This window comes from Mercenaria mercenaria, chromosome 11 (genome assembly GCF_021730395.1).
Source record: "Mercenaria mercenaria strain notata chromosome 11, MADL_Memer_1, whole genome shotgun sequence".
Lineage (NCBI taxonomy): Eukaryota > Metazoa > Mollusca > Bivalvia > Venerida > Veneridae > Mercenaria > Mercenaria mercenaria.
Genome location: NC_069371.1, coordinates 41,976,282 through 42,048,370, shown reverse-complemented (window position 1 = coordinate 42,048,370; position 72,089 = coordinate 41,976,282). Strand labels below are relative to the sequence as shown.

At 34.0% G+C, this 72,089-nt stretch overlaps 1 protein-coding gene and 1 pseudogene across 1 annotated transcript; both read left to right on the top strand.

Annotated features, from left to right (window-relative positions):
• Positions 1-24,889: 24,889 nt before the first annotated feature.
• On the top strand, positions 24,890-50,169 carry LOC123531978 (uncharacterized). The gene is made up of 5 exons (XM_045313304.2): positions 24,890-25,516; positions 27,234-27,275; positions 28,277-28,296; positions 30,310-30,382; positions 46,943-50,169. Exons 1-4 carry the CDS (start codon positions 25,177-25,179, stop codon positions 30,379-30,381), a joined length of 474 nt encoding a protein of 157 aa, XP_045169239.2. The 5' UTR covers positions 24,890-25,176; the 3' UTR covers position 30,382; positions 46,943-50,169.
• LOC123560321 (uncharacterized) lies at positions 32,293-41,057 on the top strand (annotated as a pseudogene).
• Positions 50,170-72,089: the final 21,920 nt, after the last annotated feature.

Genomic DNA, 72,089 nt, shown 5'->3' with positions numbered 1-72,089 from the left:
GTGATCAACATAACACTCATTATTTAGTCTCTGGACACAATGTTATCAAACACATTTATTTCCCGTCTGCGAAAAGAGCATTGAGAATTTAGAGCATCGCTATGTTTGAAAACAATTCAGAGGCTTCGTATTTAAGATTTACTTGTAATCCTTGTTCTTTACATTGTAAACTTAATATATATTTAGGGTAAAAGATGTAAACCTAATTCTTCAGATAGTTTTGAAAGACAAGATTTCTCGCTGATTAAGTCTAAGCCGTAAGCTATCATAACGGTATGGCTGGAAATGTTACAACAGAAGACAATACGTGTACGGAAATACAAACTGTTTACAATTCAAGCTAGCGGTTAAGGTTGCAGACTTCAAATCACTTGCACCTCACCAATATGGGATTAAGCTATACTTCTGGCTCACGGAAGGTCGGTGTTTCTGCCCAGGTGTCCGCCCATGATGAAGTAATGCTCCGTGGGCACCTAGGGTCTTCCTGCACTATAAAAGCTGGAAAGTCGCCACATGACATTCATTTGTGTCGGTGTGACTTTAAACCCATCAAAAACAAAAGAAAGTACTATATAAGGTACACGCTACAGGTATTTAATTTGAATATTCAGGTAAGTCGGTAAACAACAATTATTAAAATATGACTTCTGTTTATGCTGGCATTGCATTTGATATGTGACGTCTTTGAATTGATTAATGTACTTGTATTTACTAATTTCAAGTGCTTTAAAGAATTACATTAAATCCCGTCATGTAATAAAATACATTACGATGCAACAATATCCATTAACTTTTCTAAATGATGAGAGAAACCTTTCTGCAAATACTTATTTTCTTGATTTATTTCGACATTTATTTCTACCGCTCTTAAATCGAAATGACAGGAATATCCACGCGTACAAGCGGATGACAAAATAGTATATTTTTAAACTATTACTTGTCGCTAAAGTAATAAAATAAGACCCAATGAAGTAGATAGCATGATTTATTGCAGTTGCCAGATTGCATAAAGCAATGTCCGGAAATTAATTATCGAAAATTTTAAAAATACATATTCGAGAAATATTGAGATTTCCTGAAATCGTTTTTGAGCTTTTTCAGATATTCGAAACATAATGGATATATTATTTATACTACTGTGTGAAATCATTGGTTTTTCTTTCAATTGTAATAAAAGTTATACATTAATGTAATGTTTTATATCTTAAAAACATTAAAAAGAAACGCTTTTAAAAGACATTTGCATACATTATATTAATGCATTTTTTGCCAAAGGTAGTATAATTGCTGAACATCCAAGTATTCCAATGGTTCAACGTCCAGTTTACACTGTATTTTTTTTTACTGTAACGGCTATTAAGCAAAACTACATCATACTGCAGAGCACATAGCACTGCTCAGGGCTCATTAAACACTCGTTTATTGAAAATTTTATATACCGGCACAAGATTTCCTTCAGTACAACTGGTAGCCTAGTGTTAGAGAGCCCGCTCCAAGCAGGGAGGTCTTGGGATCGATCTCAGGCAGCGTTATTCCAAGGACGTAAAAATGGTAGCTTCCTCGCTTTGAGTTAAGCATTAAGAGGATAGTGCTAGAGCTGGTCAGCCCGGTGTCAGTATAATGTGACTTGTTGGATATCATGTCACGTGTCTGTGGCGTGATATTCTGTTGAGGCAGCACTATAAAGTTTGTCAATGTGATCACTGCTACAAGTAAGCACCTTCGTTTATATGACTGAAAATTTGTTAAAAAAGACGTTAAACCCTACACACATACTTTCAGTACATATCAACCTTACAACGGACAAATTACTTTAAGATACATTTTAACAAGAAGTTTTTAGCCAAATTAAGGTAAAATGGAGAAAAGTTGCATGCTTGATAAATATTCGCCAGACAGCCAAACGAATTAAATATATAGAAAACTTACTGTAGAATTTATGTTACTAATTTAATTGGTCGGCTCTATCAGACATGAGCAGTACAAATACCAAAAGATCAAAACTGACAGCTGTCAATAAAATCAATTAATTCAGACGCCATTGTGTAGGAATACAAAGACAATGAAATGTTCCCTATGATATAACATGTAGAATGCAGACTTTGTTACTTGTAAATGAAATAAATCAACAGGAAAAAACTTCAAATCGCAGTTGCCGTACTTTACCTTTATTTTTCATCTGCTATGCAGGCATTCTTGATTAGCAATATAGCTAGACCTGCGAATATCACACAATATTTTCACATGCAATTCATTTAATAGCTCACTCTTTTCAATGTGTAATTAAGAATGACAGAAAATCACACAAACCAGTAGTATGTAGTATGTAGCATGTTGCATAGGAAAACGTCTTATCCTTTAGTGATCGGAGTTCGATCTGGGGCGATGTCTCGTGCTATTTGATAACGCATTGTGTCTGAATATAGTCTCCACCTTGATCATGTGGGAATGCAGTTACTTGCGAGACAGTTTGTACTGGTACAGATCAGAAACTGTTAGTAATGCCGCGTTACATGACTAAATACTGTTAAAAGCGTAACCAAAAACAAACAAACAATTTACGTGAAATAAGGGGTGCAGATACATATACATACAAGAAAATATTATGTCAATTGGCATGACATATATTTACTACGAGAGAAAATGGGCATAGAAAAATTAAGCTTTAAAACACATACTGTATGTTTTTTTCTCATGCGAGAAATAAATTACTTTCTCGAAGCATTCTGTCTGCTCTCGTATTACTACTTTAACATTTGCGTCTAGAGACTAAATAATTCCTTGTTAGGTGAACAAATGGCTGGTATTTAGTTTCTGTATGTCTTGTTTATGGAGGGAAGAATATGGTAGATAAAAAGGATAACATAAAAAATGTAAATATACTGTTTTAGTTGGTTGCCAAAACATGTCGATTACACACAAGCCTCATATTTACTATAAGAACGAAAAAGGTCACATTGCCCATGATTTTCAAACAGCTTAATGTGAGTCATTTTAATTTTTATGAACTCAAGCATTTGTTTCCTAAACAGTCTATTTTAAGGAAACACCATCAATACAAACTACTGTACTAGTCAATACTCCTCTCTGTCACCAGTATTTCTATGAATTTAATCACTCTGATTCGGTGATCGTAATAACACTTAACACTCCCTTTGTTTTCAACAGTTTACTGTATTTCAGAATCTGTGGCTTGGAATCAGTCATTTGCATTTTAACAATGACTCTGCGGCATCTGACCGAGTCATTTACAAGAATGTGATTATTTATACTGTCAGCTATGCCTTTACATGTTCGACATGATGTCTGTACATACAACTTTACCATAAAATCTTGTAAATATCAAACCAACTGATTTAGTTTCTTTTCCTTTCTGTGCCCAGAAAGGCTTTTTATTCTGACTTTTACATCCAAAGTTATTACTATATGAAAATAATTTATGCAAACTCAAATATAAATATTCATTCATTTTTCCTCTTTGATTATTTTTTTTATCAAAGGATGAAGCTTCAATTAAACAAAACTAACAACTTGGATACAACCACATATCTTTTTACTCTGTATTTAATAACGCTATGGGCACAAATAGTTATGATGAAAGAGGTGCTTGTAACTTTAGAATAATTGTAAATTTCTTACTACTGGAATAGAATGTACCCGGAACATATATGTTATATATTTAATCATACGTTTACAAAAGCGTGTAGTTATCTTTGAGAGTTTAATTAATGTTATCAATATATTTTGACACCCACCCCACTGACACTCTTAAAGATTTTATTGTAATTTAAAGACACGTTTCAAAACAATGCATTTATGGAAATGATATAGGTTAAACAATATCCCATGTTCGGACATATATCGTTTTTTGCTTTTGAAAGGGTTATATATCATGTATATTTATAGAAGTGTCGGCTTAAGTCCCAGTAATGGCAGTAGATCAGTCGTTGTGTTCATCAAATTGCCCGAGTAAAACTGAATTGTCACATTATTTGTGTGATATTTGAAGCAACTTTGTTATTAGAAATTGATAAAGACTTTTTTCTATTCATATACATGTGTATACCTTTTTTTCTCTAATTTGGTTCGTACAATTAAAAACTAATTTGATTTCATTCCAGTTAAGGTTTAGATCATGTGTTTAATTGTATGTAATGCTATCTGCATGTATATTACAAAATGTATTAAACTTGTCACGCGTGAACATTTACTAAGCCAAATAGCTTACAATGAAAATAATGTTGAAATAATGGTACTATCGCAAATGTATGACGCTCATCAATAATTTTATTTCTTGGTATAAAAGTATATGGCTATCTGGCCATAATATCACTACATGTAATAATCATTCAATATAGTATGGATGTTACAAACATAATAGCATGATGCTTTTCAGAGTGTTGAAAATTTACTTCTGTAAACATAACCTGAAAATGTTTACAGCTAAAATGCAAAGGCAAACCTGATATAAACTCTCCCTGAAACTATACTATTCCTTACTTACCAGACACTCTTTTATTCAGGTGTATACCATGATAACTATATTTATATGGAAATGAAGCAATTTCTATCTAAGTAAGTATATGGAGGAACATTTCAAGGCGTCATTTCTAGATATTATATTCACAAATAATAGCCGTTTGTACATACTATTATGAACTATTTATGATAGTGGCACTATGATTATTTAATGAGACATGTACTGTTCTGTCCAAAGAGCTATGTAAAAATACACCCACGTTCTTTCATAAAAAGTACAGTTCATTTGGAATTATTTCTACTATAATATAGTTAATACTAGTATTGTTAAGCGATTATCGTAAAATGTCCATTTTGGCTTATTGTAAACATTGTAAAGAGGTACTGAAATCTTAATTGCAATTCCATTCTTAAAATCTATTCATAAGCAAACATCATATATCATGGTGCTGTCGGTATTTAGTGCCGATTTTCTACATTATTTTAGTTATTTAACGGCTGTCAGTTAATCTGACTAGTGTTCCTGGATCTTTATCCAGACTGAGTACTAACCTGTCATCCGCAAGTAACTACCATAGCCTCCACATGAACCAGAGTTGAAGACTTATTTCCGACTCAGTGTATTTTATCACGTCCTTACAGAAAACATATGCCTTGCCCAATGATCCTTATTAAGCTAAGAGGATAGGCTATGCATTATTGGTATCTGTCGATTAATGTTCACAAATGGCGACAGTATTGCTAAAAAAAATTATAACTACAAGCATGTACAAAATACTGTTTCCCAATAACCTATATGAATTATATCATTTTAACGTGGTAATTGTAGCAAAATGTGTATATCAAAATCAAGTGATAAATGAATCTGCTAACTTATGGATGAAAGAAATGCAAACCAAATCGAGATAAATGTGGACATTACTAGACACAACTAATGTTATATATTTGATTATAAAATATATCTGTACATTGAAAAAAATCGTAAATATCATCCTAGTACTTAAATTATTCGACAACGATGTATTTTTGTAACATTTTTCATGAGTTCAATGCTATTTTCAATTTCTTAGAGTGTTTTCCAAGAAATAACTTGTAAACAATATTTTCTCAATAATTTCATTAGTATTGTGACATTCATCTCTATATTATATCAGCTGAAGCCACTTCAAAATTAGTCAAATTATTGAGTCTCTGGACACAAATTAGCATATACATCTATTTCTCGTCTGCGAAAAGAACATCAAGCAGAAAGTGAGAATCTAGAGCATTGCTACATTTAAAAACAATTCAGAAGCGTTATATTTAAGCTGTACTTGTAATTCTTGTTCTTTAGAGTGAAAACCTATGTATATTTAGTGTGGAAGATGTAAGCTTAGTTCTTGCGATTACTTAGAAAGACCAGATTCCTCGCAGATTAAGTTTAAAGATATTAGATAAAGGTATGACTGGAACTCTTACAACAGAAGACGTATGAGTGTACTGCAATGAATTATATCATAATAATAAACAATATGTTTAAGTTAACATGTTAAGCTGCGCGCTACATTTCTTGAAGAATTTGAATATTCAGGTAACTAATAAAATCGGTAACACGAAAGATTTTTCAAAATATGTACATACATCGGGCATTATTTAATATGTAACATCGTTGAATCGATCATTGCCCTTGTGTTTACCGCTTTTAACAATTACATTAAATCCCTGCATGTAATAAAATACATTACGATGCACCAATATCCATTAAGTATCCTAAATTACGAGAGAACACTTTCTACAAATACCTTTTTCTTGATTTATTTCGACATTTATTTCTACTGCACAAATCGAAACGACAGGGATATCTAATCGTACAAGCGGATGACAAAATTGTGTATATTTAGACTATTACTTGTCGCTAGTGGAATAAAATAAGACTCACAGAAGTAGATATCTTGATTCATCTCAGTTGCCAGATTGCATAAAGCAGCGTCTGGAAATGAATAATAGAAAACGTTCGGTAAAACAAAATACATACCCGGAAAAAATATACAAATTCCCTGAAATTGTTTCAGCTACAAAACATAAAATTAATGATAAAGATATTCGAAACATTCGTTGTACATGAATCTTATATCTAGCACTGTGTGGAAACATGTGTTTTTCTTTTGATTTTAATAACGGTTTAACATTAATGTAAAGTTTTATATCTTAAAAGCATTACAAAGAAAAGCTTATAAAGGTTAAATAAAAAGTCATTTGCATACACTTTATCAACTGTATAATAAAGATTTTACTGACGCGGTCTAACTACTGAACGCCAAAGTTTTTCAACGGTCAAGTAAAACACGTTCAATTACGAAACCGCATACACTGTGGACAACACAACACTGCACCGAGCACACACATTCAATGAACATATCAAATACCGTCACTAAATTTCTTGCAGTACATATCAGTTTAGTACGGACAACAAAGATACATCTTATCAAGAAGCTTTTTTTGCAAAATATAAAGGCATAAAGGCAAAGTTGCATTGTCTGATAAATATCTAAAGATTGACATTTGTGGGAATACAAAGTCAATGACGTTAAATGTAGACAGTGTTACTCGAGAGAAAAGAATGAAATAGCCAACAAAACTTTATATCGCATTGCCTTCCGTAACCTTTATATTTCAGCATTATTTATGCATTCATAATTAGCAGTATTAGACTTAAAATTGAATACGAATATCAAAGAGTTTGATCATTTTCACATGTATTTATTATTTTTTTAATGGCTGACCTTCTTCAACTTGCAGGCAAGAATGGTTGTATGCCACACAAAGCCATAGTATGTACTGTAGTATGATGCATAAGAAAACGTTTTCTTTATCTTATATAACTTGAAAATATGGTTATGCAAGAGACATGTTACATAAAAAATATATTTATGTGTGATTTTACACGGACCTACATTTACTATGAGGGAAACTGGGCATACAAAAAAATGACATAATAAAGCTGTAGAAAACAATATACTGTATGTATTTGTCTCAGTCGAGAAATATATTAATTTCCCAAAGCATTCTGTCTGCTCTTTAACTACTTGTTCATTTGCGTCTAGAGACTAAATTATTCATTGTTAGTTGAACAAATGGCTGACAAGATCAGACGTTTATTGAATTCGTACATGATAAATATTATTACTAATATTTTTGCCACAAAGTTGGGTGTAAAGGTACCATCAATAGAATGTTAATAAAAAAAATTAAAGATATATTGTTCGAAGGTCTTTAGTTGCTGTTAGTTTTGTTTATGGAGGAAACAAAATGTTGGATAAAAACAAATTTAAAAAAAATGTAAATGTACTGTTCTAGTTAATTGCCAAAACATGTCGATTACGCACAAGCCCCATATTTGTTGTAAGGTCGAAAAAAGTTACATTGGCCCATTACTTCCATTTGGCTAAATGTTTCAAGCAGTCATTTAACTTTTTATGAACATAGACATTTGTTTCCTCGACAATTTATATTAAGAAACCCCCATCAATACAAACTACTGTGCTAGTCAATATTCTTCTTTGTTACCACTCTTTCTACTAATTAAATCACGATGTTCCAGTGAACGTAGCAACACTTACAATGTAACACTCCTTTTGTTTTGATTCGGCAACGTTGCTCCTCTCATATGTTCAAAAATGTCCCATGTTCTGATATATATCGGTTTATGCCTTTGAAAGGGTTATATATATTTAAAGAAGTGTCGACTTCAGTCTCAGAAATGGCAGTAGACCCGTCAGTCTTTGTTTTGATCAAACTGGCCAGGCAAAAATGAGTGCGTGCGTGTGTGTTTGTTATTTGTATCAACAGTTTTCAAACGGGTAAAGACATTTTTTTCTATTCATATGTATGGGTTCGTACAATTTGAAATTAATGAGAAGTCGTTCTGGTTAAGGCTGATATTTTATGCAATGCTATTTATATTACGAAATGCACAATTAATCATAACTAACTAGCGCAAATGCACGAATGACGCTCATCAATATTCTTATTAATTAGTATGAGAGTATGTATTGATCAAACCGTAATATCACTACGTAAACTACATGTCTGCCTCATAAACATTCAAGATATTTGGTATGTTACATTTATAAAAACATGATGTTTTTCAGGATGTTGAAATTTATCTCTGTAAAATTAAACTTTATGGTCAAAGTATTTGACTAAACAAAGACCCACCCTAAAACTTCACTTTCCCTAACGTACCAGACATTCACATGTATTCGTTAATAACTATATGTGTATGGAAAATGAAGCAATTTCTTTCTAGCAAAGTATATGGACAAACTTCAAAACCAAATGTTATTTCCACAATAATGCCCATAGTAGCATACATACCTTTATGAACTATATTAATGACAGTGGCATTAAAATTATTTAAAGAAACTGGGTTTATCCTTTTCAAGGAGCTATGTAAATATACATTTGTCCTTCAATTTTTACTTATTGTAAACATTGTCTAGATATGCTGACTTCTTTCTTTAAATCTGTCTATAAATAACCTTAATGTATGCTTTATGGGTTCTTTAAGGGGCGGGGGTTAGCGCCGTGTTTCAGTTGTGTAACTAGAATACATATATTTTCAGTTGTTATTTTTATCGTTTTAAACCTATTTTTATATTGTTAACATAACATGTTTGTAAAAATGTGTATTTTTTTCAAAAAGAAAACAATATATATCATTTATCATCAAAACACTGAAACATTGATAGAGGATAAATAGTAAATCGGTTCAATAAACTATGGAGCCCGCCCGCATAGCTCAGTAGGTCGAGCGTTTGTCTGCGAGTTCGATTCCCGGACGGGGCGTATGTTGTCCGTGAAGATTTGATAAAAGACGCTGTATCTGAAATCATTCGTCCTCCACCTCTGATAATTCATGCGGGGAAGTTGGCAGTTACTTGCGGAGGACAGGTTTGTACTGGTACAGAATCCAGGAACGCTGGTTAGGTTAACTGTCCGCCGTTACATGACTGAAAAACGGCGTTCAACCCAAAACAAACAAACCAACAATAAACTAGGGAACTCTTACTCTACAGTTCTTTACATTGAATGTTAAATAACAAAGTCGGCAAATAATGACAATTGTCAAAATATTTACGTTTATCTCTGCTATTTATGCTGACACTGCATTTAGTATCTGAAATTGTTGAATAGATCATTCAACTTTTGTTACTAATTTCAAGCGCTTTAAACAATTACATAAAATATCTGCATGTAATAAATTACAGTGCGATGCAACAATATTCATTAAGAGAGAAATGTTTCTACAAACATTCATTTTCTTGATTTATTTCGACATTTATTTCTTCCGCACTTAAATCGAAACGACAGGAATACCTAAGCGTACAAGCGGATGACAAAGTTGTGTATATTTTAATCTATGACTGGCCTCTAATATAACAAGAGGGCCAAGATGGCCCTAGGTCGCTCACCTGAGAAACATACCATAACACTCCATAACAGTGTAAACATGTCTGACCTAGTGATTTCATGGAAATAAATATTCTCACCAATTATCATTAAAATTGGAGCAAAAATCTTGAGTATAAACAAATATTATATTTGATTTGACCTAGTGACCTAGTTTTTGACCCCAGATGACCCATATTCGAACTTGACCTAGATTTTATCAAGGCTATCATTCTTACCAAATTTCATGAATGTCAATTGAAAAATACAGCCTCTATCGCATACACAAGTTTTTTCTTTGATTTGACCTAGTAACCTAGTTTTTAAACACATACTACCCATATTCAAACTTGACCTAGTATTCATCAAGGCAACCAATCTTGTCAAATTTTATGAAAATCCAATGTAAAATGCAGCCCCTATTGCATACACAATGGTTTTCTTTGATTTAACAGTGACCTAGTTTTAGAACCCAGATAACCCATATTCAAACTTGACCTAGATTTTATCAAGGCTATTATTCTGACAAAATTTTATGAAGATCAGTTGAAAAATGCAGCCTCTATCGCAAACACGAGGTTTTTCTTTGATTTAACCTAGTGACCTACTTTTTGACCCTAGAAGGCCCATATTCAAATTCTATCTAGATTTTATCAAGGCAATCATTCTGGCTTAATTTCATGAAGATCAATTGAAAAATACAGCCTGTATCGCATACACAAGGTTTTTATTTGATTTAAACAAGTGACCTACTTTTTGACCCCAGATGACTCATTTTCAAAACACGGCTTAGATTTCATCAAGGTTATCATTCTGACTCCATTTCATGGAGATCAATTGAAAAATACAGCCTCTATCGCATACACAGGGTTTTCATTTGATTTGACCTAGTGACCTACTTTTTGACCCCAGATGACCCATATTCGAACTTGACCTAAATTTTATCAAGATATTTATTCTGACCAAAATTCATGAAGATCAATTGAAAAATAAACCGTCTATCAAATACACAAGGTTTTTCTTTGATTTGACCTAGTGACCTAGTTTTTGACCCCAGATGACCCATTTTCAAACTTCGCCTAGATTTCATCAAGATAATCATTCTGACAAAAATTCATGAAGACTAATTGAAAAATACAGCCTCTATCGCAATGTTTTTCTTTGATTCGACCTAGTGACCAATTTTTTTCAACCCCAGATAATCCATTTTCAAACTCGGCCTACATTTTATCAAGGTTATCATTCTGACCTAATTTCATAAAGATCAGTTGAAAAATACAGCCGCTATCGCATGCACAAGCTGAATGTTGACAGACGACAGACAGACGACGGACGCCGAACATCGAGCGATTCCAAAAACTCACCTGAGCAATCTTGTTTATCTCAATATCCAAATTACATAAAGCGATGTCAGGATTTAAAAATGTTCAAAATAACAAATATACATATATACAGATTTCCTGGGATTGTGTTTACTATTACTCAAAAATGTTTCAGGTACAACACGTGATATTGATGCTTAATATAGATATTTATTTATACCACTTATGGAAACTTACTGTTTATTTATATATAAACAAAGGTTAAACGCTAATGTAATATTCAATATCTTAACAGCGTAACGAATAAAGTATGCTCATAGAAAATTTGTTAAAATGACATTTGCGTACATTTAATAAATGCATTCTTTGATACAGATTTGACTAATGAGTTAAATTTGTGATCTCCATATTTTTAAATGGTTAAAAGAGACATGTCCAATTTAAGTTGTTTTGTTACTTTCTGTGGTAGCTATTAGATAGACAATACGACATAGTCTGTAGAGCACGCAGCACTTCTCCAAGCACATGAAATGTTCATATACCATCACTAGATTTCATTTCAGTACATATCAGCTTACTATAGACAACTTAGGTACATTTTTGAAAGAAAAAAACTTTCGACAAAATAAAGGTAAAATGGCAAAAGTTGAAATTCTGAAAAATATTCGCCAGGCAGCCCAACAAAGTAAATATATATTAAAGATACCGTACCATATGTCTTACTAAATCAATTGGTCGGCTCATATCAGACATGGGCAGTATACATGTTAAAAGATTAAAACCAACGACTGTCAATAAAACCAGTTAATTTGTTGGAGAAGACATTTGTGATAATACAAAGGCAAGCAAATGTTCCCGATGACATTAAATGTAGACTGTGTTCCTTTGGAAAAAAAATAAACCAACAAAACTGGAAATCGCAGATTCCTTCAGTAACTTTAATTTTTCATCTGTTGCGCACGCATGATTAACAATAAAAATTGATAGACTTTAAATTAATGCATTATCACGTTGAATATTATCACGTGCATTTTTTTTTTGATAGCCCGATCTAAAAACATGCAGCCAAGAATGATTGTATTTCTGAAGCAGAAACTCACACAAACCAGTAGTATGTAGCATGTAGTATGTTGCATACGAAACAATTCTATTTATCATTTATATCGTAGAAATAAGGGCTTGCAAGAGACACGTTACATAAGAAGAACAAAAATATTTACATCCTATTTGGCATAGATCTATATTTGCTATGAGAGACTCTGGGCATGCATAATATAGTTATAAAGAATATGATATTGTATGTTTTAGTCTCAGGCGAGAAATATATTAATTTTCCAAAAAATTCTGTCTGCTCTCTAACTATTTGTTCATTTGCGTCTTGAGAGAATTGTTAGTTGAGAAGATCAGACGTTTATTAAATTAATGCATAATAACTGCTGCAAATAACACCGCTATTACTAAACCACAAAGGAGGATGTAATAGTACTATCAATAGAACGTAGATACAATTTAAGGCTGAACACACATTATTCTATGCTATTTAGTCAACGGTAACGGTCAACGGTAAAAGCTTGTGACAAAAATGTAATCTAAAAACTGATATAAAACATCCCTTATCATACACTTTACTTTTCCTTACTTACTAGACACTTTTTATTCTAATATAGTCTATGATAAGTATATTTATATGGAAATGAAGCAATTTCTATCTACAGATTTATGGACAAACATTTGATGGCGTGAATTTCAGAAATGATAGCCATTGGCATACACACTTTTATGGACTATTAATGATAGTGGAAATAAAATTATTAAATGGGAAAACTACTGTTCGTTTCGAGGTTGTAACAATACATATGGCCACCTGCGTGCTTTCATAAAAAATCGATGTCATTTGGAATTATTTCTGCTGCAATTTAATCAAAACTAATATCTATAGATATTTGTCTTAAAATGTTCAGTGTTACTTGCTATAAACATTTAGTAAAGGTTAACTGTCTTTCCATTCTAAACAAGCATCATATATGGTTTCTCAGTATTTAGCGTCGGTTTTCAATAGTATTCCAGTCATGTAACGGTGGTCAGTTAACCAGAAACTTCTAACCTTCCAACATGAACCACGGGTAAGGACGAATGATTTCTTTATCAAAACTTTACAGAAAGCATATGCCTTACCCAAGGATCCCTTTTAAGCTCAGCGGTTGGGCTATCCATTCTCGGTAAATGTTGATTGATTCATGTTCACAAAATGACAATAGTAGGCCTATACTTGTATAAAATACTTTTTCTCAATCATAACATATATATATTGTATCATATGCAGCAAAATGTGCGCATATCAAATATCTAGCAGCAAGACAGAATGATTATATTGATCTGCTAATTTCTGAATAGAGGAAGACTTTAGTGCAAACTAAATCAAGATAACTGTGAACATTACCAGACACGATTTATATATAATTTACCTATCGTAAAGATCATCCTAGTATATGAATTATTCATTATAGATGTATTTTTATGATAACATTTTCCTTAGTCGAATTATATTTTCAATTTCTTATGACCTTTTCTAAGAAGAAAACAATATTTTCTCAATAATTTCATCAGTATTTTTTTGAGATTCATCTCTAAATTATATTAGCCGAAACCATTTGAAAATGACAGAGTTTTTCCATGATACAGCTTGGCACACATAGTGCAGTGAAACACTACATAAAGTTTATGAAATAGTTGTCTTAAAAAGCTCGGATGAAAATATCAAAGGGGAAAAGAAGTACATTTGCTATTTGTCTTTTCGGTTGTATTTTTTTTGTTATCTTAAAAGCAGTTTTTATATTGTATTAATACAAAATCTAAAATGAATTCCATAAGGACACTCCAATTACTGTCCTAATAGCGGAAAGCATTAAGATCTGAGAATTGAATGACTGTATAAACATAAAATACAAAAGGTAATAGTTTTTGTTTCACTTTACTAAGATGACAACACGGAAAGCACTGAAACATCGATCCTAGGTCGGCATTTGAGCCGCGCCATGAGAAAACCAACATAATGGATCCAGACCAGCCTACGCATACGCGCAGTCTGGTCAGGATCCATGCTGTTCGCTAACAGTTTTTCTAATTGCAATAGGCTTTGAAAGCGAACAGTATGGATCCTGACCAGACTGCGCGGATGCGCAGGCTGGTCTGGATCCATGCTGGCCGAAAAACCACTATGTTGGTTTTCTCATGGCGCGGCTCATATTATTTGACGCTACCACATTAGATCTATTATTCTATATTAAAACGTTTTTAGAATCAAAATGATATAAGAAATTGTGTTACACTTAATTAACACACACCGTATCGATAATAAGTCGCACAAAATAACTCATTTAGTCTATATTTCCTAGACCTCTACGCTATCTTATGTTATTCCGAGGGACGTGTTACTTCACATGTTTTAAGCATTTTTCAAATATGGTTCCGCGTTGACGTCACGTTGATCTACTACAGATGGCGCCATACATGAGCCAAGTAATAAGGCTTTCTTACATTGAAGATATATTTCAAAATAATATACAGCAGAACCATGTTTTAATATATCGAGCCAAAACGTATCGGCTTGCCATTACTGTTTTGAAGAGTAAAAGGTGACTTGAATGGCTTGTCATTTTTGTCTTGTTGAACATGAGGTGACTGATATGGCTTGTCATTCTTATCTTGTAGGGTAGAAGGTGACTGTAATTGCTTGTCTGTCTTGTTCTGTAGGGTAGGAGATTGCTGATGTTGCTTGTCGTTCTTGTATTTCTTATCTTGTAGCGAAAGGATAGATGGTGGTGTCTACGGCTTGTCATTCCTGACTTGTAGGGTAGAAAGTGATTGATATGGTCAAGCATTTAGATAAACGGCTAAAATGGAAATATAAGGATTCGTATTCATAAAATTGATTTAGGATATTACAACAGTTATTACAATGTTACAAGCGAATATATGTTGCATTAAGAAATTACTGTATTCGTTGGGACTGTTCTAAAAATAAACCCAAAAAATAAACTGAATAAGCCAGCCTGGCATGAAATATTGCTGGAAAGAAAAGCATACTCATATGCATCATGTAAGTAACCATAATGATTGCGATACATATAATAACAAGTGGAAAAAAAAATGTACGTGCTGAAAAAGAAATTGAAACAAAAAATGTTTGAATCTGAGACGCATACTGTTTGAAAACATTGTAATTTGAATTTGGATAAAATATGAAATTATAAAGCTTAACGCCGAAATTTTTTTACGTGGTTTAAAATCGATTTTAATACGTCCCACACTTCAGAGTAAGTAACAGGATATACAAAATACAATACGTTAACGAGCTTGCAAAAGACAGAAAAAAGAGAAAAAGTCGTTCCTAATGAATGTCTCTTAAAGAAGATAACAATACTATGCTAAAACTCAATACAAGACGTCATCGACAAATGTTTGAATAACATGCCAAGGTGATTTTTATATCTCGGAGGATTGGCATTGTCTACAATATTCAGCACTGAAAATAAATACCAATATACACTTCTTAGTTTTGCAAATGAAACTTGCTGACTTGAAAAAAAAATGCAGAGGGTTAAGATACATTTCACACGTGAAACATTTGTCCTCTTTCACAAGTAAATTATTGAATTATTTCGGGATGAATACCCTAGATATTTACGGGCCCATTTTGGCACATATTAAGGTAACGTCAGTTGATGCAATATTTTTTTTGTAAACGGCAAGCAGTGCTTTTATTATTTTAAAATGAAAAGAATAAAATTATCATCAAAACACAGAAACATTGATTAATGACTTTGAAGAATAAATCGGTTAGTTAAATGGAAAATCTTATCAATAAGTATTTTATCAATCAACGGAGGTACAACTGTCATCTGTTCCCGGTATCACACATACAACGAACTTGAACGGGCAGACAGTCAGAAGATAACTATGTCTAACGTTAAACTTTAAAACATCTAAATGCTACAAAATTAGAAAGTGATAATAATGCGAGTAGATAAATATTAGCTTCTGACTGTGACAAATACCTCACCATCGGTAAGGTAAAGGAGGAAACTGTGTGAAAACTAAATGATTACATCTTTTTTGAAGCATTATAAGTACTGATAATGATATTAGGGAGAATTCTCTTCAGTTAAGCAAATTGCCCAAACTTTATCTTAATTGTTATTAACAAGTTATAGTAGTTAGCGTCCAAAATAACAGTATGTTTAGACATCTGTTGCGTTAAAATAGCACATATCGGTTTACTATATTTAATGGAAAAGAGGTATTTTGAATTCTATACGAGCAACAGCTTTATTAAAATAACATAAATTATATTAAGCGGATATATATATAGACATATTAGTCAGACAGATTCCATGATAATTTTCTGTTTGACTCTCACTCAGAACAGTGTCACTTATACATTTACACAACACATTAACATGTAAAAACATTTAGCAAAATGATTTCTTGAAATAGAAGAACAAAGCACTGTGCCAACATTTGGCATTTTGACGATTAATAAATATTGTCTTTTTTAAGAATAGCTATAATATGATTTTCTAAACAATTTTCATGCGTCAAACATTTCTCTGGAAGTTAAATTAAGGCTACCGAACTTTGCGCAAAATGCCTCTTTTTAATTGACGTATCGTACAAATTTGGTTTCAGTGACCATTCCGTAATTAATCACATTAATGACACACATTGTGAGCAGCAACATCGTAAAATCAAATGAGTATCGTTCATTTCATGAACACTGTCATATAAAGCTAAAACATAAGTGGCACGGTAAATGCATTTCCTTTTTTGATTCCTTTTAAGGAGTTTGTTAAAGTGCACCTCTCTGAATCACAGACGTTGTTTACATTTTAGATAACAATGGCGTTATTTGTTCCAAATTTTCTTGAACTGATCAGAGTTAATTTTCATTAGATCAAAATAAGACAAATGGTGAAAAGGGGATTTGATGGTTAGATCTGTGTTCATAGTGAAAGATAAAAGGCATTGGTCGTCGGTATGATACAATTGACAATAAAGTCACTGATGTTCGCTAACTTTGTTTCATATAGCATGAGTGTCCGTGTGAAAGTATCAAACATGCATTGTACTTAACGATTGTTGTATTTTATCCTTCTTTGGAAATGTTCTTACATATTTCGCTCATCAATTTATATCAAATACTTTTTGAGCTAGGCGTGTCACAAGGTGAAAATGTGCATTTTTTACTATTTCAGGGGCAGTAACTCTAAAATTAGGGGGCGGAGCCAGACGAAAAAGAGAAGGTGCGCAAGTTCATATCATGATAAAGACTCTTGCAAGGTTTCATCAATTTATATCAAATACTTCTTGAGCTAGGCGCGTCACGAACTTCCGACGGACCCACGGACGGACAGACGGATTGACGGACGGACGCACAGACAAGAGCAAACTTATATGCACCCACCACTCATGGGGGCACAATTAAGATAGTAATACACAATCTGAGGCCATTTCTTAACAACTGCACAATTTTTGTAGTGTTGCTTCGAATATTTATTTACCCCACCCACTTTTACCCAGTTTGAGAGTGTACCACTCTACCAATATTAATCAGAGTATACTGATATACTGTCATTTTTATGTTTATTTAGTTTACAATATCTGCTGAAAATAACACCTTAATATCTCAACTAATAAAATATGTTTTAGCTTTTGGGTGAAGTTTGTCCATTGAAAATCAGCAAATTTGATTAGACCACTTTGTGGCTCTGTAATGAAAAATGTATTCAGTACAAATTAAAATGCAACATGTTGTGTGAATTTCCATTGCACAGTTATTTTATCATGAAAGTTTCAGGTAAAAAGTTAGAACCATTTTTAAAAAAATAACAAAAATTGTGTTCCTGGCTGGTCACATGTCAGATTACCCCACCCACTTTAAATGTGAATATCTATAAAAGTAAGTCAAAACTGGTAACAGTAACACTTTTTAATGAAACTTAATACATGTAAGTATATTACCACAAAGTATAAATAAAATCAAAAAATATTTTGCGCAGACACCTAACTGGGACCCCCCTTTAGTGAAAACTTTCGTAGTTTATGATATCTTTAACTCTGTTGTAATAACTCTTTGGTAATATGAAGATGTATTTGATAAAACCCTCTAACTTTGAGCAAGCTCTTGCAAAACGATTCAGTTGTGAGAAACCGATGTCGTATTATGTTGTTCGTGCAACATCTTCGTCAATTTCAATTGCTTAATAGTGTTTGTTATCATGTGTTTTTGTTTCTAAATTACTATTCACAATTGTAATATAAATGTCCATAAATGACGCTTTTAAATCTGAGGTATTATATAAGCTTTGTTAGATTGTATATTTTTATAAATATGTTTCCCTCTATGATAACCTCAAAGGTAACATTTGAAGCACAAAATCAACAATTTTAGGCCAATTTAACATATCCGACAGGAATTCTTAAGCACCAAAACTATAGCTTCTTTAAAATGTAAACCTTCTGCAGCGTAAGTATGAATGTACGAACGATTGTCATATGTTTAAGAATACATGGACAATGTAAAGCAAGGACACATAAAGGATAATCCAAACAATAAAGGAACACATTGGCACACCGCATTCGAGAGGCAAAACCATAGGAGAGTTAAACCCTCTTATATTAAACTTATATATCTTACGTTACTTCTAGAGACAAATATACGACTATCATTAAATTGCATGTTTTATAAATTCATGACATTTCCAAATATCATATACAGTACAACTGTAAAAACGTACTAAAGATTTAACTCCATTTGCTATATAACAATTAACTAAGCATATAAAGTAGAATTATAGTTTAATAAAACGGTTGAATATGCACTTAAATACAATTGAGTTTACTTTTTACAAAGAACTTTGTCTACAAATTTGACATCCGAGATTTGAATCAAAAATGTAAAGAGTTAGAAACATAAGTTTGGTATGATTCAGTACGAGTAGGTGTTGTAAATTTCTCTGGCTCTATGTAATTATGTAGCTGAAGGATACCTAAAGATAGGGATGGGGTGCATGAGGGGAATATAAGAGGTTTTACGTGACAAGATACCTAAGAGTAATAAGACAATGGACAAGTATTGTTTCATTTAAGTGGCTTAAGGAAGCATTTTGACAAATAGTAACAGAAGCAAAACCGAATAATAACCTTTTAGAAAGTGCATGCTTGTCAACATTACACATACAAAAGCAATGCAATGTGAAGAAACGACTAAGTTAGGTATAATTTATCCAAGTCTGTACAAAATGGCGTATTTGGCGGATTGAATGAATTGGAGTAATAACTTCTTATTTCTTCCAAAAGTTTTAGACACAGACATTTGAACTGATTACTCACTGATTTCTAGGTTGCAAAAACACAATTATTATCATTCGCACTATTCGCATTCATGTATCAAATAAATGATATGCAAAAGAAAATACTTAAATCTGGGCAGTGATTAGAGTATTAAACCTTTCGCTGCCCACAAGACGGGTATACCCGTCCCACTTCTATGTCAGCGTCTTTGCCTACAAGACGGGTTTACCCGTCTTGGGGTTTCCCGACATTCCAACCTATTAAACAATGCAAATGACGTCACATTAATTTATCCCAGAGCAACCAATCATATTAAAAGAATGTTTTCGATCAGTGTTTGCTGTTCTATTTTAGAATATTTTACACAGGAAAGCTCATTATGACCTAAGTAACCTGGAAAATTTCAAAATGGTGGACGGCGATTCAACAGTGGGTCAAAGTAGAAAAAACAACTGCAATATTCCCTCTAAACGTCGAAGATTCGATAAGTAAATTAGGTCCTTCATATTGCATTATTTTCTAAATATAGATTTACAAGCCAAGCAGATTCTTCAAAAATTTGTAGCTGTTTACGGTAATTCTTCCCGTCTAGCTCCTTCGCTGTCTACATGTATGACGGTTATACCCGTCTCACATCTATGTCAGCGTATTTTTTTAAAAAAAAAACAAGACTTTTTTTCAGAATAAATCTGTTCATCTGTATGCAATTTTTGTTTTTCTTTCTGAAATTTATAGATTTTGTATACTTCCTGTGAACAATAAAGCCTCTATACTATTCTGTCATAACTAACGTGATTTTCAGGAAAGTTCCATTGCAAATACAGTGTAAATAATGTAATCGGGTGTTCGGCAGCGAAAGGGTTAAGCTGTGAAAAGAGAATTGTAACAGAATAGAAATTACAAAATAAACAACACAAACACCAAACAATTAAGTTTTATATTAGTTCAACTAATCAAAAGTATTTGTAAAGTAAAAAAAAGTAAAAAAGAGTGTAACTAAGAAAAAGCAGCGATTCTGACGACGATAATGGTAATGAAATATAATTCATATAAAAAAAAAAATATTCTGTGAAAGTTAAAAATCTACGTCATTTTCGCAATGGAATGACAAAATACTCATCCGATCATTTATTTTTATTTATTTATCCGCTTTCATTTAGAAATTAAAACTAAAGATAGATATTGCAGATGTAATACTTGGTACAAGGATAACAGTTTGAAAATAAATCTCTGGTATGTCTGACAACTAGAACAAAAATAAAACAGGACTTCAAGTGGACTTTCGCTCCCTATTGGTGAATATTTTGTATATATCCACACACAAAAAATTATACTATGTTCCTCTTTTCCATACCTTAGTGTTATTATTTTCACATTTATTGCGTTTAGCAGTTACACATCGGCAGAACAATGGTTGAATTTCTTTGAAAAGTATTTTCATTGCGTTTCGTAGATCCAGACTGAGTAAACATTTCAACTGGACAAACATCAATGAATCAATTCAGAAATACCAGAATATTGTAAAATTGCGTATAAATGTCTGTTTAGTGTTAATCTAAATGTCAAGATCGTATAGAAGTGCTAAGTTAATACAAGTCTGTCTTGCATAGTGCAGACACGTTTGAACGTTGTATATGAGATGGCCGAAAGTTTTCCCAATAATAGAATTTCTTCAAAGTTTGGATATTGAATGACAATCATCAAAGAAACAAAGATATGCAATAAAAGTCGTATGTCACTAGTATTGAAAAAGGGTTATCTGTCCTTGAAAACGGCATTTTGGTCATTTAGTATAACATCTCTTCTTACAAAAAACTACGACGAAATCTTGAAATGTTATGTTACATATAAAAGAAATAATCAGCTCTGAAAAATATCACCCTCTGAAAATGCTCCCATGAAAATTGCGGTTTAGCACTTACGCTTACATGTATGTAGACATTTTCCCAATGATAAAAATTGAAACCTGGAAATTCACAATGAAAATGGTCTAGATATTTCCCCAATAACATACGCAATAAAACTGTGCCAAAACTATAACTGCCACACCCTCGAATGATTCATTATACTGGACTTCAACGGCATGGATCTACATTTTAGACTACTTCACATGTAACATTGAGAAGTCTCTTTCTTTTTGGTGTAGTCAGTTCTTGAGCGCACACGTAGCCGGCAAACAGTAACACAATGGTTGCCCTTTCGCACAGTAAAGGATTCTGGGTAAAGAAACTGGGTATTTAACTGCGAATTTTCTATTCTACGGTCTTGCATTCGATGATGTAAAATTAAGCCTTATACAATAGGAACAAGTTATAAAAGAGCAATGTCATAGGAGCTGATAAGCTGCCTGATTGTATTTTTATTTTCTAAAGATTTTATTTCAATAGATAATTATGTGTTTAATAGCAAATAAAGTTATCTTTATACTGCTCTTACACTCCCTTAAAAAAAGATATAAATGCCTTCTATTTGTAATAATGTGAAGGAGTGAACATTCTTAACGATATATACTTTTCATGCATAACACACTTCTTACTATTGTCAAAGTTTGTAAGTCAGTACAAGCAATAGCAACTTGAACATAACAGTTTGGCTCACCGGTCAATTCATTGATTATGGAAAGTAAGATTGGGTATGATGCGTGTCCTATTCGTGATAAAATATTTCTTTTAAAACGCACTATGTTGGTTTTCTCATGGTGCAGCTCAAATGCAGTACTATGCATCAGACCTTGAATTTCAAGGACTATTTACTCTTTTTACACAATCATCGACAACTCTTACAAGTGATATGACTTTAGCCTGCAAACAAAAAATCTAATAATAGAAACATATGACAAATGAATCCTGTTAAAACATTGCGAGTTAAATGTGGCCTGTAAGTAATGTTATCAACATTTTTCGGCGTACTTGTCCCTCGAGCAAACCGTTTCTTTTTGTCAATTTTAAACATGAATGCTGTTTGTTTGATTAGAAAAATGGATTAGGTAGTAAACAGTCTGCAACTTCTATATTGAAACGGTTTCCCTTAGCCTAAAGCATTTCAACAATTGTCACGTTGCTTAATTATGAATTTGCCAAAGAATTGAGAGATACAACATTATAGCTTTTGGCTGATCTGATTATTAGGACTTTTCAGAAATATAAATATACAGTAGTACACTGTTATATTATTGTAATTAAACGAATCGTATTAAATATTTTGTGTTAATTTTCCACTTTTCAGTGCCGTGTCTTAATCGCTTACATAAGTTTAAATTGAAACATAATTTGGAGAGAAAATGATGGTTAATACAATATATATTGAGACTTTTTACAAAAGCTACTAAAGTCGAAAAGGATTCTTAATGTCAATATATACATGAAATACATATAATGACTTTATATGACAAAATGGTTAAAATATTCACCCTGGGAACGGAATGTCAAATGTTTTGAATCCCACTGGCATCCGGTCTGTTAGCCACCAGGGCCCAGTTGTTCGAAACTTTAACAGTTAATTAAGCTAACAGTCAATTAACTTTTAAAGTAATATTTCAACATTTTAGAGAACTTAGAAAAAACAAATGTATGACGTAAGGATTATGAACACTAAAACGTCTTTACAGTAAAATTAAAACATCATACTAGTGTTTCCCACTAAGACTAGTATTTTGAATCAAAATTTAACAGGCGATAAGTTTAAAGTTTCGAACAACTGGGCCCAGTTTGTTAAAGAACCTTTACAGATTATCGGCTTGCAGAATAAATATTTAAAGTTTTGAACATGTTCATTATCAGGTCAAAATACGGCAAACCACACTTATAAATCTCCTTTAAATAGTATAGGAAATAAAAATGTTTTTATCTCCATTTCAATCGTATTTACCATAAACATGTCTTGAATATAGCTCTAAACTGTTATATCTATGAGTACCGTGTCAAAAAGGCACGATAATGTGATTTTTTGATAAGATCTAAAAAGTGGAAATATATTTATAGTTTACGTCATCTTACCTAAAATCTAACGGTTAAGTTAAAGATAGACCTTTTAATTTTGAAAAATGTACAGTTTTTATGGGCCAGTCACTGTATTCAAACATTTTTTTTTCATTTAAACCAAAATTCAAAACTTTTTCAAAACTTAAAGAAAATTCCTTTGGAAATTGAGAGACAAAATGGGTGTATCAAATATTATATGATACCATTTTTTTTTGAATGGTTGCCATTAATCATACTTCACTGATAAATTGACTGGCGAAAATATTTTGAACCTAAAATCTACAAAAACCAGGAAGTTGACTTATCATTATATTAAGCGAAGATGAATACCTTAAAGTATATTGTATTTCATTTTAGAATATTAATTCTTTTTCTTCCTAGTTGTTAAGAAGAAAAAAAAAACGAGTGATAAGATTTTTATTTGATTAGGAAATATACAATGTAGTACAATATCGATTTTAAGGTTTAACGTATTTGCTTTGCTATATATATAGTGAGCTATTCTATTGAAGGCAAACAACTTTTTATAGCATACTTATAAATCGCTGATTCATACATTGGCCGCTCTATTGGTTAACATTAAATTTTGCTAGTAGGTTAAAAAATAAAATTTTAGAAAACAAAATATGAATAAATATTCTGATGGCAAATAATAAAACAGTTACTGAACGCGTATCGCTGTGCTAAAGTCAAACTTTTATTTCTTTCTGATGTCATGTAATAAAACACTGGTTGATGGTAAATGGTCAAAACTATTGCCCTCTATAATTCAATAGCCATTTAATTAGTATATACTCTATCATATTAGGACATTTCGAATTTTGAAGATAGCTCTAAACATTTTATTTAAAAATATGGGGTCTCGAGAATATTTTTCATAGGAATATTTTCGTCAACAAGAATTTAAAAGTAATACTTTTTTTCAAGATTTTACAAAAACGTTATATAAAATGCTGCTGTTAAAATAACTAAGAAATGAGGAATGTTTTACGCATCCAGCAATACCTGCAGTCACATTTTCAAGTAAAAAATAATTTGAGCCGTGCCATGAGAAAATCAACATAGTGGGTGTGCGACCAGCATGGATCCAGACCAGCCTGCGCATCCGCGCAGTCTGGTCAGGCTCCATGCTGTTCGCTTTTAAAGCCTATTGGAATTGGAGAAACTGTTAGCGCACAGCATGGATCCTGACCAGACTGCACGGATGCGCAGGCTGGTCTGAATCCATGCTGGTCGCAAAGCCACTATGTTGGTTTTCCCATGGCACGGCTCATTTATCTAAATTTACACCGGGAATTTCAGTATGATACATCTGAAAACTACACAAAATACCTATTTAAAATATTAAATATCCGTATTGATACCCAAACTGTTCTTTAAAATGATATGATTATTGTCAATAATTTCATCAAGTATTTGAAGTCACTAATAACAGTTATTGAAAATGTTGATGTTATCTCGATGAGGAAGTTTTGAACATATTTTTTATGATTAGATTTGGGAACTGACAAAATTTTACATGAGTCAGATATAAGCGACAATGAGTGTAAGAGTTCGTGTAGATATCTACAGGAGACCAAAATAATTTTGTATATGTAACATATGTGTACAATATGTCAGACAACACAGTTACAAACACAGTGGAGGACATTCGAAAACTTGTTGGAAAATTTACAGATAATCATCATGAAATCGAAGATTTGTTCAATCAAGGGCTTAACAAGGCTCTGTCTAAATCTGAAATTCGTGCCTATACAGTAGACGACTGCAATGAATTGATAACAGAGTTGGATCATGCTCTGGGTGTTGTCGAAGATAAAGTAAATCATACATTGATAAATGTAAAGGATCGTCTAAAACAAGCAAAAATAGACGCATTAGAAAGAATTCTTAAGCATTGTACGTGCCAGGATGTTATGCGAAGGGAAGGGCATAAACGAGCAAATATTGGAAGTAAGTAACATAGTTTTACATGTTTGGATACATTGTAACATTCTTGTAACCTAGATTGTTTCTTAAATATGTATTTCATGTAGATATAGATGACAAACCATCAATATGTTTTTTGAGTTGTATATTGACTCTTTATTTCATTTTGTTTAAGGCCTTTCGATCTTTATCATAATGACAGTTTTGTTAGATAGACACGTGTACGTAAGTATTTGCGCTCATATTATATATACATCATGTAAACTGTTTATGACAATAGTTCAAACTGTAATTACAGATCGATAGGTTTTCTATTATTATAAATGATTATGTAGCATTGATAAAGTAAGATGTCCCAATTGATAAGGTACGATGTCTCATCGTGGTATATTTTTATTACTTTTAAACTGAAGTCGAAATAACTTAACTATAAGTTATTGTAGTGGAAAGAACGACCATGAAAAATGTCGAAACATTGGTTGTATAAAGTCGTTACTAATTACATTAAATGTCAAAACAGCGATGATGAAAAGCTGAAGTTATTTCCAGTTTTCACCAATGAACTTTCAACATTTGTATATTTATTTTAGTTTTGTTTATGTACTTTATCTCTTTCGTGATATAATTACAAGTCAGTGACCCTGAAAGTACAAGAAGATTACAAACGGTAGTAAAATATTGAAACGGCAACTGTGAAAAGTCGAAACTACAATGAAGAAAGCCGAATCTACAATAATTATGAATAGTTGAACTTACGATTGGGAATAATTTTTCTCTATTTACAATTGCTGTTTTTAATTTTAACCATCGTAGTTTCGCCTTTTCACCATCGAAATTTTGTTGTTTCGTTGTAACGACTAAAAGTTGATCGGAGCAATGTTGCTGAAAATAAGAATGCTTTATCTGGCATTTAAATAATCTGAAGTGGTTCCTTTATGCAGCTGAACATCAAGCGAGAAAAACATCTTGCAAGAAAATGGCTGTAGTTTATCATACGAAAACAGATTGTCACCAGGGACACTTCTCTACCTGGTAGACTAAAATCAAATGCGCCTGATGACCACATCTTAATGTAACATGCAGTATGTACTAATTATACGACCATACACATCTGTAATTTTATTTAAAAAACAGTTGTTTAACGTCTTCCAAAATATATTCTTATAGGCAGACTAAGGTGATAGGCATGTTGAAATGAGTAACGCACGTGTAGACTTAATTATTTCTTATGTCTTCTTTAACTGCACTTACTTAAATTAAATAGTGCTGGAATTAGTTCCTATAACAACATAACCATTATTGAAAAAGGTATGACATTTGAAATAGTTGTAAATATTATTATTATTCATGCACTGCTGATAAATCTTATCATAATTGCTTGCTAAAGGTCCTTCAATCAACGTTACAATACAGTAGAATTACACTTAGAAATTGTAAATAAAAGCACACACTTTTAACAATAGTTTGGAAAATGAATCAGAAAAAAACATGTTAGTTTTGCTGAAATGCTACTACTTTGACATTTAGCTTAATTTTAAATCCGAATATCTGTGCCAATGTGCAAAGTATTATTTTGAGATTTTGCAAAATGTTATGCTTTAAACAAACTATTTCATAAAATAATTGTTTGTTGTTTGGAATTAGGTCTTTGTTTAATTTTATTTCCTTATTTGAAAATTAGTTAAATTGTTGTTGAAAATTTAAGCTACAATTCAAGCTTTGCAATTTTATAAATTTTCAGCAAGGAAGTATGACAGTGGCGTTGGATTGACATGTTCAACAGGTAATAAGCTCGTAACACTACGAATATTTTACTTATTTTTAAAAAATTACTTTCTTGCAGTTTGTTTAGTATTTGTTGTTGCTATACAACCCAGTCCTTACAACTATTTAGGTGTTGATACAATATAACAATGGTTAGTAACTGGATAAACAAAGGTGAACACCATCCATATATACTTAAAATGTGTTATACGCATGGGCAGTTAATAAAGGGTGGAAGCAGTGGTCCATTTGTAAGACACTGGAGTCCGAAACCATGGTCCGAGGGTTCAAACCGCACCTCAAAGGAGTAAGAAACCGTGGTTCGAGGGTTCAAACCGCACCTCAAATTATTCTAACATTCCTTGGAATAAAAGTGTCGTGAACGAACGCTTAATACCTGATACGCCAAAGAACCATGAAAGCTTCTTGAATTAGTATACCTTCCGACTTTGCACAATAATAATTCTTAATATTGTTCTGAAAGTGCTGGTCGTTTTGGCAACCGATGACGATTTATAAATGAACACATCACATGTGCGCACACGGCTGTGCAATAAGTGAACTTAATTTAGTGTTTGCTCAGTGTTTAGTTGCTTTAGTGCAGTTGATAAATTGATAGATTAAGTTCAATTAAAAATAATCGTCATAGGATATGACTAGGGCCTGAAAAGTAAATATTTTCCATGTTTACGTTCAAACTTTATATCGGTGTATGACGTCGTTTGTTACGTCATTTCAGTGTGTGTTGTCTAATTAAAATGTTAATGTAAGATATGCTTTCAATTTTTCTCAGACTAAAGATCATATCTATACTATTTATATAATAATAATAAGTAAAGATACGTAGGTAAAAAAAATATTAGATTTGCATTCGTTCATCTTTCCACTGCAGGACTTGTACATATTTTTCAATCAAAATAATAACATATAATTGTAAGGTATTTTTTTATTTTTTTTTCAAGATAGTATTTTAAATAACTTTTAGATCTATAAAATGTTCACATTTCATTATTGTTTCAGACTCAAGGATATTCTCTGATGTAAGTTTTATCATTTTACAATGGGACCGTATTCATCAATGTTTAAAGTAATGGACCCTTGATGACAATCGACAATCCGTTCGATTACGAATCCTCAGTATGCGATTTCGGCATCCTTCGGCCAGAATAGATACATTTTTCATAACAACCGGAGAATACTGAAATTGAACATGGAGAAATACGTAAACGGCCGGAAATTGCCGATTGTCTACTACCTTAAGTAAAATTAGGAAGAATGTTGCACTTTGACGTCAAATATATTTTCAAAGATCCATTTATGTTAGAGTTTACTTGAATTGTACTTTTTATCAGTTTTATTGTTTACTCCGGTGTTATTCATAGTACTTGACCATTTCTTATGGATTTTTTTTTATTTTTAGTCTTGTTTACATGTTCTTAACACATCTATAGCTTACGTCGTCTTACATTTAAAAAATCTCTTTAGGTAGTATAGGAATAAAAATGTTTCCATCTCAATTTCAATCGTATTTACCATAAACATGCCTTGAATACAGCTCTAAGCTGCTATATCTTTGACGTAGCATGTCAAAATGGCACGATAATGTGATTTTTGATAAGATCTAAAAAGTGGAAATATATTTATAGTTTACGTCATCTTACCTAAAATCTAACGGTTAAGTTAAAGACAGACCTTTTAATATTATATCGAAAAGTGTACAGTTTTCATGGGCCAGTCACTGTATTCAAACATTTTTTTTTCCATTTAAACCAAAAAGAAAAAACAAAAATAATATGACTCTAGATTATGTTAAAACCTTCATATATTCCTTCTACACTGACTGAACACACTTAAAGTTTTTTTTTTAAACTTATAGAAAGATTCTTTGGAAATTGAGAGACAAAAAAATCCTCTGACAAAATGGATATATCAATTATATATGTTTCGTTTTTTTCGTTTTTTTTTTTTTGCGAAAATATTTTGAACCTCAATTATGTAAAAAGTACAAAACCAGGAAGTTAACTTATCATTATAAGCGAAGATGAATACCTTAAAGTATACTGTATTTCATTTTAAAAATATTAATTCCTTTTCTTCCTAGTTGTAAAAAAGGAAAAAAGACGAGTGATAAGATTTCTTTTAACACATAAACTGGTATTTTTAAAATATCTTTAACGTTTGCAAAGTATACTTTTGAAACTATAGTACTTTTTGAGCAATATCTTGATAAAAAAAGTACAACACAGTTTAAGCAAAAGCAATCTTTCATGCCATAAGTATTTTTTATTTTTATTTTATTTTAATCACATTACAAATCGATGTATAGAATACATGTGATAAATTAGTGGATTTTCTTATAAGGGAGTAAATATATTTACAATAGATTAAGCCGTAGTTAGGCCATAATATATAAAGATGGCCATGTTGTACTAGAATATTAATATTTACACCTCTGTTACTCACTAATTGTGACTTTTTTTTTTTAAAAAAATGAGTTAAGTAAATTAAAAAAGAATATACGATACAATGTATATCCCTTTTTAATATGTTTGATTGTTTTAAACGTGAATTTTTTACGTTAGAAATTAAAGTACATGCTGTATTAATATATAAACAATTGTTGTTGATCATTGTTAACTCATTGTAAACTGGTTCATATTACCAGCCCGCCCACAGTAGGGAGAGCGTTGGTCTACGGATCGCAGGGACGCGAGTTCGATCCTCGGGCGGGGCGATTTGATAAAAAAACATCGTGTCTGAAATCATTCGTCCTCCACCTCTGATAATTCATGTGGGGAAGTTGGCAGTTACTTGTGGAGAACAGGTTTGTACTGGTCCAGAATCCAGGAACACTGGTTAGGTTAACTGTCCGCCATTACATAACTGAAATACTGTTAAAAACGGCGGTAAACCCAAAACAAAAAATGGTACATATTACCGGCACGGTGTTAATTTGCATGATTATAGTTACATTTAATAATACTGTTATTTTTTACAATAAAGCTAACAAAAAGACGATGACATATTAAATTAATACCATTTGTTACAATTAGTCAGGTGAAGCACCCGTTGTTCAACCGACAGACGCATCCAAAAGCAATAACTGTGCAGAGGACGACAGTTAAGGTAATACCTTAAATAGATATGGGTATTGATTATTTCCATGGGTATAAGACTCCCCCTCTCAAATGAGGTTACTGCAAACATTTCAGAGGTTATACAAAGTTGCCGATTATTATATTATTTAAGGATCGGATAACTATGGTGGCTGATTTCTGCCATTTCGCGTTTTCGCCCCGCGACCCCGCCAAGCGAAACCACGAGAATTAACAAGTTAAAATGGCGGGGGCGCGGGGCGAAAACTCGCTATTTAGCGGGGGCGCGGAGCGAAAACACGATAATTAGCGGGGTCGCGGGGCGAAAAGTCGACATTTAGTAACTCTGATGGCGCGGGCGCGGTGCGAAAACTCGACGTTTGAAGAGCGCTAATTATCGTGTTTTCGCCCCACGCCCTCGCCAATTAAGTTACTAAATCTCGACTTTTCGCCCCGCGACTCCGACAATTAGCGAGGTTTCGTCCCGCGCCCCCGCCACTGTAATGCTTAAATTTCGCTTTTCGCCCCGCGAGCTCGCTATTTAGCGGTTTGTCGCTCCGCGACCCCGCCATTTTATTTCTCTAATTTCGACCTTTCGCAGCGCGACTTTTTGCATTTTCGCTTTGTAAGTGTTACGCATTGCAATTATCTATGTGGCTGATTTGTGCCATTTCGACTTTTCGCACCGTGATCTCGCAGAGCGAAAACACGAGGATTAAGATGGTTTAAATGGCGGGGGCGCGGGGCGAAAACTCGCTGTTTAGCGGAGTCGCGGGGCGAAAAGTCGAGATTTAGTAACTGGAATGTCGAGGGCGCGGTGCGAAAAGACGAAGTTTAAGCAGCGCTAATTATCGTGTTTATGCCCCGCGCCCCCGACATACCAGTTACTAAATCTCGCCCCGTGCCCCCGCTAAACAGCGGGTTTTCGCTCCGCGCCCCCGCCTTTTAAGGTTTAAATCTAATTTTCGCCCCGCGACCCCGCTAAATAACGAGTTTTCGTCTTCCGGTATGTGAGCATATGTAGGGGTTTACAAGATTGTGTTTTCAGTATGTCGGATGGATGTTACACATCTTTGAATGCCAGCAGTGCGGTCACGGAAAGTATCCTCTGTTTTAGTCATTCAACGTAAATGCTTGTTATTGTTTTTATAAAATGTAGTCGGTACTTGTTTATGTTTGTTTGCTTTTAAAGTTTAGTTGATTATGTGTATTAGATTCTATAGTCTGTTTCAAAAAGTTCGTAAAATGGATGACAGTATTGACCGTATAACCGATAGGCCTGATACGGCACGATTTATTTATAGAGCCTACAGTAGAGGACTGTCTTACGCTTATTTTGAATATGTATAATTTTTAATTGATATAGATTAAGTCAAATAAGTGCAGTTTCTTAAAATACAGAGAACAGTCATTACGGGTAGAAACTAGAGGCTATTTTTATAGCAATTCCCGTATTGATGTTCTTTTCATAAATACACTGTACATCATTTGGTGCATTTCGACAAAGACATACAGGAGCGTAGGAACAGGGGTGGCACGTGCTCACAAATCCTGGCCGAAATTGACCAAACTTAATTTTACACTAAAAATTACGAAAATTGTAGATGTGCCCCCACCTCCAAATGCTTCCTATTGGCCTGCAACGTAATAGACGTACTTATATATTATTGTATAACTTTTGTAGACAAATTATACATGTATATACGTTATTTGTAAACCTGCACTAGGTTTCTCCATTTCTTTTCTACGTTTACAGCAATGTCTTCCTGAAATATAGCTGTTGTACAAGTATCTGATCAGAGTTTTTAGGAAGATGTTGTGCGGAAGTATACTTTCCCTATCAAAATGTTCCTTAATTATTTGAAGGAGACGAGTTAATACGAGAATATTTTTTCGCCGGGTACACTTACAGCGAGATTATAACAATTTTGAATCGACGTCATGGCACTACGATCATGTAAGGTACATATAAGATTCTTTCACTGGTGGTAGGTGCAGATGGGAATATTCGGCTAGAAGGTAACTGTTTTTGGCGGTAACGAGGCTCTTGCCGAGTTACGGCTTAAACAGTTACCCGAGAGCCGGATATTTCCATCTGCACCTACCTACAGTGATTGAATCTTTTTTTTTTTGCATGCCATATTCAACAAAAAATAGTAAAAATAAACTCAAACAAATAATTTTTATAGCACTTCTTTCTTATACAATGTAGTAGCGTATTAACAAAGCGCGGGAACTTTACGTCAATAAACAGGAAGTACGTCATGACGTTACAAACACGAAAACAACGTAATAGTTCCGGTTTTGTTTCATCTGCAGTAAAACGTTATGTTTTTCGTAAAATGACGTTTTTGGAATCGAGAAATATGTTATAAGGGACAACGAGAAACTATCAAGGTATTTGATTTTTATCCCGTTTTACGTAAAACATTATTATTAAAACACAAATCTTCTGTACATATGTAGTTCGTTATACGTCATTTACAGCAAGAGATGTAAGGGGTGTAAGATGGAGTTTTCCAGCCCCGGTGAAATCACCAGATCTCGATATTCGATACTATACTTGTAACTGTCTGAATCTCTTGCTTGAAATTTCAATTTTGCAACAGGTAATTTAAACGATTTAAAAGCCTGTCCTACATACGAAATAGAGCAACTGATCTCATTCATTCATTGCAGCCTCAGACAGCTTAGCAGGCGCCTAAGGTTGCTTGGTCTTAGAAGACACAATATGCCAGGAAATGAAGGCACAGTTAATGAAGCTATCCGTTTAAGTTAAAAGTTGAATGTGTCTTTTGTATTTACGTTTATTTATCGTCGCCACTGGGAGTCCTATATGGGTGACTGACTACTCAGCTCATTGTTATTATGGTCAGTTTGTCTCAGTTTATTGCACATAACAATTATATAGCCACGACCTTTGTGGTCGAGCGGCGAGAGTCACTTCAAATCTTTGCTATATGTTTGAGCACTGCTACCGACTATTGCTCTTTATGTGAAAAAGTAAGCAATATCTTACGGAAGAGTGGGGTCTGGTTCGGGTGTTTCCCAGGGGTGATAGTCTGAAAAACTATTTTAAAACTGGCCCTAAAGGCCGAAAAACACGAACATTTAATATCATGGAATTGATAATTACAATGTGACGCAGGATAAAGGTACCGTCAAGTATTAATGGCCGTAACCTTACGTTGCAATTGGTGTGCACTTGCATACGTGTAGGCATTATATTTCCTTCTGAATGTTTGCATTTACAGTATGTTTAATTGACACTGAAGGGGTTAATGTTGATACATTTTAGGACGCATTAACTATATTTGTATATTATTTTTAGACCATTTATAAACACGACCGCGCTTCTGTAGTAGGTAAAATGTTTCTTTCAGTCTTTGCATTACAGTAGTATGGAAACTATTTTAACCTTTTGAATTATTTTTGTCATAGCGTGAAATTGAGGGAAGCGGCTCCTCACTCGGATACAGAGCTATGACTTGACGTCTACTGTCTTCGCACGGCATAGCTGCTTCAAGGTAAGGATCATTTAAATACAAAAACACAAAAAAAAACTACAAAAACAAAAAAAAACAATGATATCATAAGCGGAAAGCGTTGTTTTAATGTCAGCTAGGGAAATTAATGTTACAGGTGCATGCCTACACGTAGTAATTATCAACCTGTTAACGAGAAATAAAGCAGTACTTGACCCTGGTTAGAGGGACAACATGTGATGCAGAGACGTGCCTTCGGTTCGGCTACGTTTGGTAGCTTGGTTATCCATCATGGAGTTTTAGTTTTCCTTATCGTGCCTAAAACGTGCAAATGAATAAAAACAAAGTAAAATGATGAAAACATGTTTTGGAAAAGTTAACATGAATTTTCCCGACATTTTAAAAAGAAATATCAGTTAGAAGCTACTTTTTGTTTAAATTCTGTAGCTTTATGTACATGTTTTTTTTTGTTTTGTTTTTTATAAATATGCATTTTTACTAAATCAATGTATCAAAAAATTAGCAAAACGGTATAAAACATTTGTACCCCGGAGGTGTACAGATGAAAACTTCAAACCATCCTTCAAACGTACTAAAAATAAACGTTTTCATTTAGTCTAGATAAGGCACTGTATGGCAGTTTAAACTAAATGATAATGAATGAATTAATGTTGAACGTACTTTAACCTCAACGTAGCCGTGTGTAGCTATTAATAAGAGTTACGTACGTTGTCGTCCTTTAACGTACGTTCCCCAGTACTAATTAACTATGACAACCACTACGTTAAAGTATGTTGTACTATGTTACCCACTACTCCCAAGTACATTATAGAACGATCAAATAGGCTAAAATTCGTGCACGGTAGATTCAAGTACATTTTAACTCGGAAATTACCGTTGGTGTTTAGCACGTTAACTACGTTATTAACGGCTAAAAAGAACCAGACACATACAAATGACTGAATAAAAACATTTGTTTTAATACGAAAAGGACCAATAAAAATGTAATTGTAGTGGAATATGAAGGATTTTATATTCAAGAAACAGAATAATATCGCCCCTTTTGTTGATAAAGCTCTAAAAGACATAATCTGTTCATATTACATTTTCTGAAAATTAATTACCATCCAAAATACTTACAAGTACTGCGACAGGCACATTGCAAAATGCACCCTGTGTAGAGCTTCCAACTACCCATGTTTGTCTGCATTCTGTTAAATAACACCAGTGTATCAGCGATATCAAAAATCCAGGCATTTCAATACAAGTGCATGTGACAAAAATTCTACAGTTCAATAACGCCTGGATAAAGATACGTTAAAATGATATACATTTCCCTCTTTTCAATTGTTTGGCAAAATTCTCATTATATACTGAACATTTTTTGTAAGACAAACGGTGGCTGCAGTTCAAAGAGAACTTGATCCAGAAGGTGTCCGACTTCGGCAACATCGCTAGTTCACACGTAGAATCTACATCAATAAAGGGCCCAATTACTTGGTGCATATCGATGGATACGATAAGCTGAAGCAATATGGTTTTCCCATCCATGGGGCAATATGTGGGTAAGTTCCTTAGGCATTTCAGTATATATATGTTTTATAGCAGTATAAGCTTGTGTACAGGTTTATACAGGAGAATCCCGAAATATCTTCATTATGTTGGGCATAAAATGACTTATAAACAAACCTCGTTGGCTCGAACCGATTCTGTTTGGGTACATATTTAACATAATATAATATAAAGTGTAGTATTTCATGTTGATGGTAGTATGTAACAGACCATTGAGATTCAGGTTTATATTTTCCGAAATCGTTTCACCCAATTTCTATGCTCAACAAAATTTCTAATCGGTCACTTTCTTAAATCTACAAATGCGACTTTTTTTAAAGAGTGGTGGCTTAATTCCAGAAATCGTTGATAAAATACAATGTATATAAAAACTGATTGCAATCAAACTGAGAATATCCGATCTTAAATTGAGTACTTTGCCTTCTTTGCACAATGAAAATATTTAATACAATTTTCAGCAGTGTCGCCTTCTACTTTTCAATAAAATACTGGTTGACCAATTATAAATTTTGTTGAGGGTATGACACAGTTTCTTTAACTTTTTCCACTTCAGATTTTCTAGAAAAATACTTTGGCTGATGTTGCCAGATCTAACAACGATCCAAAGTTGTAGCGACCTTCTTTCTGGAGTATTTAAATGCTATAAATGGTGAGATACAAGTCATGAAGTACTCGTACTACGGTAGAGTTTAGCCTAAGGTGTCGGCGATCAACCCGTACGTTGTGGGTTCGAATCTTACCAGGTGGCGACCTCGCCTCATAATATAACAGTACATATACTGTTTAAGCAGGAAGCGCACTGGAAAGTGACTCTATAAGCCACAAGCTTTCTTCACAATCGAGCTATAAACATTTGGCTGGCAGACTTACTTAGAATGTCTGTCTTAGTCTTTTGCTGTAGTTGATTAAAGTTTGTTCTCTAATTCAGTTTCAATAATGTTAGGTTATACCTGTATTACCTTTATTTTACAATACACAAGATGAAAGTATATGGCTACGGAAGTATTACCATTATTTCAAGTCGTTAACCCGTGACAGAACTGTCACACTGATATGGTTTGAACTGGGTTTAATTATCAGAGGCATTTCTTCAGAACAGTTACTGTACTCAACTTCCTTTTTATAAATATAACTATCGGTGTCAACAACAGACGTGAACATTTTCCACCCAAATTATTTCCTTGGCAAAGTTGATCAGTTGTCTTACAAGGACCTTAAAAATAGAAATGCATTTCCAGATAATGAATTGAAAAGTATATAATATGCATGTATACATTATAAGTGATTAGTTGCAGGTGTTCCAAGGTGCATTCGAACTGACGCAGGAACCGAAAATGTATTGGTCCAAGACATGCAAATGGCGTTTCGATGGGAACATTCGGATGACATGAGCGCAGAGCGTAGTGTAATAATTGGGAGTTCACATTCTAATCAGGTAGTCTGACCGCTGATCACAGAATGTATTTCTCTATACACTCAACAAAAGTTATCTATGAGCTATGGAATAACAACTTTTATTTCGTGTCCGAAAAGATCCATCTCTTTGTGAAAATATACGAGATATTGAAGTGAGACAGATTATGTGACTTTAACTTTTTGATACTCCTCATTGTTTTAATTACTGAGTAATATGTTTGCTTAATTTCGATGAAATTCTCACGTATTGTATGGAAATGAATCTTCTCTGAGACGAAATAAAAGTTATTCTCTGGTTTATAGTTCTTGATAATTTTCTGAAATACCTATAGATGGTCGATTTTAACTTTTGTTAAGTGTACACCAATACTATAAAATACCTAATTAACAACGGAAACGTGGCTTGCTCCATGCACTTACATAGAATATATGCATTTACAACATTGCATAACTTATTTTTCAAGTCAATGCAGTTACCAAGTGTAAACAGACGTTTCTGCGTAATACAATATGCGCTTCGCCCCTAGCTTGCAGCAAACAGCTACATGTGTATACTTTTACCGTGAACCATCTCGAAATTTTCAAAACTTCAGTAAACTTCTGTTATACAATAGAATATACAGATGAAACGAAGAGAAACCAGAATAAAGTAATGAGAATGAATCCTTGGTATGTTGATCAGATAACTGACTACTTTTAAGACACACCTTGTCGCAAAAGCAATGTTTCTAAATTCTTTATTTCCGACGAGAACCGTTCCCAAAAAACAAGTATTCAAGTTTCAGTTAATTCTAAATCTATTTTTCACTACAGCGTATAGAGCGTTGGTGGCTGTCAAACAGACAAGGTGGATGTCAGTACTGGATAGATCTCTTTAAAGATATGGAAAACGCTGGACTTCTCTCAACAAGTGACGAACTACACATGTGAGCATATAAAGCCAATATCAATTAACTGATATATTACCAGAAACTTTTCAATTGGAATTGGACCATTTCATATTAGGACATAAGCTATCTGTCAAGAAAGATGGCCAGTATAGTTTTAATCAAACGTGCAACTTACTGGACTATACTACATGTCTTTTTAATTGATTTTGTCCTGCCCTCATAAAAGATGTAGCACAAAATCGGCCTGCCAAAAAAGTTCTTGCGTTTTACGTGCTCTCTGGCATGTCTAATAAAGCTACATGTATATTATAACTTCTGCCTGAAATTTTGAAATTCGTTGCTTTATCAAATTTTTTGCATTGAAACCGTCGCCATGCTACTGGAAATGAAAACGAATAAAAATTTATCAATTTATAGGTATTTATCCAAAAACAACGAAGTATATCGTATTTTTCACTATTACAGCACTTTAGTATGGTGTTCATATGAAAGGTTTTTATCTAGAAACAATCATTCGATTTTATCCACATCTTGAAAACATCAGGGCCGTCGCACAAACAATTTAGATTGTTTCCATATAAACCATGCATTTTAACCAATCAAATTGCACGATTTTCTTGGCTTTCATAAAAACCATCTATTTAATTGCTAAAATCCTGTAGTCGACTTGTCCGTTCGTCCAACACATTCATTTCCGATCCGTTGGTATCTTAAGCACCCTTTGACTTAGAACCTTCTTATTTCACAGGGTGATTCATCTGATTGAGTGAAGGAACTGTATTGATTTTGTGGTTGTTGGGTCAAAGGTCAAGGACACAGGGACCGCGATAGTAAAAACCGTTTCCGATCAATATCTTGAGAACCCTTCGACTTTGAACCTTCTTATTTCACAGATTGATTGTTTTATGAAGTAGAGGAACCCTACTGATTTGGGGTTTGCTGGGTTAAAGGTCAGATTCTCAGGGCCTTGATGATAAAACCCGTTCTGGTTAATATCTAGAGAACCATTTGTGCTTAAGCCTCCATATTTCACTTGATGATTGGTCTTATGAGGTAGATAATCCGTTTTGAATATAGAGTAGATGGGTCAAAGATCAAGGTCTCAGGGGTCCTCCCAGTAAAATCTGTTTCCAAACAATATGTAGACAATCCTTTGTTGAAACCGAAACCATCTTTCGGGATGGGTGGGTGTGGGGTGCATTTGTCACCCACTGTGACATTTCTCGTTTTTAATTATTGTTAGGTGAAAATATTGTTAAATCTGTCTTTTAACATATTGACATTGGTGGCAAGAGGTAGAGGCCTTACCACTCTACATCATATATCGTTAAAGTTAGTTTTGCTTATTCTTATTCAAGTTAGTGTAAAGTAAGTAAAACCATATATTTTCCACCAAATACACAATGACTTTTAGCCACAAATAACAACACTTTTAGACCACTACATGCAGTTACCTACAACATTGGTATACGGAAGATCCATTTACATTTGTATGTTTTATAAATTGCTCCACTGTATTTTAAATATATATATATATACACAGTCAAACCTGTGTTAACGACTACCTCTGAATAGAGACCACCTGGCTCCAAAGACCACATGTTTTGTTTCCCATTCTAACATTTACAGTGTATTTTTAACCTGTGAATAAAGACCAAATTTTGGCTTTCCCAAGGGTGGTCTTTATAGACCGGTTTGACTGTATATATATTTATATGCATCTGTACACTTTCAGATTTTCTGAGCGATATCCTTCATTAAATTGCATTTCTATTTATCAGAGAATGCGTGCGTTTCTGCTTCATGGACATAATACAGAAAGAGCTTGACCGAGTGCGAATGGAATGGAATCAACATGCAATACGGAGAAATGGACCTGAAGACTCTCCAAGAAGGAAACCAGACCTCATGTACTATATGCCCGAGTTGTTTGGTAAATTGAGTAGGCCTATACTTTTTTTTTAAAGTGAGAAGTTTCAAGGGTGATATGGTATACGAATGCTAAGGATACATTTTGTATAACTTACTGGCACTTCGTTTCATCTTGCGTCTGTACTTGGAAGAACTATGATCGTATGGATAATTTGTTTGTTTTGGGTTTAACACCGTTTTTCAACAGTATTTCAGTTATGTAACGGCCGGCAGTTAACCGAACCGGTGTTCCTGGATTCTGTACCAGTACAAACATTGTTCTCCGCAAAAAAACTGCCAACTTCCACACATGAATCGGAGGTGGAGGACAAATGATGTCAAACACGATGTCTTTTATCAAGTCGTCATGGAGAACATACGCTACGCCAGGGGATCGAACGCGCGATCCCTAGATCCGAAGATCTGCGCGGTCTCTATTGAACTAAGCGGGCGGGCTAATCGTATGGATAACGATCTGAAACATTTTTTTCTTTATAACTGCGCATGTCATTCTTTCTTTTATGGTACAGTGGTACATTGAATCGTGATACTTTTCAAATTACCTGATGCATTTATAGTGATTTCCAAAGAACATTGGCGCTTTTAAATGCACTACAGTGCATCTAGTTTATTTTTGTCTGAATCATATTTCTTTCTTGTGCTAGGCTGCCACAGGTGACTGTTATTTGACGCTAGTAAGATCTGATAATTCACATGAAATGAAGTTCTGAAATATCATTATACCATGCATGCACCCGTCCTGTTTGCATTTGAGCCTAAATGCTAGACACTTGGGAATTACTGATAAACAACCTCGATGTGAACTTCTTGCTAACGTGATTGGTACATTTACTTAACCTCTATGTGCGTGTGACCCGTGCCGTCACATCGCCAGTGTTGGCGAAATGTCAAACTGATTGTACTCCTAATGAAAATAAGTATCAATAACAAACGTAACTCTTATCCAAGTTTCCGCAGCATCCTACGAATTTAATAATCCGACTAAGAAGAGATGCTTGATATCAGATTTTTAATGTTTTTCCCTTTCCAGGCGGTGTTGATTACGAGGTTACGTTGAACCAGAGAGACCTTGATCAAGTGTCATCAGAATTCTGTTATACTGGGCCTATACGGTGCATAAGCGAAACAGAAGCACAGTTTGAACGGGAAATGAGACGAAAACATTTGCGCATGCCAGTTACAGCTGATGAAGCAATAGAAGTATTTGGTGCCTTAAATCCCGCTGTTTAGAACCAAAGAACAGAACATCATTATACTACATAGTCACCCAGCATACACTCTAAGCCTAATACAATGACATTTGCTTAAATATGGCAAAGAAGTTAATATTAGCAAATAAAGCTACTTTCAAAAGCAATAAAACGTTTGTTTGTTATTTCGTTTGGCTGTCTATGTCCTCTGTACAGTTATATGCTGCCATACAAGGCTGGTAAATTTGTTTTTGTTGTATATTATCTTCGAATAAATGATCTCGCAATAAACATGTACATAAATACAGACAAATCCATTCCACTTCGTTTCCTCAATGATGACAAAATCGTGTTGGCCTAACGTTTCTTACCCGAGAATCTTTATGAAGTTCTATTTAAATATTCTAAACCACTTCCTAGATATGGCTTCGGACTGATGGATGGATGGACAACCCCAAAACTATACCCCTCTACCTTTGCTGGGGGATAATCCACGAATTCATATCCCCACGAAATTGCCGTTTTGTCCAAACCACGAAATTTAATGATTTCACAGTAGTTAACTTAACAGGTGGCAGTTCTGGGCAATTATTTCCGTTATGATATTTATCTTACGGTCAATTTATTACGAATGCTAAATAGATAACCAGATAATTTTCGTGATTATTATGTGTTAAACATGAATTAATTCGCGAACCTTTAGTGGTTATATTACGGCAGAAATATGCCACGATACTATGCAACTCGCGTACATCAGTTTCAATTATGTGACAACATATTCATTAGAAATGTACTCAGCTGTATGTAATACCATGTCTAACGCTGATCAAATCACGCATTAATTTTCTAGGATGAATAAACAATAAACTTTCAAAATTTGTAATGGATTCAAATATCGTCTCGTAATAGATAAACTTTTAACATAGACAATTTGCAAATCTCCGAAAGTGACATGTTACACTACTGGAAACATAAGATCAGTTATATGTGTAATCCTAAATACGCTGTGGATGACAGCTGTTAACTAGAGCTATCACTGAAGGTGATGAATATACCCCCTGCTTGCATTGACACAGTATATTGCATTTAAAAGACGTCACAAAAAGTCTATGTAGGGAAAAAAAGACAGTCTTATATAAACATAAGGATATTTGACGCGCACAAGATTGCAAAATTTTACAGACTGTATACATGTATATAAAATAGTAACAAGAAACAAAGTTCCATAACTCTGCAAGTTTTTTTTTCTGAAAAAAAAAAAACCCTAACATGCACCGTGCACATCTAAGGTTGGTACTGACCATTTGTGTAAAGTTTCAATAAATTATATGCAAACTATGTAAATAATATGGTCACAGAAAACAAAGTCCCATAACTCTGCAGATTTATTTTTCAGAAAGAACCTATCATGCACCATGCACAACTAGGATTGGTACTGATCACTTGCATGAAGTTTCATTAAATTGCGTTCAAAGGTTAAGCAGATTCGGGGCGCACAAGATTGCATATGCAGACTATGCATAGAGCATGGTAACAAAGAAAAACAAAGTCCCATAACTGCACACAATTTTTTAAAGAACCTAAGCACAACCTTAGGTTGTGTTGGTACTGATCACTTAGGTGAAGTTTCATTAAATTGTGTTAAGGGGTTTCAGAGATATGGTGCGAAAACATATTGCGTCTACGGACGGACTAACGGACAGACAGACAACATATTGCGTCTACGGACGGACTAACGGACAGACAGACAACCTGAAACCAGTATACCCCTTTACAACTTCGTTTGTGCAGGGGGTCGGGGTGGGGTACAATTAACAGTTAAAATTTAAATACAACAGTCTGAACTAAACTAAAAAACAGTCTCAAGGCCACTAACTTGTGACATTAAAATAAAATGTTCAAAAAATGTTTCCTTTCAATAATTAACGGATCTATTACTGAAATCGTCACATACTCCAATGTTAGGATACATGTACTTCTCTTAAAATGTAACTGAAATTGAACTGCATTAAACTTTTAGAAAACCGTGAGAATTTTTCACGGCATCCATCATCAGCTCTGCAAAATCCTTTGCATTATCCATTCCTCGTGCTCCCGAAATGAACGACATAAGTTCCCCAAATGTAAGTGGTAGACTTCCATCTGAAAAGGTGAAAAAAAATCACAATCATCTGTATTTACTGGAAAAGCTAGTTTTAACAGTTAAACAACGAATACATAATCAACTTTCAAAGAAACTTGTTGCGATGTTCCAGTCAGACAATCGCATTCTCTCTAATAATTAGACTCAAAGGCGATATGTGAAGCGCGGAGTTATAACGGCGACCCACAAATTGGCGGTGACGATTTGCAAAGAAACTGAGTACGCACTTTTTTCCATCGCGACTTTGCGCATTGTCACCCTAACTTCGCGCATCACATATGTTATCAGACAGAAGTCATTGACCCTAAAGGAACTAGGTGTTACTATGGTGGCTGAGTTCTGCCATTTCGCGTTTTCGCCCCGAGACCCCACCAAGCGAAAGCACGAGAATTTACAAGTTATTGAAAACAGACTCTGACGCAGGACACGGTTCCAGAGGATCCGTGTCCACCCCCTCCCCACGGTCGGCTGAGAGGTGAACTACATTTTCGTATATTCATCAAAGTTGCAGTCAAAATTTAGAATTAATTATGCACCAGAAGTCACCATTTCATACCTTTATTTCAGTCTTTTGAGTTGGAGGTACCCCTCCCACTCTATGCACCTTGCCGATTTTTAGCTAGTGCCCGAATTCAAATATTTCTAGATACGGGTCCGGAAAGCATCCCTTAGAAAATAAGTCTTCATACACGTTTCGAAGTCAATATTTGCTTCCCAACACGTGTTGTACTACATCGCGTTCATTTTATATCTATGCTTCAATGAGTGATACCTCTGTAAATGCAGATCGCTTATCCATAAATATAGTCTTAATTCTCAATAAAGAAGAAGAAATTTTATTGTTGCCTTTAATGTTTCCAAGCAACTACCCTTTACGTCAATACAACAGTAGTCACATCTTCACGTCAGTTACAAGTATATCAACATGTCATTCTACATTTTTTTATCTTCTGCAAAGTTCTGCAAATTCACACAGACATTTATATTTCCTATAGGACTCTCCATATACCCAAATGGTACGTATAAAATTTCCTGTAGACCCTATAGTAACTTGTTTTTTCTTCTTCATATTTCAATATACATGTACTTGAAAAGCGTTTCTATCAATGAAGAAATGAAAATAACAAAGCAAATTTGTTTTAAATGTTAGACTCGGTTTGATTTCCAATTAAATAAAGAAGGAAATCAAGCTCTGTATATTCTGCGATAAACAATGGTTGACGCGCAGACCGGTAAGAGAGCATTATGACGTCAATTATAACGTCAAATTACCACATGACGTACTATACATTACTCCTCGGGTAAATGAAGTCAAGCATAATATTTACTAAAATATGTCGATGAGCATGTTGGAATGACAACAATCAAGGCCTTCTTCAGATGCTTCAGTATTTAACCACTCGGGCTAACGCCCTCGTGGTTCAATTCCTACGCATCTGAACGACTCGGAGGCCTTGATTATTTGTTAAATGAAAATTCTCTTTCCTTGAACGATTTTCTTATTCAAAAGACTGTTTTCAAATTTATATAAATCTAGGAGTCGCTATTTCTTACTTTCCCTGACTTCCAGAAAAGTACTATTTTGCAGACCTTTTCAGATCTGTGCAACAATGCAAGGGCGTACCTTGTTATAAATGAATGTGTAGGCCGAGTATTAGGTGAGTCGGAGGGTGGGGGGGGGATCCCCCGTAAAAATTTTGGCACTAATGTCGAAGGTGCGATTTGGCGTATATTTAGTCCGAATTAATATGTTTCTTAGGCCATTAATATCAATACAATTTACTTGGATTTATCATTTATAAACCATTTCATATGTTACTTTAGATTCCAAATAAAAAAGCCAGTCGAATGACAATCACTGCCTGAATTGTCTATTCTTAACATATCTTGTTTCTAGTTTTCCAGTTACCCCCACCTCCCTCCCATCCAATTTTATTCTATTTTTGGAATTTTTATTGGGAAGATTGTAGGCCGTTATACCAGCTACGCCCATGCAATGTGTTCAAATTGCATGCCTCGGCTTAAATACATATATAATTTTGATATGCCTCTGTATTTCTCCAGTACTGTGTGCCATAATTACCACTGCATCAATATTCATTTTAATATTCTATTTTTCAAGATCATGTAGTACTAAAGTTTTAATTTGCTAATTGATGCCTGTCACCATAAGCATGCGACATGTAGAATCTAACATTTATATGTAAAAAAGTCAGGTCCTAAGCTTGTCGAACGGTACAGTCGAGTGAAATGGGCCAAAAACAAAACTTACCCGATTTCTTCTAAAGATTTCTTTAACGTCTCCCAATCCAATTTCGTCTAGAATATCGTCCATACTGATCTGAAAACACAAACAAGAAACTGACTATAGATCTTTAGTCTAGAACTTTCTTTGATATGTAGATCTAGGTCAACACAATGAAAAAATAGTCATGTAAATTGTTACAGTTACTTCAAAGCGTACGATACACAGTACAGGATATGAAATCTTGAAGTTTGCTATATTTTCCTTATTTTCTCTAAAATAAATAAATAAATTACGTAGAATGCCTACCTTTTTAAAACCCACCTACGTCTATGCCCTGTCTATGCATCCCTCTCCCGTCATATCGATGTGTAATGATGACGTCATCAAGATGTTGTAAACCGCGGGGCGAAAACTCGCTATTTACCGGGGCGCGGAGCGAAAACCCGCTGTTTAGCGGGCGCGCCGGGTGAGATTTAGTAAATGGTATGTCGGGGGCGCGGGACGAAAACACGATAATTAGCGCTGCTTAAACTTCGTCTTTTCGCACCGCGCCCTCGACATTCCAGTTACTAAATCTCGACTTTTCGCCCCGCGACTACGCTAAACAGCGTGTTTTCGCCCCGCGCCCCCGCTATTTTAACCACCTTAATCCTCGTGTTTTCGCTCGGCGAGATCGCAGTGCGAAAAGTCGAAATGGCACAAATCAGCCACATAGATAATTGCAATGCGTAACACTTACAAAACGAAAATGCAAAAAGTCGCGCTGCGAAAGGTCGAAATAAGAGAAATAAAATGGCGGGGTCGCGGGGCGACAAACCGCTAATTAGCGAGCTCGCGGGGCGAAAAGCGAAATTTAACCATTACAGTGGCGGGGGCGCGGGGCGAAAACTCGCTAATTGTCGGAGTCGCGGGGCGAAGAGTCGAGATTTATTAACTAAATTGGCGAGGGCGTGGGGCGAAAACACGATAATTAGCGCTCTTCAAACGTCGAGTTTTCGCACCGCGCCCGCGCCATCAGAGTTACTAAATGTCGACTTTTCGCCCCGCGACCCCGCTAATTATCGTGTTTTCGCTCCGCGCCCCCGCTAAATAGCGAGTTTTCGCCCCGCGCCCCCGCCATTTTAACTTGTTAATTCTCGTGTTTTTGAAATCAGCCACCATAGATAACGCCACATTAAATATAGATGAAAATGAATTATAACGTTAGTAAATACAGTTGTAACATTATGCCTCAAAATAAATTTGAAAATGGCTTTAAATGCCATGAATGGTGAATTTTTAAACTGTTATGTCCTCAAACTCTTTTCAGTATGTCATTAGAGAGATACTTTTATTTTTGCCAATTATTAATAGCATAACAATATAGACGATAGTTATAATGATAAGTATTCCTACTCATACTAATTCTACCTTTAATGCTAGAAATAAAAGTAAAAATAGCTTTTATCCTTATTGTATGAAGGTTAAGATAATTATTATTATTTGTTGTTGTATCGCTAGAGTGTCTCTTTCTCTGTTACAGATGATTGAAAGTACTGTGAAATGATAAGTTAGAGCATGCGTTATGAGGTTCGATGAAAGGAGATTCAGATTCTATATGCAGATTTACACCATTTGATTAAATGAAATAAAGTTTTATAAAGTAATTATTTTTTCAAAGACAAAGTTAGAATCGTGGCCCCGAACGCTTTTTACCTTTTCTGTTTTTATTTTAGATGCAAACGCAGATAAAAGCGACTGACGTCCGCAAAAGATATCATTGATTAGCTAGAGCATAGAAGGAAAATGTGTATCCGCAGCTCTGCTTAATTATGGAGCACAAGATCTGACTTGTCATGGAAAAAGAATTAAAGCCATAGCCCAGTTTTGCTGTAGCACAGAATGAACATTTTAAGCGTATCTCTGATTTGTTTATACATTGATTACGAATTTTGAATTTTGGATCTGTTCCCGTATAGAACCACCACCATCACCATCATCATCAATATTATTATCAGTAGAAGAAGTAGTAGAAATAGTAGTAGTAATGGTCCTGGTAGTGGTTGTAGTAGTGGTGGTGGTTGTTGTGTTGGTATTATAATACATTATTTTGTAGTATTAGTTGTTGTATATAATATGACTCTTTAGAAATTAATGACCTATGTAAGACATGTCTCATTTCGTTTCCTTTCATATGCCTATTCTTTGGGTTAATAAGATGACTGTTTAGTTGTTTGTGCTATATTTGTTTCATATTGTAAATAATTTGTTTTGTTTCGTAAAATGTAAATGTTTTTATTATATTTACCAATATCATATATTACAGCTGAATGCTTTGTAGTTTTGTTCAGATCTAAGTTTCTTTTAAGACAACATATATAGCAAAGTCATAAAATCTAAATATTCAAACAGTACGAAGAGTTTATACGCCGGAGGAATAATTTCACTAGGGTGTTTTGTTATTGAATTATAACATGCGACGTATAACCTATTTGTAGTGCTTAAATATTCTAAACCTTGTTCGGCTGTATCTTATTTCGACTGTTTTATGTAAACAATAACTTAAAATAAAGGGGGCATGTGACGTTAACACGTAACCGCGTTTTTACAGTTTTAAAATACGGTACTAAGTGTATAGACGTCTCTACGCCTAATAATCATTATAGGGTATATGAGCTCAGTGTAATATCCTACAATTACACCATTTCTATTTTCAAATGCCCTTTATTCATAAAATAGTAAATCAAAATGTGGTAACACTATTTATTGGCGTCTGTTTGACGCCAAATAATGTATCGACATGACGTCAAAGTTTTAAATGCCGTTTAAGTTTGTAGCATGTCATTTTTTCATGTGTGTATTGTTTGTTTCATATCATGTCATGTCATAATTTCTTTTATTTCATTAGTAAGGTAATGAATAATCTGGTAAAAAAATACCGTAAGATATGAATATACAGAGTCTTTATTATATTTTACTGACCTGATAAAAAGCGGTATTTTATGATACAAGTCACGCTGATCAAAATTTGTTTTGATAGTAATAACAAAAGTATCAATCTCATAAGTGGAAATAGTAAAATAGTAACCGCTGTGTTTGCATGATGGGATATATTTTATATTACAATTAGAAGTGTATATTTTATATTTGTGGATACAGTTTTGTAATTAGCCTCCTTTAATATGATATAATCTTTTGATTTCAACACGATTTCTACGTTATCATTAATTTTTGATAGGTGTTAAGATATTTGATCAATCTGAACAAAAAGGATTTTTTTTTTAATTTCTTGCAACTTCAGAAATTCAGAGGGAGGTACTTATAAATTTACAAAGTTATTTTTGAGTTTTATGAACCGTAGTTTTAGTTTCAAAGAAAGCAACTGAAATTGAAATGCATGTATAAAGGAATTAAAGCTTTTATTTCTAAAAACGGTCAAACAATGTTTCGTGTCTTTAGAACAAAATTACACTTATTCAATTTTTATATTTTGATTTAAATGTCGAAAAAAAAACAACATATTTAGAAAACATTTGGGGATCAATTTTTGTTGTCAGGAAGAAAGAGTAATGGTTGTAATAGTCACTGGAACTTGATAGAACTATCATGTTTTGTTTTTATGGACAGAAGGCCAACAAAGATATAATAAATATAGGTCGCCTTTCGTCGGTAAACCTTTTCATTTGCTTTTTTCAGTCTCGAGAATATTATACGAAGTTTAACTTTGTCAGTCTTTTGGCATTGAAAGTTTAACAAAGTTCTGTTTAAAGTACATGGTTTTCAGAGAATGTATCAAAACTATAATGCCACTCGTAGTAATTGTTATCGGTATGTTATTGATGGGCTAACTGCCTAAATACTAAAGAGAAGCGAGATGACTTTTAAAATTAAAAGTATTTGTACCAGTCCAGGATTCATTTCTTAAATTCATGGATTTGATTACTTTTTCATCAATATTTTTAATTTTATTCTTTGTTTTGTGCTTCAAGTTTCATGTTACAACCTCGTTTTTTCTGGAAATATATATTCTCATATTGACCTCTCTAAAGGCAATATTTGTTTACTATTATAAAAGTTGATCCCCCGGAAGCACAGAGAACAAGGCAAACAGTAAAAATTGCAGACTCGGTTTGATTGAGTCTTTTCATGAGCAGAAATGGAAAATGCAACACTGCCCACGCCCACTAGCACCAGCTTATGCAGTATTCAATCTTCAAATCTAAATGAGTTGAAATCAATGATCCCGAAGGACCAGAAAAATAACAACACTGACAAGAAGTCGGGGCGACTTTTTAGATCTATATTATAGACATTTCCAATCGTTTTGATTAAAAAGTCCATTGACTCGTGGGCATGGTAACGGTTTAGTTTTAGGTTGTTTGGTTTAATGTCAACCCGATATATTTATGGGTCATATTGTGACTATCAATAATTTTATGGCGGATGAGTACAGAGGTGCCCCACGAGACATCATTTCAAGGACGGCCACCTGGGTAGATTACCAACCTTCCGTAAGCCGGCTTGATGGCTTCTTCACATAAAGAATTCTACGACCAAACCGCTAATATTCACAGATATCTCTTGCTAGAAGGGTTAATATTTTGGGAATTTAGGTTTATGAAGTAGCGACATATTAACTCTGTAAATGGTTTCTATATGGAATAATACACACACATGTCATGTAAGCACTGCCATTTTTACTATTTCAAAGGCTAGGTTCAAAAATATATTTGTTGGTCATACTGTTTGACGGCATGATGTATAAAAGAAATTTCATTTAGGCCCGTAACGACATTAAGCATAATTAGCAGTAGTTTTTGTGTGTTCAGTGCTACGAACAGCCAGCAGTAAATCTTATCCTTTAACTGTCAACAGCTTTTCATTTGATTCATGCATACAACTTATTAATTCAACACTGGCTTCCCGGAAATCGTTTATTAAATATCCTTTTAAAAGGGCTTCAATAACAGACTTTGATATAAAACTTATGGTATTAATGTAGATTTCTATAATTATTATTATAAATCTGGTATAATTATAATAATTATAGTATAAAGTATTTACATGTAAATAGACTGTTGACAATGACATCTACAACACTATGTTCTATAGCGTTAATGTTCTATAAAGTCTGGCATCAACATAACCTTCAAAAGATTTTATTCATTTGGGTTACAGATTTTCTCAAGCATTACCCATTTCCGGAGTACATTTTGGCAGTTGTTGGTAGAATATGAACGTGTTCAGCGCCATTATTCTCCCTTCAGCAGCGATGTTTTTTGCCGATTTGTTATATTTTTGTAATGGAGTGGATACTTGGTTAAATTTTCATGCGATTGCTGTCGTTTACTTCAGTAATTCGTATTTTCCGAAACAAATTGTGTCCGTCCCTGGATATCGTCATTAGAAAAACTAAAAATGTATACTTCACAAGTGTTCTCGAAAAAATATAAGTGTAAGGACCAAAATACGGGTCCCGGAGATAATAGCAAGGTAGGGAACATATGATAGAATATACAAGAACATCTAAAACACAAATTTATCAATAGAAATACATAGATTTGCCTGAGAAATTATCCGCAATTATTTCGTGTAAGCTGCCACGTGATTCCCCCACACTGTTATCTAAATGGCAATCGTCATGGAATAATAATGTTTCGGTCAATTAACTACATGATATAAAACCTATCTTTCTATACTTTGTATAAAACTAAATTGTGCTTGTAGGATTTTTGAAGCAAACTGTCTGTAATATTTTTCCGTTACAGCTTCTTTTTGTTGTGGGCTTGCTTTGCAAATGCATGGCTCTGAAACAGTGTTTGTGGTGCTCTGTGCTTTCGAGAAATCTACCCTTACCGATTATCTTTTAGGTGAATGGCTCCAAGGGAACAAATCTGTTCGCAGGGAGGATTATTTCTCGTTGTCGAATAGGTCATACGCGTTTGACTCATTCTTATATTTCGAACAAAGAAGATCAACCTTAATGTATACCATTACCACCGCTTACTATTAAACATAATTTTAATCAAGTGTGTGGATCTGTCTCTACATCGCACTACATACTAGTATTATGAAGTTCAATCTTTGAAAGAGTAGTTGAAAAAGTTTCAGTCGGCAATATTCTATCCTTTTCAAAATCAATTGAATTGTTTATTTAACAAAACGTCAAGACCGAAAGCTATAACTTCAGCTTAGGTGCATTCCAAATGAATTGCTACATTCAGGTCACAGAACAATTTCTGTCTTAGCTTAGTTTGATAGTGAGTCAATTTGATTTTAATCTTTAGTTTTAATGAAATTTACTACATAATTTTCAATCTTTAACTCAGCTGAGCGTGGGGTCTGGTGGTGGACGAGCAAGACGCAGTAGTGTCTGGAATAAAACGGTTTTAGAAGAACAGTAACAATTAACACATCAATTCAAGAATAGCAATTCTAAATGTTCTCACAATGTGAGCATTTAATATCTGACAATATTCATACAAATGTTATGAAACAACGTAAAACATCGATGTATGAAATTATAGGTTGTCTTTGGTTTTATTCGTTGATAGTTATTCCAATTTATAATCTTGTATTGCTGAGTGAATAATAGCATTTTGAAAAAAAAGACATTTATTGTATTCCGTTTCAAAGATGACGCCAACTCATTAGATATTTTAAGTTTTACGAAAATTACCATATCACAGTGCCTAGTGTTTGAAATTATTTTTTTGTCCAATGCCATTGCAGTATTTTTCAAATTATCGGGAAATTTATTTTGGTAAATCAACATTTATAGTAGTCGCAACTTGACCGCGATGATTGACCTTAGGCTGATTATTCATGTTGATTATTTCATTATAGAAATAATGGGTGCTTACGGTAGCCGTATATATTTATATGGAATTAGTTTGTATACATTGCAGTATCAAAGTAAATATACTTACATTTGATCAGTTAAAACTTTCCAATACACTAATTTATATTTACCATGTTTACAAATTTATATTTCCTTTTTCTCGTGCAGCTCGTGTTTTACGTACTCTCCTTTTCAATAATAGGTTGTGCCGAATTATGTATTATAATACAAAGGTCAACCATCGGGGTTATGTTGCGTCCACTATACTGCCAGTCGTTTATTAACCCGGTAAGTCACATACTGTAGGCGAAGCTTAAATTTGTGAACAAAAAATAATTTCAAACACTAAACAGGTGCGCCGCGCCAGACCAATTTAATTTGATAAAAGCTTACTAATAAACACTAACCTATACATAACCTTGCATATGGCATTTTTCTGTCGAAATCAGAAATATAACTGAATATAATGCTACGAACATAAAGTAGTTGGCCAATTTTAAATTTTTAGTTCCGCACATATTGATAAGATCTAAGTATGAATTTCTGAATAATAATTTCCTGATTATTAAACCGCTCATTTGTGTGCTCATTATATATTCGTATCAGCAAATTTCATTTAGAAACTTTCAAGTCAACACTTTAAAACCACAAATAAGTTTCATTTGGCTTAGATGTTTAAATGGTTCAAAAGTCCACAAATCAGTGCAGCGGCTGCAACAAAAAGGAAAGAACAATTTACACAAAGTCCTTTTGAAATAGCTATTTCCTGCTTGTACATTCCCGAGTCTTCAATACAAGTTCTGGCGCTAACTCCACTGGTACTACTTGGTAACTGAGCAAACTCTCCGTCAAACATAAAACGTTGTGTTATAGTATTAAAAAGTACTATATTGTCATGGGTAAGAATAAAATCAGATCGCCTTAGTTCAACTTGATTGCACACGTAGAGTTTGGTGATCAAATGTGCACGCGTGCTTTGAAAATAATATGTTCTTTGGAAAAGCAATATGAACTGTGGTATAGCAAGAGAAGCTGAAAGAATATTGTGCGTAGACAGAGCTTCCTTATCGTGCACCGTCGCAAGCGACATGAACGTTGACTTGAACACAAATCTGGAATTGTTAAGTTCTAGAATCCAGTCCCGTGTCACCATTTTCCTAATAGTTTTCAGCAGAAAACTCGGTTGCACTGCTGATACATTGTTACTTACTACGACACGTAAAGTAGTGTGATTTTGATATCCATCGGTAAGTTCATAAAATATGGCTTCAATAGACCAATATTTTGTCCATGGTGATTTAAGAGCAGGTAACCTGTTCGTTCCACGACCAAACTCGATACGAAACACCTCATACATATTGACAACTTCTTCTATGGTAAGGTTAATAAATACGTACCATATTTGATCGTACCAAATTTTATTTAGGTATTTGCATTCACCAGTTTTATCTCGTTATTGTGCTGTTGGGCAAAGCATTGGTCGGCATCGGCTGTTCTAAATGAAAGAAAAAAAAAAACAGTCATTAACATTTGGATTTTACAAAAAAACTAAATACAAAGATGTAAATTTGGTTGTAATTACACATTCCTAATTTTATCTCTCATCTTGCTTGATATTTAAGACTAAACAGATAATAGCTAAGGATAGATAAAGACATGATGCTCAATAAGACGTGCATGAATGAAGATAAATTACCAGTTATACAATATGCATAGTACCCATTTACTTAACTGCGCTTTAATATTGGTTAGTATATTTTCCCGTTTATGACAATATTTCCTATTGTATACCTAGGGATAGGTCAAACCATGATCAGTGGCATTTGCTTTCTGGTCTGGTGCCAGTGAATCGTGAAGCTCATAAATAGATTTATATTGAATTGCTTGTGCATTAGGTACATAAATAACATTCTAATATGCTGTTCTCTGTTAAAACACTTTTACGCTAGAATGACGTCACATAACGCGCGGTGACGTCAATATTTTTGCTGCGACCAAGAAATAGCGCTACTATATTTTATCTACTGTTTCAGATTCAGGGCATATTAGAATCTAAACAATTCATAGCAAAAGAGTGTTTTAACACTATTTATACACTCGGGCGGTAATACGTTGTTTAAATAATTTCACTAGGGCTGTGCTCTCGTGAAATTATTACGCCTGACGTATAACCGCCCATCGTGCATAAATAGTGGTAAAGCACTCTTTTTCTATAAATTATTTCTTAAGTAATTATTAATATACTCTTCAACGTTGCCATGATTGATGATAATATTTCCAAAAGTTTCAATGCTTATATTTGACGAAAACACTGTTTATAAATATACACATGCATTTCTTGTTAATTGTTATTTCGCTAGAAATTAAACTGGCTACAACATTTTTTACGCACGTTTGAAAAACGGGACGTATTATGGGAACACCCTTGACGGGCGGGCGGTTGCGCGGGAGCGTCCACAGACTTTGTCCGGAGTATATCTTCTTTCTGCATGGAGAGATTTTGATGAAATTTGGCACACTTATTCACCATAATGAGACGGAGTGTCATGCGCAAGAACCAGGTCACCAGGTCTAAGGTTAAGGTCACACTTAGAGGTCAAAGGTCAAATTCAAGATTGACTTTGTCCGGAGCATATCTTCTTCATGCATGGAAGGATGTTAATGTTACTTTGCACAATTGTACAACATCATGAGACGGAGTGTTATGCACAAGAACCAGGTTCCCAGGCCTAAGGTCAAGGTCACACTTAGAGGTTAAAGGATACAAGAATGAAAACTTTGTCCGGAGCATATCTTCTTCATGCATGGTGGGATTTTAATGAAACTAGGCACAATTGTTCACCACCATGAGACGGAGTGTCATGCGCAAGAACCTGGTCCCTAGGTCTTATGTCTAGGTCACATTTAGAGGTAAAAGTATACAAGAATGAAAACTTTTTTCCGGAGCATTTCTTCTTCATGCATAGAGGGATTTTGATAAAACTTGGCACAAATGTTCACCGCCACAAAACTGAGTGTCACGCACAAGAACCAGGTCCCTAGGTCTAAGGTCAAGGTCACACTTAGAGGCCAAAGGTCAGATACAAGAATGACTTTATCCAGAGCATTTCTTCTTCATGCATGGAGGCATGGAGGAATATTTATGTAACTTGGTACAATTGTACACCATCATGAGAGGAGTGTCATAAGCAGGTCCATTCTTTAGAATTACTTCCCTTTGTTTTTACTATGAATAGCTTATATTGTAACTTTTTCATAACTAGTCGTAAGAAAAAATCGAGACCACTTTTCTGTAGTACAACATGCATGTTACATCCAATTTGAACTATGTCTACCTGGTTAGGATTTTTGTATGGACCTTTATTTTTTTTTTAACATTAACTTCCCTTATTATAAATTATATATAACCTTTTTATAATTAACTTTTGTGTGGTGAAACAAAGATGTTTCTTTCAAATTTTAGGTGTATTTTAATGTATCTCTATCTGGTAAGGAAATTTTTTGCGGACTTAGAAAAAGAAAAGAATTGCAATAATTACTAAAAAAACACAAAATTCAATTTGCAAATACAGGTGTTGTTTGCTAATTTGCTGGGACGGGCGTATATTGTGACATTGTGGCACTCTTGTTATGTAATAGTAAGCATCAGTTTAAGATTCCACATGACCATTAAACAAAGAGAAACTCTTTTTGAACAAGAAGGCAATGATGACCTAAGGTCGCTCACTTGATTTACACCACTTGCTTAAACAAGGTTGTTAGGCATGGAAAATGTTTGTGAAATTAGAAAGTAGTGCAAGTGTTTTCTGAAAAGAATCTTCTAAAAACAAAGAATCGTCTAAAAACAACTCGACGATATATGACCATTTTGTGTCGATTCGCCGTAAAACCCAACTCACTCACTCTAAAAACCAACGGGTAGGTAATGTGGAAGGTTGGGTAAAAGGCTGAGTGAATGATGACATAGGATACTAAGAGACAACATCACACATGAAAAACTGTTAAAATTTCCACTTCATACACACAAGAAACTCTATTAAGATTTGACCTCTGAGTTTGGCCTTGACCTTTAAGATCTGGATTCAGGTGTTTGCACATGATAATCATATCATTTTGGCCAAGTTATATTAAAATCGCTTCTACGGTGACAAAGTTATGAATGAGACAGGAAAAAAACACTGTTTGTGAAGTTGACCATGTCCATAGGACTAAGGAGTTGGTTATTATGCATAAAACGTGTATTCATCATGAGATAGTATGTACCAAGTAATAAATCTATTCAAGGATGATAATATTATTGCCTGACAGGAAGAAACCACTACTGACCTTGGACTTCCAAGTGTGACCTTAACTTTTGTGAAAGGGTTCTTGGCATAGTACATTCCCTGATTAGAGGAATATTTGTACAAAGTAATATTAAGTGTGACCTTAACCTTTGATCTAGGAGCGAATGTCTCGCGCATGACACAATCTCATTAAGGGGAACATTTGTGCCATTCCTAACAAATCTACAGACCGGACACCAATTCGGGACAAACAAAGTAACGGACAGTCGAGCGGACGGCTTCTGAAATCACTATATGCCTTCCCAAGGTGGAAGAATGGTCATAGTCCTGATTGAATGCAACAAAGGGGTTTGTTTAGCATGCTGACTCATAGTATTATTATGAATTTATCAATTTAATTAAGTTCCAGGGCTACAGGTTTTTGAGCATATTTCGATTAAATTTGGAAGAAATTATTAATTATTAATGCCTGGTTAAGTTTCTAGCTATGTATTCATGGTCTCGTTTTATTATACTGGGTCCAGGCTTTGTTCTCTATACGGATATATTACACTGTCACTTCTGGTGTTTCAAATGCGGCGAACTACCTTAATTGCGACTAAGTTTAATATTTGACTACAGTGCAGTAATAGAATTAGTATCAGTTTATGGAGTTATAATTCTGTTTTTGTTAATATAATGTTATGTAGCTAATAATAGGTCTATAATAGATCAGAATTTTTCGGGGGCAAAGTCTGTGACTAATTTGGCAGGCTGATGATCTTTTACCAAGCCCAAGTTATTTTTAAAGCTTGAACATGATTAATTATAGAAAAGCCGCTGTAAAACGGTTTTCATTTACAACTACTCCGACAATACGAGTTTACCCAACGGCATTGTCTTGAGAGAGATTTAAGTAAGATTTAAGCTTTCTATTCCAATCAATTATAATGAATTTGAAGGTTGAATTTTGCTTAAGTCGGTGCTAGGTGGCATGGGCAGTGTTGCATTTTCCATTATTGCTCTTGAACAGACTCAATCAAACCGAGTCTGCAATTTTCACTGTTTTCCTTGTTCTCGGTGTTTTCGAGGGACCTCCTTTCCAGATTTTGTATAAACCAGTGAAATGGATTTATCAGCCGGGGAATACGACAAAAGTGCGTTGTAAGCTCGGTCAAAAAAATGTAAACACCAAGTAAAGCACGGACAGAAAGGTTGAAGGAAACGAAGGGGATGAATTGTAACTCATGATATAGTAGCAGTTATAAAGATGTTACATCTGTTATTGCAAAGCTTCTTATTTTACACCGACCATTCACATACATTTAAAATGTCACACGCCTTTGGAATGTCTGGAGCCCCTTCTAACATGTTGATCCGAATGTCATTTATTAATTTGCTGTCAATCAACCCGGAAAGTCCGCGTGTGTGAGATCCTCCGCCCCAAATGGATAATCCAGTCTTTGTACACATCTTTTCTCGGTTGAAATGCTTAGCATTACAGATACTGCAAAATACATTGGCATACATTTTTAAACTGCGGTACGGTGATATAGACCCACTTCTACACAGTGTTACTACATCTTCACTGGAAAGTCCTGTCTCATACAGTACATTAAATTCAGTTGAATCAGGGCACGTTTCTATAGCCGGATCAACAAAGCATTTCAATGGTCGGATATCATTCCTATTACCCGGATAGACGAAATATACCAAAGCGTTATCATCTATGGAGTTCAAGTCTGACCAAGAAATAAAATTGCATGAGTCTTTAGTATGGCAATCAAGTATGGCATCCCAAACTACGCCGTCAGTTACACCATCAACAGTTGCACATGCAATATTTTTGTATATCTGTTTACGTTGTGGAGAGTACACGGGATACAAACTACCCCAGGGAGCAACGATTTCTTCCCCACAAGACATATTTGATACAGATTTTTTATCATCTTGGTCATGGTTTGGCAGCGAAGAAATCATGTAGTACGACCGGTAATTCATTCGATCCTTTATCGGCGGAGCTGTCGTTGGGAAAATACAGTCAAGCCCCTTTTCCAGAATTTCCAAACTAATATCTTGATTTGGAAATGGCAGTCTTTTTGGAAAACAACAATTTCCACTTTCCTCGCAATTTGGCCCACACGAACATTCTGAAATATGTAAGAAAATACACAATTATAATTTTCTGAAAAAAAGTCTTTGAGACGTTTTCAAAATAAAGCCTTTATGTAAATTTAAGTGAATGCACTTAAGGTGGTTCTCGGGGTTCCTACGAAAATTTTGAAGTATGAGATATAAGACTGATATTAGGTTTGTATGTACTAACATCTCCTGTCTTTCATTTGGAGAAAAAAGAAACGTTCCGAGTCCTCATTTCCTTTGAAGAGCGCCACCAGGCGGCATATGTATTTTTCAAGGGAAATCACCGTTTTACTGTAATAATCTCATAAAAATTAATGTTATTACATATTTTCAAACTCAGGAATATAGCTAAATTCAATGTTATTGTTTACATGTTGCGTTTTGTAAATTATTTCATTTGGAAAATGCTTAGATAAAGAGATATCCGTAGTAGGGGTAGGAAAAAATGGCGAAAATATTCAATGTATTTCATGGCCGTTTAGACGAAATAAAATAAAACGGAACGGTCAAAGTTCTTGATTTTTAAATATATTCTTCTTTAATCATTTCTGAGCAAGAAAATAAAATAAAAATAGGGGGTCTTCACGGCAGATTTTTTGCAAATTTACTTTTTAATTGTTTTGGTAATGTAAATTTTGTGACGTTGATATACAATGACGGCGTTAACGTCGCGCAAACGCTGATTTCATTATGTCTTTCACTGATATAAACAGGACCTTCAGAGTTCACAAAAATCTTTATAATCTTTTTTATTTGGATATATTCACATGATGTACATTGTTGCGTATTTTGCAGTCAATATTTATCTATTATCTAGTATTGTCCATTTTTTTTGACCTGTCAAAAAATGGATCCGGCTTTCAATATATTCTGTTCAAGCCTATATAAGATTAACATGAAAGCCGGGAACATGTTTTGACAGGTCAATTAAATAGTGCAATAATATATATCAGAGTCAGTAAAAGCTACTTGCCCACAGTTTCGGTGAAATTTTTCAACATTTTCATGTTCACCAAGTTTGGCACAAAATGTGAATATGTCGCGCTAAAACATGTACTATAACTACTGAATATGGTATAAGTGTTTTAATTTTTTATGAAAATGTTTAATCTTGCATAATGTGCGTATCTGGTTCCGTTTTTATGGGTTAATAAAGTGTTGTGGGGACGGGGGTGGGGGTCGTAGAAAAAAATCTTAGTTATGCTATAAAAAAACGGAGCTGTCAAAATTCTTTATTTTCAAACATAGGTTTCTTTAATTATTCCCCGACAAGAAAATAGAAAGAAAAGTGTGATTTGCAAATTTACATTGAGCCGCGCCATGTGAAAATCAACATAGTGGCTTTGCGACCAGCATGGATCCAGACGAGCCTGCTCATCCGCGCAGTCTTGTCAAGACGCCATGCTGTTCGCTTTCAAAGCCTATTGCAATTAGAGAAACTGTTAGCGAACAGCATGGATCCTGACCAGACTGCGCGGATGCAAAACCATTATGTTGGTTTTCTCATGGAGCGGCTCATTTTACCTTTTGTATGAAATGTTTAAGTGCGAAACTGAACTACATTCTTTATTGTTTTTCAAGATTTCAAGCGACAAGCTAACAACGAAGATACAAGATACGTAATGTGGTGAAACTGTTTTCCAGACAAAAATGAAATACATTTTTAACGAAAAGGAACATTTTGAAGGGTGGCTAAAACATCAATATGTTTCTTTTTTATTATGGTATGTAACTTTATTTAGAAGTTTTGATTTTCATTATAATTCTAATTGTGTATTATACTTATTGCTTTTTAAACCTTTAATGAATATTTTCAATAAATAAAATCATGGAATCTTAAGCAGATTATGGGTAAATGCCTCTTACGGTAAAAATGTACTTCAGTCTGTGAACTTGAAACCGTTACTTGAATAAAGCTCATTTTGGTTCCGCTTAGTGCAAATTAATTAAATTTATAACGTCAACGTGAATGCACAATGCAAACCGTATTGAGGGAAAACTTGCTTCAAAATGACAGAACAAAAATACAATTCTAACTCATTTCGCTTCAAAACATTCAGAAAATAATATAAAACAGATATAGTCGACGCAGACAATATTTTAGGATGGAAAGATGGAAGAAGGGCGGTTTAACTGAGGCTGCTCTTGCTAAAGGTTTAGAGGCATGCTGTTTCTGTCAGATGTTTTCAAGGAAACGCACTTTCGACATGGTTCACTGTTGAACATACAAACAGTTTCGATTATAGAATTGTGGCGGCAAATTGGGATCATTCTTATTTGATGAAGGTTTTATTCCAAAATCGAAGTATGGTATTCCAGTGCTGAATGTAATATCAAAAAAGTAACCACTATGATTCCATCTCGTGCATTTCTTATGGTGTTTCAAAAAATTTAAAAGACGGGTAAAACTAAGAAATAAATAAAACCACCATTTACATGTACTTTGAAATGTTTTTGCCAGAATGCTGAAAACAAAATATTTGACTGGTATTTAGTGTGAAGTGCATTTTGACGCAGATGTGAATAAATTCGGATATTTCGGACTGCATCTCACTGCAGACCTGGAACGCCTGTATAAATTACAGACCCCGCTATATACCGGATTCAAGCAATTTGAATGAAAATTATCTTTAATGTTGATATATTTTGTTTTAAGAAACCCACCTTTGTGGTTCAGTTGAAAATCAATACTTTTATAATTTGCGAATGGATCATTCTTATTGATGAAGGTTTTATTCCGAAATCGTCAATATTATTCCACATTAATATGAACCACTTTACTTTTCCATCTGCGTGATTATTAGTGGTGTTGTTGCAAAATTTTTCGGGTATAATTATTTCAGTACTTTCAGTTTTTCAGATTGAAACTAATATTTGATGGAATTTAGTTAATGCTTTTGACGCAGATGTGAATAAAATGGATATTTTATCTTAGACTACGTGAAAATTATGCCCGGTTTACTTTAGCGAATGAAATTATTCCTTTAAGTTAATATTTTACCGTATATAATAACCTGTGTAAAACCTATAAATATTATACACTAAATGCATGCTGTCGTACAATAATTTGCGTATTTTTGCCGCGCGCTCCGATTGATAATCGGTTCAGGACATGCGCAGAAATCCGCTCCAGCTATGACAGACTGCAATGAGCAACATCGCATAAAGAATGTCCGTGACATTGAGCACAAAGTGAACAGAAGTTACGATATGCAAGCATCAAATGGGGATTTTATATTTATGCGTTTTGAAGCGCCTTTTCAGATTTTTCTGTTGATTTTGTTTTCACAGTTTTGCATATCATGGATCACAAATGTATCATAATTAAAATAATTATAGTGAAGTCTACAAACAAGTCCACCGACTGGATATATTCCTTAATGAATTACTGTGATCACTGCGTTGGAGATCCACGGCTTAAAAATGTACCATGAATTGATTACAGTGAAGTCTTCATGCTTTAAGTTAGCTCTAAAACTGTTTCAAAAATGGATAAAACAATTAAGCAGATGCGTATTGGTTGCACGCAATGCTAATTACGACGCCAGTATTCAGAAATTCATGTGAATGTAGACTCTTTTCTTGCAGACAGTTAGTCTAAGAGAATTTGAGACAGGCTGAAATTTTAATACCCTGTCAGAAACGGCAAGGGTGTCTGTGGTCATCATTTGTAAAAGACATTTTACATAATGATATAAACAAAATAATTAGCATCTTTAAGGAAATTGTTGAACTCACAATGATGTATATTTCTAGATGATATACTTAAGATTGTAAATTACTTAACACTGTAAATAATGGGAATCTATTTAGTAAAAATATTTCATTTTTTTGTACTTTCATCATCCTGTATATACAAAAATGTATCTTTAAAGGACATAATGAACAAAACGATTGTGTGACGCTAACACCATAAATGACGTATCAACGCCACAATATTTACATTACCAAAACAAATAAAAAGTAGATTTACAAAAAAACTGCCGTGAAGACCCCCTATTTTTATTTTAATTTATTGTTCAGAAATGATTAAAGAAGGATATATTTAAAAATCAAGAATTTTTACCATTTCGTTTAATTTTATTTCGGCTAAACGGCCATGAAACACACTGAATATTTTCGCCATTTCCCCCTACCCCTACTACGGATATCTCTTTATTTAAGCATTTTCTAAATGAAATAATTCACAAAATGCAACATGTAAACAATAACATTGAATTTAGCTATATTCCTGAGTTTGAAAAAAATGTAATAACATTAATTTTAATGCGATTATTACAGAAAAACGACGTTTTCCCTTGAAAAATACATATGCGGCGGTGGCGCTTTTCAAAGGAAATGTGGACTCGGAACGATTTTCTTTTTCCTCCAAATGAAAGACAGGAGATGTTAGTACATAAGACCTAATATCAGTCTTTAACATTCTGCCAAAACATGCTGTGATACTTCAAGTATGTCTTTATCGCAAAAATAATCTTAGATTATACGTTTTATTTTAAAATCAATTATGTATAATGCGTGAAATAAAACGATTGCGGTGAAATAAATTTGACGTGATATACATATAAACTGTCTCTGCTGACTGTTAGATTTACAAATTAAACAAAGATAGACATTTTGGAATTTTAGCTGTTTTTAATCACAAAGCAAAACGAGGTAGATTCAAGGGCACTGATATTTACTTGAAGTGTTTCTAGTTCTTAAGTATTGATTTTGGTACATTTTCTGACGTTTTACGAGAGAAAAAATATAAATCTTGAAAGACTTTGTAACTTCAATCTCCGATATCTCGTTCTCAAAAAACAAAGAAAAACCATGTCGAAACAGTTTTACGGACAACCTTTTGGACTGTACCAAAAATTCTATGCTATCTAGCGTTGATATAGGCATTTTAAAAATGGCATTTCTTAACAATAGTTTTTTTTTTCGTAATCATACAAAGGTCTTGATAAAATAGGAAAATAGGACTCAAGAAGAGCAATGGAAGTACTGATGATAGAGCGGTACGATTGATAACGAGGGGTAATAGTGTAGTGTCACTTAAATCGTAACACAGAGCAAAATTATTCAAAACTAACCTGTACAGCAAGATTCATATCCAGTTGGAAACGCTTTCTCCGGTGCACGTGATGTTTGATTCTCTCGACATACATTTACACCAGGGCACAATTCCCAAATAATATCTGGTATGCGTGTCAGAATGGACGTGTTTTTGTCAGAATAGCATTCTCCCAACAGTGCGTTGCATACCAGAACAAATAAGACGCTCAACATGTTATCTGCAAATTGTAAGTAGTAAAAGGCATTCAAATATATTGGATGTTATATTTCTGTACAATATGTTTTCTAGTGTATTTATTTACTGCGATTGGTTTCTTATATCCTTAGGACGGCCGGTGTAATGAAGTATTTCGACCCCCATAGAATAACGACCCCCCGGTCATTATTCTATAGAAAATGTGACTCCTTTCCTGTAAAATATTGACTCCCCTTATAAAAAACTGACTCCATTTGAAAACTCTATAGAATAACGACCCCCCGGTCATTATTCTATAGAAAAACTGACCCCTCTAAGTAAAATACTGACTCCCTAAAGATGACTTCCTTCGAATCTCATAGAATAACGACCCCGGTTATTATTCTATAGAAAAAGTGACTCCTTCCATGTAAAATACTCATGCCGAAATTACTACATTCGAACTCTCATACAATATCGATTCCCGGACATTATTCTATTTAAAAAAGTTACTCTTTCCGTGTAAAACACCGGCTCCTAAAAAGACTTTCGACAATAATATGTATTAAAAAGTGATCCCCATCAAACCTAATGGACAATTTTACTAGATCTACAACTAACATTTTGATTGTACTACTACTACTGGTGCCGTTACTTCTATTGCTATTACTACATGTACTTCTTCTTCTTCTACAACTACTACTACTACTTCTACTACTACTACTACAACTGCTACTACTGATACTACTATACCTGCTTCCACTAATACGTCTTGAACATCTACCTCTTCTACTCCTGCTGCTGTTGTTACTGTCACTTATTCCTCTGCTGCTGCTGCCACTACCACTGCCACTACTACTACTACTACTACTACTACTACTTTCTATTGTTGCCGCTACCGTACTTTACTGCCATTGCTAAGTATTGCAACTTCTATTAATACTAAGTTCTATGCTAGCAGTTTCTTGTGCAGTTTTCTTCTGAAGAATTACTTCATACCGAAGTTTGCAGGGATTATTGACACTGGTGTGTTTTGTGAACGTATTGTGAATTGTTATTTTCCTGAAAAAAATGTATACACCAAGATACAGCGTCTAGAAATAGAATCCCTTTTCCCGTTGCGGAATGCTCTGATTTCTGTGTCAAGTGATAGTATCTGGGGCTAATGGTCAAACGGAAGGACGGACGGACGGACAAGGGCAACTCTATATGCCCCCCTCCCCCGAGTGGGGGCATAAAATGCAGCAATTAGGCCTTAGATACATGAGTTATCACTAAATTTGACCAAATGACCGGGGGTCGTTTTTTATGGGAGTCAATATTCTTCGTGAGGTTCAGTTTACTTCACGTGGGGGAGTCATAGTATTATGATCTGGAGGTCATGATACTATGACCGGGGGTCACTTTTTCTATAGAATAATGACCGGGGGGTCATTATTTTATGGGGGTCGAAATACTTCATTACACCGGCACATTTTATGCAATCTCGCCAGGCATATAAATGTTTTTGACAACACAGAAAATGACGTCACTCGACCTTTAGCTATTTCCGGAAGTAAAGAAAATGAAAGAAGAAATGCTTAACTTGAAAACGAAAGCCGTATTTTGATTCGTAGATGGTTAGGGGTCACGCGCAGGGGTCACCGCGTCTAAATGTATGCGCGTGGACTTTGTTTTTGCTATTGGGGAGTCAGTTTTCAGCATTTTCTAACAAACTGAAATTACCTTGGCTGTAGTACGGCATGCCAGCTTTTCATCTCCGAAAAGATACTTGAGCTCGGATTAAACACAAATCCCACAGGGGTCCGTAACGGACCAAGTGTAAATTGATAATTGTGGAACTTCATCAAATCACTCAAAAGGTCGTTTTTGATGTCTGAAAGTGTCAGTATATGCCTCTAATTTAAGATATAACCGTATTTGAGAGAGCGCTGCAGACCTAGACATTTTAGAAATATTTTCAAAATAAATTTCGTATAATAAATGTTGACTCTACGGAAGCGTGAAAGGGCCATTAGACGATAATACGTTTTATTATGATCAAGCTGCGGAAGGGATATAAAACAAATAAAAAAGTCGCTGTGTGAATTAATCAACAAAGTAACATTTAGCATGTTATTTTTGATTTGTTACCCAGTTTTGAATCTACGATTATTACATGTACAATTAGCTTATTAATAAGAGGGATACATCCTTCTACTAAATCTTATCTGAAATGATGCTTTAAACTATCGATAACTTTAATGTGCACAGTTCTGTGACTTTAGAATTTGATAGAACTTGTGGTTGGTGCACATGTGACCTCCAATATCGTGTATTATAACTGTCCGCTCGATGTCTAAGCCATACACGGTGTGTATTTTTCTCTATGCCGCATTCTCGTTAAACTTTTTAAAATCGCATAAGAAACGTTTTCATTTATTTTCATTTTCCTTTATTGGTTTTAGTTTTAGACACATTCCACATAATAAAGCATCCGGGGCAAATATATACGACAGTTTTTTTTAACACAATGGTTTTTCTTTTATCATCATGACTTAAAATCGTTGCTAGAGGGTATGGATAGCTTGTATTTTCGCTACTATGAATAGGCTCAATCAAACCGAGTAGCCCTGTCCGTTTACGTCATGTAGGGCGACCTGTGGGATTCGACTTTTCTATATTTTAAAGAAATATCTGACCCAAGGCCTGAAATTCGGCTAAGGTTACCTTATATGTAGAAAAAATACAACGGCAATCCTGTGTAAAAGAGTAAATAAATCGCTTTTGTAATGAGTGCATCATATGCTACTTAAACCAATTTTTCAAGTTTTGAATCACGGAATAATGTTCTGTATACAGAAGGGTCGTGTTCTGGTTAACATATTTTACTGCATCCAATAACACTATTAAGAGGTTCAGATGAAACAAGTAGATGTTTCATTGCCATACGTCATCCTTGAATCAATTCATAAGCTTTAAACTGTGTTCCGCTTTTCAGTAATGGTAACTTTGACGCTACTGGATTCATAAGCAACTATCAATCCCAAGCTTTCACTCCTTGCCAGCTTCAAACATTCAATGTGTACTGCTATACGCCACTTCTGGTCAATTAATATAATAGAACGGTGGCCTTGATCTTATTTTATTTGATGATCTCATATGCAATTCCCGGCTTTCACCATCCATGCTATCTATACACCAAAGTATCCTAACCATATGTTATTTGTGAAGGATGTTATGGAACGGAATCGGAACCGTTTTCCTGTTCTCAGTCATACTGACTTTGACCTTGACTAAAGCGATCCAATATGTTGTCCTAAACTTTGTCTTAATGCAAGCTACCTTTAGGTTAAGTTTCATTGCCATATGTCGTACTTGATTTAAGTATTTGAGCAGAACCCGTTTTCCTGCCTTTAGAAGCGGTAACATCTACAGTGATTAACCCTAGTGCTATCCCAAACTATGTCTCAATGAAAGCTAGCTTTGTAATAAATTGTATTACAATCGTGGATTCTTTACTCAAGTTGATACTAATACAATGTAGTAAAAAAAATACTTCGTATAAATTAAGAACAAATGTACAGTTGATAATAATATTTCAAGACTTTAATAAAATCTAGTAACGTGATGATACCTTTATTTAATCTACGATCTCAACACTACTTAAAAAAGTCACAAAGTATAAATGTGTCTAAAATTTCATTATAAAGCAGGAAAAGTATGACAAAAACAAAAGAAGTTTATCCTACCATAACTTACAAGCAAACTGAATTGTGTAGGTAGAATTCACAGAAAGAAAGTGGTCCCTGTTGTTAGGAATTTTGAGCTTATGAAAATATTTAAATGGCTTGCGTTTGTTTTAGTGGCATGTCATCTGATAAAAATGTCAAATTAAGCATGAAAATCACATACATTGTTACCTAATCTTTTCCAAAAGTACAGTACAACTAGTGTTCACAATCGAAACACATATGAAAATATTCGAGTTTCAACTTCACAATGTATCTGTTAAATTTCTTTTGTGACTCGGAGAAGACAGACCGCTTAATTAGTAAGAACTTTGGTACAATCCTCTTCAAAAGCTTAATTAATTACACCGTAATGTACAAGTATATATCAACAGTAAAATATAATTAAACGAAAACTGTTGCCGCGACTTACATACAAAACAAACAAACACAAAAAAAAAGCAATTATATATTTCGTTGGCAGAAACTGTCAATTATTCAAAATATGTATAAGGTTTAGATAGGTCGTTATTGAAGAATAAGAAGTAGAAAAATGACTCTCTTCTTGTTTCATTTAAAATAAATTAGACACAACTGTCAATTATAAAACTGTAATCTTGTTTTTGAGGACAAATCGCTAAATTTGTACTAACTGGGGTCCAATCCTTTTGCTTATTTGGTTGAGTCCTGATTGCTTTTTCAGTGGTTATAAAAGTATCACGCTAAAACTGTTGCCATGGCTTTAATATAAACGCTCAATTACATCTCCCGTGTTTAGAAACTGTCAATTACTCAAAGTATGTAAAAGATTTAACAACGAGTCACTATTTTAATTAAAGAATAAATTGCCGAATAATGACGCACTTCTTTTTTTATTCGAAATAATCTAGAAACAACTGTCAAATAACAGCCTTCGTTTTTTGATTTACATAAAAAAACGAAAAAAACAACAACAAAAAAACAAACAAACACACACACACACACACACACACAAGTTTTAATGCTGACTACGGAGTATACAATACTTTTAAAGCACGAAGGATACCGACTAAAAAGATTTAAAGTGTCATTCCAAAAGGAAAAAAGAAGGTTGCCGTGTTGAGCAACCTGTAGTGTTCCCACTTTTTTTTATTTCAGTTGGAATATCAAAAAAAAAAAAAAAAAAAAAAAAAAAAAAAAAAAAAAAGAAAAAAAGACCAAGGATATTTAGATAACAGAACGTTTAAATTTTTAAAGCTGTGCATGTATATATGCCTACATCATAAAAATGATAAACATAAATACACAATGACAAAACATATGAAATAAAGAGTAAGCAACATAGAAAGCACCGCCTTGCAATAAAAATGTGTAAACCAGTCAGCTGGGTACCAAATGTCACTCTTACTCGCCACCATGTCTCAAAGTTACAGACTGGTAGTAGTGGCATTTGCAATCATTTTTGTCTGCGTATATTGTGACGTAACGTCAAAAGTTGCGACCCATGCTAAGAATTATTTGAAGTTTTATAACGAATGTAAACTTTTTAATGACTTTTCATCCTATTTTCTTGAAAAAAGTATCAAAATATACAGCAATATTTAGGCTGTAGTAAAGTATTTAAAAAAGTTATCGTTTAATCACAGTTACATGATAAAACAACACCGATTGCGCGAAAAGAATTGACGAAAAAAGTGTATGTAATTTGTAACGATTCTTTAAACAAACAGTACCTTTAGGGAAATAGTTTGGGTTTTTTTACGTGGCTGAAATTGTGGGAAATTTTGCATGCTTTGTCATTGAACATGATAACGTTTGTGAAGTAATTTTGACGGTTGTGAATACATTAAAAACAAGATGGCTGTGTTTTCCGCGGCCGTTGAGTTATGTAATTTTCACTTAACATAATACAAAATCAAAACATGTTGAGCTACAAAATTCTGAGAAAAATTTGTTATCTGATATCTCAGGTTATTTTACTTCGCTGTTTTCACAGAATCTGTATAAGCAACGCTAAGCTAAAAATAGTCTTTTCTTTGTTTGTAGTTACAGGAATACAAGTTCTTAAAATTGTCACGTTTTCAATTATTAAACATATAAAAAATTAACAATGTTTTGCAAACGGCGATAACGAAAAAAAATGTTTTCTGTTTTTCGTATTTTAACGAGTTTGATCAATTTCGCTTACTTTTCTCTGTAACATGACAGTCTAATTTTGAAAATGCTTGCAATGATGATATTTTCATTTACAGATGATTGAGTTCTTAAAATTGCCATACTTTAGAAAACTAACGTCAACAGAAAATCACGTCAAGATGCGTTTTATTCTGTCTTCTTCTTTCAATAACGGCAAAATACAATGAGTATACCTACAGTGTTAGAAAGGTCTGCCATTTGTTTAAAAAAGTGGATTTTCAAAGAGAACGATAAAAATTGATATAATGTATATTTCAGATTATTACCGCGGCCTTTACTATCCGAAAACAGGATCTCTGTCATACAAGATGATAGTAAACAAGAAATATCTTTAAAAATGATTGTCGGCGAATTGTAATAAGGAAAGAAGTTTATGAGTTTTTCATCTAACATTCATCTTTCATCTAACATTTTTCAAATTGCAAAACTAAACACCGTACTTTAACAATTTAAATGGTTCTCTTTTAATTTTTCGCAAAGGTTTCGTAGGGTTGCAATTTTGTTTCGTTTATCCTTAGACGAATAATTACAGCAGTAGTTTGATGAAGATTCATGAAGCGGTTCATGTGAAGAGGTCATTAAACGTGTTTATATTTTTAGATAAATTGGTCCCTATCCCCATTTGTAACAAAATAGCAGGAGACCTTACGATATTGTTACACATCGAGTTTGATAAAAATCCATTACATTTTAGTGGTTAATGCGAAGAAAGGCATATCTACTTTTAGCTATAGTGGTCCCTAATAGGGCCCAAGTTCCTATATAAATAAATTTGAAAGAGGACCTTATAATGATGCTCCAGACCAAGTATGACAAAGATCCACCAAGCTGTTCATGAGACGCTGTATAAAGGCATTTCTAGTTTTAGCTCTAGCAGCCCCTAAAAGGGGTCAAATGTCCCAGCTGAACAAAGTTGGCTGCGGGCCTAATAAAGATGCTACAAATCAAGTTTGATTAGAATACATGAGAAAAAATCAATTAAAGGATTTTTTTATTTATTATTTTTATTTATTTCTAAAATAGGCCAACTGATCCCGCTTTAACAAATAGCATATTCGTTATTCATGAATCTTTGGACAATGATGTCACACCTATAAAAAAGTGAAGGTCAAGCAAAACATACAATTGTAGTTATTTCAATATTCTGTTTCATAAGCAAAGTTTGACCGTAGTCATATCACATAGATAAACTGTATGCAGCGTACCTTCATTTCAGTGTAATGAGATTCAGTCATTATATAGCATATATATAATAAAACAGATTTCAACTGAGTTCAATATTTGCATACCATACTAAAGAAAAATATTCATATATAATAAATCAGTTAAATAATTTATAACAAATATATCAAAGCAGACAAGTTCTCATTTTAATATGCAGTCTGAATAAGTCACAAAAGCAAGAAACATTTTCATATACAGACGACAATTGTAACAAGGAAAATCTTTTAAAAAGCACTTCTCTACATAAAAGACTCTTATCACACCCTTATTTATGTGATACGCAGACCGTATTCAGCTCATTCTTTATGTATATATGTTGGTATTTGAACAGGTTTTTATCATATTTATTAAACTTACTTATCATTTTGAGATATATCAAAATTCTTGCTAAATATACTGAGCCAAAGTTAGCTTTAAAACTGTGAACAGCGTCGTTTAGGATAAACGCTTTGTCTACATTTCACTCAGCGTAGCACAATCAACAGAGTGAAAGAAATTGACACTCTCGTCCAATCAGACAGAGTGTTGCATAAATCTTCCATCTTGATAAATTATCTATAATGCGTTATCAAGTAGTTTGATTTGCAAACTGAAGTCACGTGGCATAGGTAACGAAAACGAATTTAGACGGCGTCGCCGAAAAACGCGCACTAATTCATGCTGTTTAATAATGTGTGTTGTCTATTTCGTTACCGGTTTATTTACACGAAACCATTCTTGACATTATGGGTGAAATCTCACAGTTATAAAGAAACACAAACTTACGAGACAGAAAAATGTTCTTTCACATTCAGATGTTATAAAAGGGAATATCTGTACAGTTAAAATGTTTTTATTACATTTAAATGTACGCTTTAATATAAGTATGCATTGCTTTTATAATATAACATGAAATAAAAATATGCCTGAAATGAAATGAAATCATTTAGACGTCCCGTTTATATTATGTGTAAACAACTGATTTTTCATGATTTTGACGTCGTTTTTTATGTTACACTAATGGGTTGCAACTTTTGACGATATGTCTGTACGTTTGTTGTAATTTACATATAGCTTGCCTTGAAGCCCTTTTCATTTTACTATGAGTGAGATAAGACGCCCACCATAATATTGGCTGCTGTCCGTACCTGGGTGTTGCCCCAGTGTTGTTTTTCCTGCTATTTGTGTATGCGTGTGTCATTGGCTGTTGTTTTTACATGTTGTCTGTTTACTGTATGTCTTTGTCTGTAAGCTGTGTCTGTTTGTCACGTGTACGTGTGTGTTTGCGCTGCTGTGGACTGCGTGTTGGGA

Bases quoted from the DNA above. Each gene is read 5' to 3' on its own strand.
- LOC123531978 (XM_045313304.2), top strand. From the start codon at position 25,177: ATGTCAGACAACACAGTTACAAACACAGTGGAGGACATTCGAAAACTT. The intron at 25,517-27,233 runs GTAAGTAACATA...ATAAATTTTCAG, and splicing joins TAAACGAGCAAATATTGGAA to CAAGGAAGTATGACAGTGGC. The intron at 28,297-30,309 runs GTAAGTTTTATC...TGTTACAATTAG, and splicing joins ACTCAAGGATATTCTCTGAT to TCAGGTGAAGCACCCGTTGT.